Here is a 72,089-nt window from a genome sequence, read left to right as displayed (position 1 = left end):
TACATTGTTTTGATCGCTGCATTCACTACATATGCTTTACAAATAGTATGATCAAGATTATGATGGCATGTCACTCCAGAAATTATCTGTGTTATCGTTTTACCTGCTCGGGACGAGCAGAACTAAGCTTGGGGATGCTGATACGTCTCCGACGTATCGATAATTTCTTATGATCCATGCCACATTATTGATGTTATCTACATGTTTTATGCACACTTTATGTCATATTCGTGCATTTTCTGGAACTAACCTATTAACAAGATGCCGAAGTGCCAGTTCCTGTTTTCTGCTGTTTTTGGTTTCAGAAATCCTAGTAACGAAATATTCTCGGAATCGGACGAAATCAACGCCCAAGTTCCTATTTTCACCGGAAGCATCCAGAACACCCGGGAAGGACCAGAGGGGGGGCACTGGGCCCCCAGACCATAGGCCGGCGCGGCCCAGGCCCTGGCCGCGCCGCCCTATGGTGTCGTCGCCCCTTCGACCCTCCTGCGCCGCCTCTTCGCCTATTTAAAGCCCCTGGATCGAAAACCCTGATACGTTCGACGAAAACCACAGAAACCTTCCAGAGCCGCCGCCATCGCGAGGTCAAGATCTGGGGGACAGGAGTCTCTGTTCCGGCACGCCGCCGGAACGGGGAAGTGCCCCCGGAAGGCTTCTCCATCGACACCGCTGCCATCTCCACCGCCATCTTCATCACCGCTGCTGCTCCCATGAGGAGGGAGTAGTTCTCCATCGAGGCTCGGGGCTGTACCGGTAGCTATGTGGTTCATTGATGGCGTGTAACTCACACGTTCGTTGGGAACCCCAAGAGGAAGGTATGATGCGCACAGCAGCAAGTTTTCCCACAGAAAGAAACCAAGGTTTATCGAACCAGGAGGAGCCAAGAAGCACGTTGAAGGTTGATGGCGGCGGGATGTAGTGCGGCGCAACACCAGGGATTCCGGCGCCAACGTGGAACCTGCACAACACAACCAAAGTACTTTGCCCCAACGAAACAGTGAGGTTGTCAATCTCACCGGCTTGCTGTAACAAAGGATTAACCGTATTGTGTGGAAGATGATTGTTTGCAGAAAACAGTAGAACAAGTATTGCAGTAGATTGTATTTCAGTAAAGAGAATTGGACCGGGGTCCACAGTTCACTAGAGGTGTCTCTCCCATAAGACAAACAGCATGTTGGGTGAACAAATTACAGTTGGGCAATTGACAAATAAAGAGAGCATGACCATGCACATACATATCATGATGAGTATAGTGAGATTTAATTGGGCATTACGACAAAGTACATAGACCGCCATCCAACTGCATCTATGCCTAAAAAGTCCACCTTCAGGTTATCATCCGAACCCCCTCCAGTATTAAGTTGCAAAGCAACAGACAATTGCATTAAGTATGGTGCGTAATGTAATCAACAACTACATCCTTAGACATGGCATCAATGTTTTATCCCTTGTGGCAACAGCACAACACAACCTTAGAACTTTCTGTCACTGTCCCAGGTGTCAATGCAGGCATGAACCCACTATCGAGCATAAGTACTCCCTCTTGGAGTTACAAGCATCTACTTGGCCAGAGCATCTACTAGTAACGGAAAGCATGCAAGATCATAAATAACACGTAGATATAACTTTGATAATCAACATAACAAGTATTCTCTATTCATCGGATCCCAACAAACGCAACATATAGAATTACAGATAGATGATCTTGATCATGTTAGGCAGCTCACAAGATCCGACAATGATAGCACAATGGGGAGAAGACAACCATCTAGCTACTGCTATGGACCCATAGTCCAGGGGTAGACTACTCACACATCACACCGGAGGCGACCATGGCGGCGTAGAGTCCTCCGGGAGATGATTCCCCTCTCCGGCAGGGTGCCGGAGGCGATCTCCTGGATCCCCCGAGATGGGATCGGCGTTGGCGGCGTCTCTGGAAGGTTTTCCGTATCGTGGCTCTCGGTACTGGGGGTTTCGTCACGGAGGCTTTAAGTAGGCGGAAGGGCAAGTCAGGAGGGGGCACAGGGGCCCCACACCACAGGCCGGCGCGGCCAAGGGGGGGCCGCGCCGCCCTAGGGTTTGGGCACCCTGTGGCCCCACTTCGTTTCTTCTTCGGACTTCTGGAAGCTTCGTGGAAAAATAGGCCCCTGGGCTTTGATTTCGTCCAATTCCGAGAATATTTCCTTACTAGGATTTCTGAAACCAAAAACAGCAGAAAACAAAGAATCGGCACTTCGGCATCTTGTTAATAGGTTAGTTCCAGAAAATGCACGAATATGACATAAAGTGTGCATAAAACATGTAGATAACATCAATAATGTGGCATGGAACATAAGAAATTATCGATACGTCGGAGACGTATCAGCATCCCCAAGCTTAGTTCTGCTTGTCCCGAGCAGGTAAAACGATAACACAGATAATTTCTGGAGTGACATGCCATCATAATCTTGATCATACTATTTGTAAAGCATATGTAGTGAACGCAGCGATCAAAACAATGTATATGACATGAGTAAACAAGTGAATCATAAAGCAAAGACTTTTCATGAATAGCACTTCAAGACAAGCATCAATAAGTCTTGCATAATAGTTAACTCATAAAGCAATAATTCAAAGTAAAGGCATTGAAGCAACACAAAAGAAGATTAAGTTTCAGCGGTTGCTTTCAACTTGTAACATGTATATCTCATGGATATTGTCAACATAGAGTAATATAATAAGTGCAATAAGCAAGTATGTAGGAATCAATGCACAGTTCACACAAGTGTTTGCTTCTTGAGGTGGAGAGAAATAGGTGAACTGACTCAACATTGAAAGTAAAAGAATGGCCCTCCATAGAGGAAAAGCATCGATTGCTATATTTGTGCTAGAGCTTTGATTTTGAAAACATGAAACAATTTTGTCAACGGTAGTAATAAAGCATATGCATCATGTAAATTATATCTTATAAGTTGCAAGCCTCATGCATAGTGTACTAATAGTGCCCGCACCTTGTCCTAATTAGCTTGGACTACCGGATCATCACAATGCATTGTTTTAACCAAGTGTCACAAAGGAGTACCTCTATGCCGCCTGTACAAAGGTCTAAGGAGAAAGCTCGCATTGGATTTCTCTCTATTGATTATTCTTCAACTTAGACATCCATACCGGGACAACATAGACAACAGATAATGGACTCCTCTTTTATGCATAAGCATGTAACAACAATTAATAATTTTCTCATTTGAGATTGAGGATATATGTCCAAAACTGAAACTTCCACCATGGATCATGGCTTTAGTTAGCGGCCCAATGTTCTTCTCTAACATATGCATGCTTAACCATAAGGTGGTAGATCTCTCTTACTTCAGACAAGACGGACATGCATAGCAACTCACATGAAATTCAACAATGAATAGTTGATGGCGTCCCCAGTGAACATGGTTATCGCACAACAAGCAACTTAATAAGAGATAAAGTGCATAATTACATATTCAATACCACAATAGTTTTTAAGCTATTTGTCCCATGAGCTATATATTGCAAAGGTGAATGATGGAATTTTAAAGGTAGCACTCAAGCAATTTACTTTGGAATGGCGGAAAATACCATGTAGTGGGTAGGTATGGTGGACACAAACGGCATAGTGGTTGGCTCAAGTATTTTGGATGCATGAGAAGTATTCCCTCTCGATACAAGGTTTAGGCTAGCAAGGCTTATTTGAAACAAACACAAGGATGAACCGGTGCAGCAAAACTCACATAAAAGACATATTGAAAACATTATAAGACTCTACACCGTCTTCCTTGTTGTTCAAACTCAATACTAGAAATTATCTAGACCTTAGAGAAACCAAATATGCAAACCAAATTTTAGCATGCTCTATGTATTTCTTCATTAATGGGTGCAAAGCATATGATGCAAGAGCTTAATCATGAGCACAACAATTGCCAAGTATCACATTACCCAAGACATTTATAGCAATTACTACATGTATCATTTTCCAATTCCAACCATATAACAATTTAACGAAGGAGAAACTTCGCCATGAATACTATGAGTAGAAACCAAGGACATACTTGTCCATATGCTACAGCGGAGCATGTCTCTCTCCCATAAAGTGAATGCTAGGATCCATTTTATTCAAACAAAACAAAAAACAAAAACAAACCGACGCTCCAAGAAAAAGCACATAAGATGTGATGGAATAAAAATATAGTTTCAGGGGAGGAACCTGATAATGTTGTCGATGAAGAAGGGGATGCCTTGGGCATCCCCAAGCTTAGATGCTTGAGTCTTCTTAATATATGCAGGGGTGAACCACCGGGGCATCCCCAAGCTTAGAGCTTTCACTCTCCTTGATCATGTTGCATCATACTCCTCTCTTGATCCTTGAAAACTTCCTCCACACCAAACTCGAAACAACTCATTAGAGGGTTAGTGCACAATATAAATTGACATATTCAGAGGTGACACAATCATTCTTAACACTTCTGGACATTGCATAATGCTACTGGACATTAGTGGATCAAAGAAATTCATCCAACATAGCAAAAGAGGCAATGCGAAATAAAAGGCAGAATCTGTCAAACAGAACAGTTCGTATTGAAGAATTTTAAAATGGCACCAGACTTGCTCAAATGAAAATGCTCAAATTGAATGAAAGTTGCGTACATATCTGAGGATCATGCACGTAAATTGGCTTAATTTTCTGAGCTACCTACAGGGAGGTGGACCCAGATTCGTGACAGCAAAGAAATCTGGAACTGTGCAGTAATCCAAATCTAGTACTTACTTTTCTATCAACGGCTTAACTTGGCACAACAAAACACAAAACTAAGATAAGAAGAGGTTGCTACAGTAGTAAACAACTTCCAAGACACAAAATAAAAACAAAGTACTGTAGGTAAAAACATGGGTTGTCTCCCATAAGCGCTTTTCTTTAACGCCTTTCAGCTAGGCGCAGAAAGTGTGTATCAAGTATTATCAAAGGGTGGTGCATTCTCAGCGGGGTGTGGAGTTTTCTCAACCAGGCATAATATATTAGATACATAAGTTTTAGCATCTCCCTTTTCATTAGTCTTAGGCGTGCTACTCTCATCAAACAAATTTTCAGGAACAAGCCAAGCATAGTTATTTTCTAGTGCATCATTCATAGCTAAGAGTTTACATGGTATTGGTGCTTTGATCTCCCCACCATCATCAATATTATTAGTGTATCTTATTCTATCCATGTCCATCTTTTCAAGGAGACTAACAAAATTAGTATGAGAACCAAGCATATTAAATTTAGCAAAGACCTTTCTAGCTTCTCTTGCTAGACCACCAAATTCTCTAAGAAGGGTTTCTAAAACAAAATCTTTCTTTTCCCCTTCTTCCATATCACCAAGTGTGAGAAACATGTGTTGGATTATAGGATTAAGATTAACAAATTTAGTTTCCAACAGGCGAACTAAATGCGCAGCAGCAATTTCATAAGTAGGCGCAAGGTCTACCAAGTGTCTATCTTCAAAATTTTCAATGATACTAACATGGTTGAAAAATTCTTCTATATTATTTCTCCCAACTATAGACCCATGTCCTACCGGTATGTCTTTCGCAGTAAAATTAAAAGGAAACATGATGAAATAAGTAAAGTAAATGCAAGTAACTAATTTTTTTTTGTTTTGTTTTGTTTTCGATATAGCAAACAAGATAGCAAATAAAGTAAAACTAGCAACTAATTTTTTTGTATTTTGATTTAGTGCAGCAAACAAAGTAGTAAATAAAACTAAGCAAGACAAAAACAAAGTAAAGAGATTGAGAAGTGGAGACTCCCCTTGCAGCGTGTCTTGATCTCCCCGGCAACGGCGCCAGAAAATATGCTTGATGGCGTGTAACTCACACGTTCGTTGGGAACCCCAAGAGGAAGGTATGATGCGCACAGCAGCAAGTTTTCCCTCAGAAAGAAACCAAGGTTTATCGAACCAGGAGGAGCCAAGAAGCACGTTGAAGGTTGATGGCGGCGGGATGTAGTGCGGCGCAACACCAGGGATTCCGGCGCCAACGTGGAACCTGCACAACACAACCAAAGTACTTTGCCCCAACGAAACAGTGAGGTTGTCAATCTCACCGGCTTGCTGTAACAAAGGATTAACCGTATTGTGTAGAAGATGATTGTTTGCAGAAAACAGTAGAAAAAGTATTGCAGTAGATTGTATTTCAGTAAAGAGAATTGGACCGGGGTCCACAGTTCACTAGAGGTGTCTCTCCCATAAGACAAACAGCATGTTGGGTGAACAAATTACAGTTGGGCAATTGACAAATAAAGAGAGCATGACCATGCACATACATATCATGATGAGTATAGTGAGATTTAATTGGGCATTACGACAAAGTACATAGACCGCCATCCAACTGCATCTATGCCTAAAAAGTCCACCTTCAGGTTATCATCCGAACCCCCTCCAGTATTAAGTTGCAAAGCAACAGACAATTGCATTAAGTATGGTGCGTAATGTAATCAACAACTACATCCTTAGACATAGCATCAATGTTTTATCCCTAGTGGCAACAGCACAACACAACCTTAGAACTTTCTCACAGTCCAGGTGTCAATGCAGGCATGAACCCACTATCGAGCATAAGTACTCCCTCTTGGAGTTACAAGCATCTACTTGGCCAGAGCATCTACTAGTAACGGAAAGCATGCAAGATCATAAATAACACGTAGATATAACTTTGATAATCAACATAACAAGTATTCTCTATTCATCGGATCCCAACAAACGCAACATATAGAATTACAGATAGATGATCTTGATCATGTTAGGCAGCTCACAAGATCCGACAATGATAGCACAATGGGGAGAAGACAACCATCTAGCTACTGCTATGGACCCATAGTCCAGGGGTAGACTACTCACACATCACACCGGAGGCGACCATGGCGGCGTAGAGTCCTCCGGGAGATGATTCCCCTCTCCGGCAGGGTGCCGGAGGCGATCTCCTGGATCCCCCGAGATGGGATCGGCGTTGGCGGCGTCTCTGGAAGGTTTTCCGTATCGTGGCTCTCGGTACTGGGGGTTTCGTCACGGAGGCTTTAAGTAGGCGGAAGGGCAAGTCAGGAGGGGGCACAGGGGCCCCACACCATAGGCCGGCGCGGCCAAGGGGGGGCCGCGCCGCCCTAGGGTTTGGGCACCCTGTGGCCCCACTTCGTTTCGTCTTCGGACTTCTGGAAGCTTCGTGGAAAAATAGGCCCCTGGGCTTTGATTTCGTCCAATTCCGAGAATATTTCCTTACTAGGATTTCTGAAACCAAAAACAGCAGAAAACAGCAACTGGCACTTCGGCATCTTGTTAATAGGTTAGTTCCAGAAAATGCACGAATATGACATAAAGTGTGCATAAAACATGTAGATAACATCAATAATGTGGCATGGAACATAAGAAATTATCGATACGTCGGAGACGTATCATTCATCTCTCCCATGTACCTCAATACAATAATCTCATGAGCTGCTTTACATGATTGAGATTCATATGAGTTTGTATCTCAATTTATCTATGTGCTACTCTAGCAATGTTATTAAAGTAGTTTTATTCCTCCTGCACGTGTGTAAAGGTGACAGTGTGTGCACCGTGTTAGTACTTGGTTTATGCTATGATCATGATCTCTTGTAGATTGCGAAGTTAACTATTGCTATGATAATATTGATGTGATCTATTCCTCCTACATATGCATGAAGGTGACAGTGTGCATGCTATGTTAGTACTTGGTTTAGTCTGTTGATCTATCTTACACTACAAGGTTACTAAAATATGAACATAATTGTGGAGCTTGTTAACTCCGGCATTGAGGGTTCGTGTAATCCTACGCAATGTGTTCATCATCCAACAAAAGTGTAGAGTATGCATTTATCTATTCTGTTATGTGATCAATGTTGAGAGTGTCCACTAGTGAAAGTGTAATCCCTAGGCCTTGCTCCTAAATACTGCTATCGCTACTTGTTTACTACTGCTGCGTTACTACTACTGTGTTACTACTGCTTGTTTACTGTTTTACTGCGTTACTACTGCTGCAATACTACCACCATCAACTACACGCCAGCAAGCTATTTTCTGGCACCGTTGCTACTGCTCATAATTATTCATACCACCTATATTTCACTATCTCTTCGCCGAACTAGTGCACCTATTTGGTGTGTTGGGGACACAAGAGACTTCTTGCTTTGTGGTTGCAGGGTTGCATTAGAGGGATATCTTTGACCTCTTCCTCCCTGAGTTCGATAAACCTTGGGTATCCACTTAAGGGAAAACTTGCTGCTGTTCTACAAACCTCTGCTCTTGGAGGCCCAACACTGTCTACAGGAAAGGAGGGGGAACGTAGACATCACCCTCCTTTATTAAAAAAAGATCGAATTCTTATTGCATCGAAGTTGTTGCACTAAAAAAAAGAGCTCTCACGTGCAAGGCACGTGCAATTTACTAGTATATACTACTACTAGTAGAGATGTTACACCTAGACAGTAGAGATTTGTTTGTTTGAAAGATATTTTTAATTTTGTACAAGATGGAAAATATAACTTTAGCAAATTCCTAGTATTTTTCATGGTCGATGTAAAAAAAAGTATTTTTCATGGTTGATGTAAAAAAACAAGTTTTTTTCATGGTCGATGTAAAAAAAGAGAGAAAACATGTCTCATAAAAAGCCTTATGGTTAGCACAATTTTTTTACGGAGTAACTCTTTTTTACATAGCCCAAATTACTATTCGATTTTCCATTGAAATATTTTATGTGTATATAGCAAGCGAAGAAGTGCACATGCATTTTTCGTTTTATTCTTTCTTGACATTTCAAAATGTATAGAAGATGAATTTCGAAATAAAGAGATCATATGCACCCAAGAACCAACAAGCATATCCCCTTAACCCCGAACCTACTCAGGGCCCTTTTGTTGTGGCTTTTTTTTGGCTTTTGGATTTTGGAAGCCAAAAACAAAGATCCTATTCTTTTGGCTTCTAAATAGGTGCTTTTTTTGGCTTTTGCCAAAGCCAAAAAGCCAAAAAAAGCCACAACAAAAGGGCCCTCAGCTTCAGACCTGGGATTTCGTAGGCTAGGGTTCCACAGTTTTCCACCAACCAATAATAATTTCAACTTTGCCCCAAAATTCTCGCCGAAATCCCCCCCGCTTCCAAAATTCAAAGCGATGTGAAATAAGTACAGTGCCGATCTTATCCCCCCGGACCGCTCAATTCAGACCTATCACCGGCGGCGCCGAACTCCGCATCTCTCTCTCACGCTTCCACCTTGCATGACCCACCGGATCATCTCACACGCCGGCGCCGGCGCCGGCCCACTGTCCCATTCCCACACCAGCACTACTGCCTTCTCATCGGCCACCGTAGTGACCGACGATGTTCCACCGTCTCCCTTGCTTTTTAGCAAGCCGGAGTAGCTTCCACCTCCCCCGACCCCCACCGATGACCACTGTACCATATGAGCTCCTCCGTAGCCAACTTCCACCGCCGCCTTGTCAGCGACATTCACCATCGCCGGGTTCTCTTATCTTAATCCCCGACTCCTTCCGTCCACCGGACTGGAGAGATGGGTACACAAAGCGCCTCCATTGTCCACGGCAGGAAACCAAAGCGTACACGCGCACACTCCCAAGAAGGTTGATATGGCCGCTTTCCTTATGCAGGTGATTTCGAAAAGTATTTTTTTGCTTACTTGCACCGCCATCTCATTAGCATTTTTTTTGTAATGCATGCTAGATATTATTGCACTACAGAATGAATTAAAAGAGAAACGGAGACGGAAGATATGTAGCAGATTTGCAAGCCGTGTGGGCACAAACATCTGTAATGCTATTGCCTCTAGTGCAAACCTGAACAAAATCGGAGAAGAACCCTTTCCCCTCCCCAAAGATAAAGAACAATGTTATGATTCACAATTTGATCCTGCTGAGCCTCTTGGAGAGCTGACTCAGGAAGATGCCTTGCCTGACCATTCTCCTCAACCCCACCAGGTGATTTCTGTTTTTTTACTTGGAGATATCTGTTGCAACTTCCATGTGTTGTATACTTGTATCCTGAATCCCACCAAACATGTTCACATGCCACCTCTAGGTCTCCTTAACGCATCATATATATGTTTCAGCATGCACGTCATCCTTTAATGTTATTCATTCTATTCCATTTGAATATAATCATATATGGGACTTCTGTAGAATTTATGTGTGCTAGGAATCTGCAGCTTATGTGTGCTAGGAATCTGCAGCTTCAAGTAATAATTTCGCAGGAACCACCAATGAGAGGAAGACCTTTCAACAGGTACTTGAATCGGTGATAGAATAGCTGCAACCAAAAAAGAAATCTGCTTCTGCTACTAGACAGTCTCAGCGATTCATGGCACTAGCTGAAGAAAATAACGCAAATGCTAAGAGTACTGAAATAAAAAAACGTGGTAAACACCCCAAGCGGTTGAATCAGCCACCTGTTACCAATCCAGTCAACCAGCGACAATCGGCAGCAGAACCAGTTTCCACAGCAACTTCTCAGCCACAATTGGCAGCAGAACCAGTTTCCACAGCAACTTCTCAGCCACAATTGGCAGCAGAACCAGTTTCCACAGCAACTTCTCAACCACAATTGGCAGCAGAACCAGTTTCCACGGCAACTTCTCAGCCACAATTGGGATCAGCAGTAGCTGTGGTAGGAAATACTGCCCAAGGACACACTGTACCAGTCCCAGCTGACACAACCACAACTGGCCAAACACTGCTAGCACATCAACAAACTGTTGATGATCTCCCACTGACCCATATTAGTCCTGCCATAGACAACCCCCCTGAGGATGAGCCCGACACCGAAGAAGGTACATTTTCCAATGCTTATAGTTTCATTTTCCGTTATAAATTTATACTTTATGATAGCTTGATGTAATGCTTGACTTTGTAGTTGCACCACGATCAAGAAAAACGAGGGGCCCAACAGTAGGGAAAATGTTCGTAGCTAAGCTTGCTGGGAAGGAATCAAGATTTCGCCTTTCATCTATCGTAGGTGGCAGAAGGCCACTGGACCCAGAAGAATCTTGTAAATTAGCATCGGATGTAGGAATTTTCGTGAGGAATGAAATTCCTATCTTCCCAACATGGAAAGAGCACGTAGACACCTCTGCGCATTTTGAAAAATTAGTGCACAGGTTACACGTAAGTCATCTTTCTCTTGGTAATGTTACTCATACTAGTATACCACATTGGCACATCCCGTTCCTTCTAGCTTGTTGTTGGCTCTATGTATATCGCACCAACGGTTTATATTGTTGTGAACAGTTAAGGTTCGAGTTCGATGAGGACCAAGAGGAAGTAAAGCATGTTCTCAACAGTCTATTCTCAGACTGTCTGCACCAATATCGCAGCAGGCTAAAGAAGAAATACTTCACTGGAAAGATTACTGGGAGTGTTCCAACTAGATCTCCTCTTAAGCAAATGACTGACAAACAGTGGGGAGATCTTGTGAAGCACTGGTCTGATCCAAAGAATATGGTATGATTTGTAAGACTGAGACCAGATCACATCTTGGATTCTTATTTATAGCAGTGTCTCACTAGTCTCCTTTTTGCAGAATTTGGCTAAACAGAATCAGAAAAACCGCGGTAAACTACTTTTACCTAGCCGTACGGGATCTCGTAACCTTATAGTGCACATTCGACAAAAAGTAAGGACATGTTGTTTTATACTGCTATTTAGAAATATTTTAGTAAAAGATCATGCAGAGTATATACACCAGTGTGCAGCTTATATTATGATCCTCCATTTCAACCACGTTATTCGATTTATAAATGGTAGTACTAAAATGCAGATGTTACATAATGCAAGTAAAAGGGAGCCAAACAAAGAGATGATTCTGTCGGAGATTTTTGAAGCTTGCCAGAAGAATAAACTCGAAGTGATTGGAGAAGTCGCACAGAGTGTTCTTGTAAGTCTTCTCTAAGATTTAAATTTTGTGACGACTCACATCCCAACTTGTAGGAGTAGTAAAGTACATGTCAATATGATATTATAGATGTTTATTAAAATTCATGTGATGTGAATCAGACATGCCAAACTGTAGGAATAAAAGTAGGTCATACACATGATAAATCTACTATCAGCAAGTTTCTCTGTAGTAACTATCATGTTTACACATGTGTACGAACTGAATTTTTTGCAGGAAGATATGAAATTAGAGATGGCAAAACCCGGTAAAAACGGTCTGGAAAAAACCGATGAAGAATGTGTGAAGGCATTTTTCATGGCAATAAAAAAGAAAGGCATTGCCAAAAACACTTTCTTATGGAATGCTGGACTGGTGAAGTGCAAGTCCATGTCCAAGTCAAAGTATTTGCATGCTCAAGTTCTAGAGGAGCAACTCCAAGTAGAACGAGCTGCATCAGCTACGCTAAGACTAGAAGTCGACAATTTTAGAACGATAGCAGCACAGAAGGAGGCCCTACTGGAGCAGGTTTGGAATGCTAGTAAGTAGTAAGAAGAGTATCTGCTAGATAATTGGAGATGAACGGGGACAGCGTGGCAGGTCAGTATCTTGGTCTTGTAAAATGGTTCCTTAGTCTGAGCATATTTCGTAGGTGCATTTATCTGCAATTGCTATGATCTTGGTGGTCGTTTCCTTGTTGTGATGTGGATTTTTTTTTAACCGGAACCCTGCTGATTGTTAATATTATAAGTGGATTACCTAGCCCTTTCCATCAGTTCTGGCTTGTTGTTCCGTTGGCTTGTGGATGAAGCTTTGACATGGTATCAGAGCCCATAGTCTCAAGTTCGAGTCATCGCTTTCGCAAACCTTCTCTTCTCTTCTCCCGGTCTAGCCCTTTCTGTCAGTTTGGACTTTTTGTTGCGTTGGCTATGTTGAGATGTATAAAGTGGATTGCCTAGCCCTTTCCATCAGTTCGTACTTTTGGTCGCGTTGGCTAGTGCATTAAAGTTTGACACTGATGATTTTCTGTGATCCATTGATTTCCAGCTTTCTACATATAGCCCAGGTCTAGAAGCTTGTCAACTGGTCTAGTTCATTCATCGCTGTATTGAGTGCAATGAACGGAACAGTGGCTTCTCCTTTGTGTTGTGCTGCAACTCAACAGCTGTTCTATTCTCAGAGGCGAGTTGTGAACAGAGATACTTATGCATGCTACAGTACCAAATTTCGACTCCATATAATCAATAGCTTAACAACCGTCTAATTCACAATCTCGAAACTGTAGCATTTAGTACCTTCTGCCTATCGAATACAATTATTTCACACACTGAAATATTTTGTACGTGTTTTGAATTGGAGAACATGGGAACCGACTTTGGTTCTGATTATGACTTGATGTGACCCTAGACTCGTTTTGGCGCGCGCAGTTCCCGAGCGAATCAAATGAATTTTGACCGTTCTCTTAAAAAAGGGAACTTTGACCGTTGGATCAAGCGTTGGAGAACTGATGTGCCAACGGCCAATAATTGCTTGTGCATCATGGTGATGGCTTATCTGATTTCAAAAACTGAGATTTTTTCTATATATAGTGGATAGGTGGACAGATATAGATATAGATGGACAGATACAGATATAGCTTCGACTGTAGCCACACTCAAACTCAAAATCAGTTGAGCTGCAAAATCACTAGCCAATTAAGTCCGAAATATTTCAGAGGCATTTTTTAATTGCAGTTCGGAGGACATGGGAGTAACTGATTTTGTTTGTGATAATGGCTTGATATGACCGCTGGGAATAAATGCCTGGGCAAAGCTACTTCGCATGGTCTACCATTTTTATATTAGACTAGTCATAGTGGTAAGTACTACCTCCATCCCAAGGAATAAGGCCCACGCGTATTCCAAGACGAACTTTGATAATAAAAATTGAGCAACACAATCTTGATTATATTATATGTAATTGTATCGTTGGATTCGTATTGAAAAGCACTTTCTAATGATGCTAATTTCATACAAACAATCTTTATATATTTAAAGTAATTCTTTGTCAAACAAAAAACACGTAAAAGACACATATGATACTACTACATGATACTATTCCTATAGTGGGTAGTATCATGGAGTAGTATCATAGTCATGCTATATTTATTATTTTTTAGAATCCCAATGCCAATTTGTGTACAAGATTTGTTTAGCATTAACTTTTCTCGTTGTTTGCGCTATGATACAGTATCTACCTATGTTACTCTAATCTCCTCTCTCCTACTTAATTAGCTGCCACATGAGCATTTTTGTGAGACCAATGCGCATGATACTAGCACTATGGCTAGCCTTAGTATTACTACTCCTGGAGTAGTATATTTCTCTCGTGTACTTGGCTATTTTCGGGAATAAATAACAAACGGTGGGGTTTTCCCCTCCGTCCACCTCCAAAAATAATATTAGTATTATATTACTTGGACCATAGTCATAATCAAAATCAAATTTCAGTTCGTCGGCAAAATGTCCCGCCAATCCTGAAATATTTCAGACGCGTTTTCAATGGGATTTTGAAGATAGATAGTGATCATTGTAACCGATATTCAAGGTGATGATGATTTGATGTGTAACTCGGCCTTCAACATAGTACTAGTACGGTCTTACAATTTATTGTTATTATATTTGGTCCTTAGCCAAATTCAATATCTCAATACTACTGTAAAACTTCCCGCCCACTAAATACAAATGTTTCAGACGCTTCCAAATTCCCATTCTACCCTCGTAAAATGACATCAATGTCCATGTATAAGTTGGTTGGTGGGGGGTCTGCCCGTCATTTTTTCGATCACCGCATCCCTTGCCAAGGAAACTCCTCGAAAATCCAAAATTGAAAATCTCTGTCAAGCGCTACAATCTCCCGCCAATAAATTCCAAAATATTCGCTAAGCGTTTTCAAATTTAAGTTTTTTTAGGAGATAGTACATGGGAACTGATTTCGGTTGTGATTATGACTTGATGTGACCGTAGGCCTTGGATTCTTGAACAGAGGCACTACGCCGGTCTACCATTTTTCTAGTACTAATATTGCTTCTACTGTAGCAAAGTTCAAAGTTCAAAATCTCAGTCGAGAGGCAAAAACACCCCGCAAAATGAATCTGGAATATTTCAGACCCGTTTTTGGATTGAACTTTGGAGAACTTGGGTGTAAATGATTTTATGATGATGGCTTGATGTGACCCCTGGCCTTTTTTTTTGCTGAACAGGGCTACAAAGTAGCATGGTCTACCCCTGGCCTTATATATTACAATCACGAGTGTATTACTTGCACCATAGCCGTATTCAAAATCAATTTTCAGTCAAGCTGCAAAATCTCCAACCAATCCTGAAATATTTCGGAAGGGCTTTTCAAAATGGATTTTCAAGATACATCATGATTATGATCGTGGTAACCGATTTTCAACGTGATGATGACTTGATGTGACATTTGGCCGTACTAGTACGGTCTCATATTTTTGTATTACTTGCACTGTAGCCAAATTCGAAATCTCATTCCAGCGGCAAAACTTCCCGCCCGAAAAATACAAATATTTCACACGCTTCTAACTTCCCATTCTACCCTCGTAAAGATGACAACAATGTCCATGTATAAGTCGGTTGGTGGGGAGTCTACCCATCATTTTTTTCGATCACCACCTCCCTAGCCCCGGAAACTAACAGAAAAAAATTCATTTCCCTCAGTCTCTCCTCTGAGACCACACCCACCGGAACTTCCCAAGTCCCTCTCTCTCCCACCTCCACGACCACCGCATCGGAACATCCCCGCCGGACTTCCCTGGCCTACCCGAGGCCTCGCGATCCTCGTCATCCGGCTGCCTGCCGGAGCCGCTTCATCGACGCCTTCATCAACCGGACCGGATCATCCCCGCCGAACCTCGAAACCATATGCTCATCTAGCAGTTTACCGCAGTCGCTTCAGCTGCGGTATCGTCCACCCCACCGGAGCCGCTTTGCCGGATCCGTCGTCCACCGCATCGGATCTTGCTCACCGACACCGCTGTGCATGAACCGGATCTGCTTCACCGGCGCCGTGCAAGATCTAAACTCTTCTACTGTCGCTTTTCTATTGCTTTCCTGCAAGTTCTTGTTTAATCTTGGGGGAACCTGTTTGTGCTAACGACGCGCCGTTACGTTTTTGCAGATGAGATGAGTAACCATGAAGTGTAATGGCCGTCTCTCCAACCCCAAGTAGCACATGTAGCGTACTTCATCACCGGATCTATCAACCCCAGGAAGATCTGCTGTGACTCCCACAGAGTGCTTCTCCTAATGTAAGTCCCTTGTTTTAGTGCCATGTTCTGGGTTCAGATGCTTGTTTGTCTGAATCTCTTTTAGTTCATTCCTAGCTATGACCGTAACACCTTGCTATTTTCTAGTTCATTGCTAACTTTAAGCGATTGAACATTTTGGTTTGCATTCCCTGCTCTGTAGATGTAGCCATCATAAGTTCTATCTTGCTCAGTCGTTGTTACAAAAATTATAGGTATTATAGTAACATCCTGCTATTATTTAGTTCATGGCCAATTTTAAGTAATTGCACATTTTGGTTCGCATTCCCTGCTCTATAGCTTTTGGCATCGTAACTTCTATATTTGGTTTACATTGCCTGCTCTGTAGATCTAGCCATCATAACTTTATCTTGCTCAGTCGTTGTTACAAAAATTATGGCCTGCTACTATGTTGTTTGTGCCAATTTTTTACTCCATGAACATGTTGGCTTGCATTCCTTGTACTACAGGTGATGCCATTGTTTTGTATCTACTTCATTGTAAGCTAACAAAGTAAGGACTTAGTTTGGCATGCTATCACTCTGCTATCTAGCCTGTAGTACAAATAAACTTGTCATATTACTAGATAATAATTTTGCGTGCCATCTTGTTCTTCAAAAGCTGCACTATTGACTTGTTTCTCTGACTTGGCATCATGCTCACATATGGAATGCTGAACATATTGGTTTGCATTCCCTCTTATACAAGTTCACAGGTGATCCCACTATATTCTGGTCCATCCTAAGCTCCAGCATTAACTATCCTCTATTTGTTGCTCATTACAAGTTTATATCCCGAAACATCTTGATTTGCATCCCCTTCACTATAAGTTCAGGAGTATTATTTAGTTCACGGCCAAAATGAAGTAATTGCACTTGGCACATGTTGGTTCACATTCCCTCCTCTTTAGCTTTTGCCATCGTAACTTCTATTTTTGGTTTACATTCCCTGCTCTGTAGATGTAGCCATCATAACTTCATCTTGCTCAGTCGTTGTTACAAAATTTATAGCCTGCTACTATGTTGTTCATGCCAATTCTTTACTCCCTGAACATGTTGGTTTGCATGGGACTCGACAGTAGTAAGTCTGCTGTTTCATTCTAACATGCTCTGTTATATTGGCTGTTGGTATGCGACATGCACTCTTTGTTTGCTTATTGTGCGCATTACAATGATCTTGTTATAACGACAAAATGATGAGTTCCAAATTCTTTGGCAAACAATATTGTAGTGTCTTTGCCTTTCCATTGTTGCTGTCTTAACTTGTAATGTCTTTGTTTCAGATATAGGTGCTGCATGGACAACTTAAAAGATTGCCGGATCGCTTCATTGTATTGCTAGGTTTAATTACCATTCAATTTCTCTGGGTTCTGTAATATTTTTTCAAAGCCTTGCAGCTGATGTAATATTTAGTTAGTTTTTATAGTTCTTTCGCGCATTTTTTCTTTGGTGCTTGTGGTAAGTGAGGCTATCCGACAGAAATCAATGCTGCGTAAATATTCTCAGTATCTAAATCACGAATTCCCATCCCTTAAACGGCCCAATTAAGCGAAATCACATATGTGCCGGCCCGCAAAATCCTAAAGCGCCTATTATGCCGGCATATAAACAGCAACTAAATGGGCTGGCCCACTTACTTATTGGGCCAGCCCACTTGATTTACGGTGGACCCCACACTCTAATTAGGCCGGCCCACTTGCTTTAAGGTGGACCCCACCCACTACTAGGCCGGCCCACTAACTAGTTGGGCCAGCCCAATTGCTTTTGCGGTGGACCCCACATACTAAATGGGCCGGCCCTTTAAGAGGAAAGTGGGGCCCACCTGTGTTTTGGCCCGGCCCACTATCTTGTTGGGCCGGCCCACTTGCTATATGGTGGACCCTACATACTAAATGGGCCGGCCCTTTAACAGGAAAGTGGGACCCACCTGTGCTTTTGGCCCGGCCCACTATCTTGTTGGGCCGGCCCACTTGATACATGGTGGACCCCACATACTAAATGGGCCGGCCCTTTAACAGGAAAGTGGGACCCACCTGTGTTTTTGGCCCGACCCACTAGCTTGTTGGGCTGGCCCACTTGCTATATGGTGGACCCCACATACTAAATGGGCCGGCCCTTTAACTGGAAAGTGGGACCCACCTGTGCTTTTGGCCCGGCCCACTATCTTGTTGGGCCGGCCCACTTGCTATATGGTGGACCCCACATACTAAATGGGCCGGCCCTTTAACTGGAAAGTGGGACCCACCTGTGTTTTTGGCTTGGCCCACTATCTTGTTGGGCCGGACCACTTGCTATATGGTGGACCCCACATACTAAATGGGCTGGCCCATTAACAGGAAAGTGGGACCCACCTGTGCTTTTGGCCCGGCCCACTGGCTTGTTGGGCCGGCCCATTTGATCTAATGTGGACCCCACATACTAAATGGGCCGGCCCGATAGCAGGAAAGTGGGACCCACATGCTAATTGGGCCGGCCCAATAACTTCTTGGGCCGGCCCACTTGTTTTAAGGTGGACCCCACTTGGTAAATGGGCCAGCCCGATAACAGGAAACTGGGTCCCACATGTTTTGTGGGCCGGCCCTTTTGCCTGTTGACCGGTCAAACGAGTGCATTCGGCCCGGCCCACATGCTTAGTGGGCCGGCCCATTAATGTTTTGACCAGTCAACCTTAGAGGTTAGGCCCGGCCCACGTAACTAATGGACCAGCCCAGCTATATAGTTGACCGGTCAAACTAAGTCAGCTGGCCCGGCCCGCAAACTAAGATGTGGCAGGCCTCGTGTGGGCCTACCATCTACCACGGGGTTTCAGCCGGTTAACGCCGTTAATCGCGCTAACGGCGTACGCTATGTGTCGCTTGCATGACGTCAGCAGTCAACGGGCTCCCGGAAACACTTCTGCAACGGTCCGATTTTCCGTGGCGGAAGGGCGCCCAAGCGCGACGGACCAAAAAAATCGTCGTAGGACTTTGCCTGACGCAGTTTCGACAACAGAACCCATATCGTCGGGTTAGGCCCATAGGCGACGAAAAATACCCCTTAGCGGACGATTTTGGGACGTTGTCTATCAGAACTTTTCTTGTAGTGTGGTCTCTTATGAACAATTCATATGATTGCAAGCTAATTAGACGACATTCCACCTAGAGGGCCCAGAGTATATCTATCCGTCATCGGGATGGACAATATCCCACTCTTGATCCATATGCCTCAACTCATACTTTCCGAATACTTAATCCCACCTTTATAACCACTCATTTACGCAGTGGCGTTTGATGTAACCAAAGTACCCTTCCGGCATAAGTGATTTACATGATCTCATGGTCGAAGGACTAGGTAACTATGTATCGAAAGCTTATATCAAATGAACTTAATGACGTGATCTTATGCTACGCTTATTTGGGTGTGTGTCCATTATATCATTCACTCAATGACATAACCTTGTTATTAATAACATCCAATGTTCATGATCACGAAACCATGATCATCTATTAATCAACAAGCTAGTTATACAAGAGACTTACTAGGGACTCCTTGTTGTTCACATAACAGACATGTATCAATGTTTCGGTTAATACAATTATAGCATGGTATGCAAACATTATCATAAACACAAAGATATATTATAATAACCATTTTATTATTGCCTCTTGGGCATATCTCCAACAGTCTCCCACTTGCACTAGAGTCAATAATCTCGTTTACATTTGTAAAGATATAACACCTTGGCCTTCCGGTGCTTTATCATGTTTTGCTCACAGGAGAGGTTTTAGTCAACGGTTCTGACACGTTCAGAAACGTATGTATTTTGCAATTCATTTGCGTCTCAACGCATCACTCATTTTCCAAATGAGTCGGCATTATTCATATATGTTCAGTCTTCTGGTGGAACCTTAATTCCGTGGTCTAAAATATGTCACTAATATTATCATACACAATATAGCTTCAAAGTTCTGACACTATCGGAACTACACCAAGTTCTCAAAGAACTCTTTGACTTAAACATCCTCAGTCATTGTCAAAACAATGACATACTCTGCCTTCGTTTGTAGAATCTGTCACAATATTTAGAACTTATCTAAATCTAGCATAGACAACTTCTAGCTTATTGTGCTACCTTTTAAACAACACTTATCCAAATTTGAGATTGAAATTTATTTTTATATGTGACCAAACTAATATCGGTGCAACACTTTACAGCGATTTGTTTGTCATTACCCCATACAAAACTATATATATATCCTTAGTTCTTCTAAAGTACTGTCATCCAATGATCATCACATGAATCATTCTGGTACATGCTCATAATACTTTAGAGCACAGGACATCTGATTGTGTACATATTATTCGTGATCTATAATCACGCATGTGCTTTTACTTATTGAGTGTCAGATACACTCAAGTCTTATTAAACCTCACATGACAAGAACATTTTCTTAATATTTCTATATTGAACTACTTCAATATCCATTCTATGTACTTTGACTTAAACTTATTATGTGTTTCAATCTATCTTCATAGATTTTGACACAAAATATGTTTTAGTCCATTTCCTTTTATTGAAGTTAATTCTCAATGAAACCTTTTAATCAAGTATATAATTACATCATTTATAACCAACTATATGTCACCTACATAAAGTATTATAAATATGTCTTAGCGCTCCCACTTAAGATTGCAAATGCAAGCATCTTCATCGTTTCTGATGAAATCAAAAACTCTTTGACTATTTCATCCGGTGAAGATTCCAACTCCGTGATACTTACTTCATTCATTTGAAGTTTGTATACCTATCTAGTATTCCACGGACTAGCAAAACTCTTGGTTGTATATTGTATACACTTTTAATACACACTTCTATTAAGTAACGTATTTCGCCATCCTACTAGCATATCTCATAAAAGAAATATGTAGCGATTACTAGAATAATCCACGTAGACTATAAGCATTGCTACGGAAGATCTGATCTTATTGTAGTCAACTCTTTGAACTTTGTCGTAAACAACTTTTCAACAAGTCAAGCTTCTTCAAGGATATTTCATCCAAGTCCATCAATTTTACAGATCTTTTTACTTTCAAAAAGTATTCATCTATCTTGGATTTCATGGCGTATAACCATTTTAACGGAGTCAGGGCCCATCATAACTTCTTTGTTTGTAGTTGGTTTATCATTGTTCAAAATCAATGTAGGGATTCGTTGCATAGAAAACAAAAAAAAATCCTACCGCGAGAACGCAATCCAAGCCAAGATGCAATCTAGAAGACGGGAGCAACGAGGAGATGATCGAGACTCACCCTTGAAGATTTCCAAAACCTACAAGATGAGGCTCTTGTTGCTGCGGTAGACGATCACTTGCCGCTTTCAAAAGCGCGTAGAAGATCTTGACGGTGCCACAATCGGGCAGCACCTCCGTACTCGGTCACACGTTCGGTGTTGATGAAGACGACGTCCTTCTCCCCGTTCCAGCGGGCAGCGGAAGTAGTAGCTCCTCCTTGAATCCAGCAGCACGACGGCGTGGTGGCGGTGGCGATGGAGATCTCCGGTGGAGCTTCGCTAAGCGTTGCAGGAGAGGTGGAGGAGGTGGGGCGGCTAGAGTTTGGGAGAGGGGTTGGCCAGCCACTAAGGGGGTGCGGCCAAGCTATGGCTTGAGGTGGCCGGCCCCCTCCCCTTGGCCCTCATTATATAGGTGGAACACCCAAGAGTTGGTCTACAAGTCTTCGAATAAGACCCCAAACCAAAACCTTCCATATGACATGAAACCTACCCAAGGTGGGATTCCCACTTGAGGTGGGATTCCCACCTTTCCTTGGGAGGGGGTGGCCGGCCACCTTGGTGGAGTCCACCTGGGACTCCACCCCTCTAGGGTTGGCCGGCCATGGGTGGTGGAGTCCCTCCGGGACTCCGCCTTCCAAAGTGATTTCTTCCGGACTTTTCTAGAACCTTCTAGAACCTTCCATAAATGCACCAGATCATTTTCAAACTTATAAAATGACTTCCTATATATGAATCTTATTCTCCGGACCATTCCGGAACTCCTCGTGATGTCCGGGATCCCATCCGAGACTCCGAACAATACTTCGAACTCCATTCCATATTCAAGTTCTACTAATACGACATCAAACCTTAAGTGTGTCACCCTACGGTTCGTGAACTATGTAGACATGGTTGAGAACTCTCTCCGACCAATAACCAATAGCGGGATCTGGAGATCCATAATGGCTCCCACATATTCAACGATGACTTAGTGATCGAATGAACCATTCACATACGATACCAATTCCTCTTTGTCATGCGATATTTTACTTGTCCGAGGTTTGATCATCGGTATCTCTCTATACCTTGTTCAACCTCGTATCCTGACAAGTACTCTTTACTCGTACCGTGGTATGTAGTCTCTTATGAACTTATTCATATGCTTGCAAGCTAATTAGACGACATTCCACCGAGAGGGCCCAGAGTATATCTATCCGTCATCGGGATGGACAAATCCCACTGTTGATCCATATGCCTCAACTCATACTTTCCGGATACTTAATCCCACCTTTATAACCACCCATTTACGCAGTGGCGTTTGATGTAATCAAAGTACCTTTCCAGTATAAGTACCTTTATAACTATGTATCGAAAGCTTATAGCAAATAGCTTGATGAAGTGATCTTATGCTACGCTTAATTGGGTGTGTCCATTACATCATTCATATAATGATGTAACCTTGTTATTAATAACATCCAATGTTCATGATTATGAAACTAATCATCTATTAATAAACAAGCTAGTTAAGAGGCTTACTAGGGACTCATTGTTGTTTACATAACACACATGTATCAATGTTTTGGTTAATACAATTATAGCATGGTATATAAACATTTATCATAAACATAAAGATATATAATAACCACTTTTATTATTGCCTCTTGGGCATATCTCCAACAGTCTCCCACTTGCACTAGAGTCAATAATCTAGATTACATTGTAAGGTACCTAACACCCATGGCATTCTGGTGTTGGTCATGCTTTGCCCTAGGGAAACTTTAGTCAACGGATCTGCTACATTCAGATCAGTGTGTACTTTGCAAATCTTTACTTCTCCATCTTCGATGTACTCGCGAATCGAATGATAACGCAGCTTGACATGCTTCAGCCTCTTGTGTGACCTTGGTTCTTGTGCATTGGCGATGGCACCCATGTTATCACAGTAGATGACTAGTGGGTCCAATGCACTAGGAACCACACCGAGCTCTACAATGAACCTCTTCATCCATACCGCTTCTGATGAAGCCTCTGAAGCCGCTATGTACTCTGATTCTATTGAAGACTTCGCCACCGTGCACTGCTTCGAGCTTGCCCAGCTTACTGCAGCACCATTCAATATAAACACGTACCTGCACCGTGACTTAGAGTCATCAGGATCAGTGTTCCAACTTGCATCGGTGTAACTTGTTACAACGAGCTCTTGGTCACCTCCATAACAAAGAAACATATCCTTAGTTCTTTTCAAGTACTTCAGGATATTCTTGACCGCTGTCCAGTGTTCCATTCCTGGATCACTTTGATATCTGCTAGTCAAACTAACATCATGTGCTATATCCGGTCTAGTACATAGCATGGCATACATGATAGATCCTACTGCCGAGGCATAGGGGATATTACTCATCCTTTCTCTTTCTTCTGCCGTAGCCGAACCTTGAGTCTTACTCAAGACCTTGCCTGGTAACATAGGTAAGAACCCTTTCTTACTTTCGTTCATTCTAAACTTCTTTAGAATCTTGTCCAGGTATGTACTCTGTGATAGCCCTATTAGGCGTCTTGATCTATCTCTATAAATCTTGATCCCTAATATATACGATGCTTCACCAAGGTCTTTCATTGAAAAACTATTATTCAAATAACCTTTTACACTGCTTAATAGTTCTATATCATTCTCAATCAATAATATGTCATCTACATATAATATCAGGAATGCTACAGAGCTCCCACTCACTTTATTGTAAATACAGGCCTCTACATGACACTGTATAAACCCGAAGTCTTTGATCACCTTATCAGAGCGTCGGTTCCAACTTCTCGATGCTTGCTTCAGTCCATAAATTGAACGCTGAAGTTTGCATACTTTGTCAGCATTTTTAGGATCAACAAAACCTTTGGGTTGTACCATATACAACTCTTCCTCAATATCTCCATTAAGGAACGCCGTTTTGACATCCATCTGCCAAATCTCATAATCGAAAAATGCAGCTATTGCTAACAAAATCCTCATAGATTTTAGCTTCGCTACAGGTGAGAAAGTCTCATCGTAGTCAACACCTTGAATTTGTCGGAAACCCTTTGCGACAAGTCGAGCTTTATAGACAGTAATATTACCATCAGCATCTGTTTTTCTCTTGAAGATCCATTTATTCTCGACAGCCTTGCGGCTATCAGGTAAGTCTACCAAAGTCCACACTTTGTTATCATACATGGATCCCATTTCGGATTTCATGGCTTCTTGCCATTTGTTGGAATCTGAGCTCATCATCGCTTCTTGATACGTCGCAGGGTCTTCATCATTGTTGTCCACAATCATGACATTTAGACAAGGATCATACTAATCAGGAGTGGCACGTTCCCTTGTCGATCTGCGAGGTTCAGTAGCTATCTCGTTTGAAGTTTCATGATCAATATCATTAGCTTCCTCTGTTCACGATGTAGGCGGCACAGGAACATCTTCCGGTACTGCGCTACTCTGATCAATGAGTGAAGATTCATCAATCTCATCGAGTTCTACTTTTCTTCCAGTCACTTCTTTAGTGAGAAATTCTTTCTCAAGAAAGGTTCCGTTCTTAGCAACAAAGATCTTGCCTTCGGATCTGTGATAGAAAGTGTACCCTATAGTTTCCTTATGGTATCCTATGAAGACGCATTTCTCCGCTTTGGGTTCTAGCTTGTCCGGTTGTAACTTTTTTACATAGGCTTCGCAACCCCAAACTTTAAGGAACGACAGCTTAGGTTTCTTATTAAACCATAACTCATACGGTGTCGTTTCAACGGATTTTGATGGTGCTCTATTTAAAGTGAATGCGGCTGTCTCTAATGCATAACTCCAAAATGATAACGGCAAATCAGTAAGAGACATCATAGAACGAACCATATCTAAGAGAGTTCGATTACGACGTTCGGACACACCGTTTCGTTGTGGTGTTCCCGGCGGTGTCAATTGTGAAAGTATTCCGCATTTCTGTAAATGCATGCCAAACTCATAACTCAGATATTCACCTCCACGATCAGATCATAGAAATTTAATCTTCTTGTTACGTTGATTTTCTACTTCACTTTGGAATTCCTTAAACTTCTCGAAAGTTTCGGATTTATGTTTCATGAAATAGATATACCCATATCTACTCAAATCATCTGTGAAGGTTAGAACATAACGATAACCACCGCGCGAAGCTACACTCATTGGTCCGCACACATCGGTATGTATGATTTCCATTAAGTCTGTAGCTCGCTCCATAATACCAGAGAATGGAGTCTTAGTCATTTTTCCCATTAGACATGCTTCGCATCTATCAAGTGACTCAAAGTCAAGTGATTCAAGTAATCCATCGGTATGGAGTTTCTTCATGCGTTTCACTCCAACATGACCAAGGCAGCGATTGCCACATATAAGGAGAATTATCATTCAATTTAATTCGCTTAGCATCAATGTTATGAATATGTGTATCACTACTATCGAGATCTAACAGAAATAAACCATTCTTTTCAGGTGCTCGACCATAAAAGATATTATTCATAAAAATAAAACAACTATTATTCTCAGACTTGAATGAATAACCGTCTTGCATTAAACAAGATCCAGATATAATGTTCATGCTCAACACGGGTACAAAATAACAATTATTGAGGTTTAAAACTAATCCCGAAGGTAGATGTAGAGGAAGTGTGCCGACAGCGATCACATCGACTTTGGATCCATTTCCAACGCGCATCGTCACTTCATCCTTCAATAGTCTTCGTTTATTCTTTAGTTCCTATTTCGAGTTACAAATATGAGCAACCGAACCAGTATCAAATACCCAGGTACTAGTACGAGAACCAGTAAGATAAACATCTATAACATGTATATCAGATATACCTTCTTTCTTCTTCTTGATAAGGCCGCTCTTCAGATCCGCCAAATACTTGGAGCAATTACGCTTCAAGTGTCCCTTCTCCTTGCAGTAATAGCACTCAGCATCAGGCTTAGGGCCAGTCTTAGGTTTCACAGGAGGCGTGGCAGCTTTCTTGCCACCCTTCTTGAATTTTCCCTTAGACTTGCCCTGTTTCTTGAAACTGGTGGTCTTGTTGACCATCAACACTTGGTGCTCTTTCTTGATCTCAATCTCAGCAGATTTCAGCATGGCGAAGAGTTCAGGTAACTCTTTGTTCATGTTCTGCATATTGTAGTTCATCACAAAGTTCTTGAAACTAGGTGGCAGTGATTGAAGGACACGATTAATCCCCAGTCGGTTAGGAATCACTATTCCCAAGTCACTGAGTTTCTTCGCATGCCCGATCATGGCGAGCATGTGCTCACTAACGGAGCTGCCTTCTTCCATCATGCAGCTGAAGAAGTGTTTTGATGCTTCATAGCATTCCACGGCCTCATGAGTTTCAAAGATAGCTTTCAACTCATTGACCAAGTCATGAGGATCGTGGTGCTCAAAACGTTTTTGAAGATCGGCTTCCAGACTGCATAGGATGGCACACTGAACTTGAGAGTACCGAGTTTTTCGAGTCTCGTAAACATTCTTTACTTCATCGGTTTCAGTTTCTGCAGGAGGGTCACCTAGCGGTGCATCAAGCACATATTGCAGGTTTCCACCATTGAGGAAGATCCTCACATGACGGAACCAGTCGGTGAAGTTGCTACCGTTGCTCTTAAGCTTTTCTTTCTCTAGGAACTGGTTAAAATTGATAGGGGACGCCATATCTACAACATATATTTGCAATAGTTTAGACTAAGTTTATGACAAATTTAGTTCAAATATTAATTCAACAAAATTAAAAGTCTAGGTGAACTCCCACTCAAAACAATATCCCTCGAATTGTCTTAGTGATCACACGAACCAAATCCACCACACCAAGTCCGATCATCACGAGACAAGATGTAACTTCAATGGCGAACACTCAAAGTGTTCATCATATCAATCATATGATTCATGCTCTACCTTTCGGTATCACGTGTTCCGAGACCATGTCTGTACATGCTAGGCTCGTCAAGGCCACCTTAGTATCCGCATGTGCAAAACTGGCTTGCACCCGTTGTATGCACTTGTTGATTCTATCACACCCGATCATCACGAGATGCTTCGAAACGACAAGTCTTGGCAACGGTGCTACTAAGGATGAACACTTTATTATCTTGATATTTTAGTGAGAGGGATCATCTTATAATGCTACCGTCGTGATCTAAGCAAAATAAGATGCATAAAAGGATTAACATCACATGCAGTTCATATGTGATATGATATGGCCCCTTTGTCTTTGCGCCTTTGATCTTCAGCTCCAAAGCACGGACATGATCTCCATCATCAACGGGCATGATCTCCATCATCGTCGGCGTAGCATCAAGGTCAATGGCGCCGTCTTCATGATTGTTCTCCCATGTAGCAACTATTACAACTTCTTTGAAATACTACTCAACATGAAATTTAAAGACAACCATAAGGCTCCTGCCGGTTGCCACAATACAATAATGATCATCTCATACATATTTATCATCACATTATGGCCATATCACATCACCAAACCCTGCAAAAACAAGTTAGACGTTTTCTAATTTGGTTTGCATATTTTACGTGGTTTAGGGTTTTCGAGTGAGATCTAATCTACCTATGAACATGAACCACAACGGTGATACTAGTGTTGTCAATAGAAGAGTAAATTGAATCTTCACTATAGTAGGAGAGACAGACACCCGCAAAGCCACTTATGCAATACAAGTTGCATGTCGAGCGTGGAGCAAATCTCATGAACGCGGTCATGTAAAGTTAGCCCGAGCCGCTTCATCCCACTATGCCACAAAGATGCAAAGTACTCAAACTAAAGACAACATAAGCATCAACGCCCACAAAACCATTGTGTTCTACTCGTGCAACCATCTATGCATAGACACGGCTCTGATACCACTGTAGGGATTCGTTGCATAGAAAACAAAAAAATTTCCTACCGCGAGAACGCAATCCAAGCCAAGATGCAATCTAGAAGACGGGAGCAACGAGGGGATGAACGAGACTCACCCTTGAAGATTTCCAAAACCTACAAGATGAGGCTCTTGTTGCTGCGGTAGACGATCACTTGCCGCTTTCAAAAGCGCGTAGAAGATCTTGACGGTGCCAGAATCAGGCAGCACCTCCGTACTCGGTCACACGTTCGGTGTTGATGAAGACGACGTCCTTCTCCCCGTTCCAGCGGGCAGCGGAAGTAGTAGCTCCTCCTTGAATTCGGTAGCACGACGGCGTGGTGGCGGTGGCGATGGAGATCTCCGACGGAGCTTCGCTAAGCGTTGCGGGAGAGGTGGAGGAGGTGGGGTGGCTAGGGTTTGGGAGAGGGGGTGGCCGGCCACTAAGGGGGTGCGGCCAAGCTATGGCTTGAGGTGGCTGGCCCTCATTATATAGGTGGAACACCCAAGAGTTGGTCTACAACTCTTCGAATAAGACCCCAAACCAAAACCTTCCATATGACATGAAACCTACCCAAGGTGGGATTCCCACTTGAGGTGGGATTCCCACCTTTCCTTGGGAGGGGGTGGCCGACCACCTTGGTGGAGTCCACCTGTCAACACCCGGATTTTTAAGTCCAGATGCCGATTATGCCGTACATCGCAATCCCAGGAATAATGTTTTTGCGAGACATAATAGTAAGTAGCATAGAGTCATCATTTATTACAACACATATTGTCTTACAACCATAGATCACATGATCCAATATTACACGAATATATTGTTCAACATCACAAATAGTAGCGGAAGCGAAGTAGTAGTGGACTATCTATTCCACAGGCAACGCTTGACGTTAGAAGACGATCCTAGTTATCGTAGACGTCCTGTTGTCCGTCATCCTGATACTGGTGCTCTCCTTCATAGTCTGGCATTTGAATAGCCATGGCAAAGCCATGAGTACTTTTAAAGTACTCGCAAACTAACTCTACAATAATTCCTCATTAAGTGTAATAAGGGGGTGCTAAGCTCTAGGTTTATTTGCATAAAGCCAAGTTTTAGTTTGATAAACATTTAGTAAAGCCATGTCATGTGCTAGACTAACTCAAGTGGGAACATTAGTGTCATTCCCACAACTGATATTGATTCACCACAATATAACCTTTCAATTCACCATTCATTTTTAAGATCAAAACATATTAATGATAATGGAGATAGTATGGCCTTTCCAATCGTCCGTAACCGTGGACACGGCTATTCGAATAGGTTTAACACTCTGCAGAGGTTGTACTCTTGTGCCACAACGTTTGATTACATCCGTCGAGGATAACCCCGAATCATCGTAACACAGTACGCGGATCATCAACCGTAACCTTTCACTTATATATGCTAGTATGAGCACCTCTCCCCATGAGCTTGGCCTCCCGGTGGAAACCGCAGTTAACCCGGGAACTGCACAGGGCTTGGGACGTACATTCACCTCATTTTAACATCAATCCACACTTAACGGAGGCAGCCTCGGCGTAACCCCTATGATGCTTGTTTAGAGGGAACCCATACTAAAATACACAAGTTTCTAGTTAAGCCCTACCCATAATCAGGTATTGTGGGGGTACTTACATAATTGGAAGGGTATCACATTCAAACCCAATCATCAATTTTATCAAAAATCACCATCTTCTCTTGTTCAATTCCACCTCCACTTTACTTTCTTTCAAAGTCATTCCACTTCACTATGTTCCCATCTAGAGTAGTCAATTTTAATTGATTAGCACTAGCAACTATATGAGGGGTGCTATCTAGCCTTGATTTGTGCTAATCTAACTTCAAGTATTGTTCTACTCTAGACCAAGTGAATCATAAATCAAAAAGTACTTTGAAATAAATAAGCAAAAGTAAATGTAAGTAAAAACATGGGATAGGTAATACATAAAGGTAAAGTGTGATGGTGCCTTTGCTCTTGTAGAGCTAAGCACTTGTGTTTAGCAAGGGTTAGCTTGCCTTGAGCTGGGTAGTTATCGAAGTTCTCTTCTTCTTCCTGAGAGTAGGCCTCCTCCTCTTGGTATTCCTCGTTACTAGCGTCTATATACGAATACGAGGTATAAATACTAAACCAAGCTCACATACTAAACTAGAAACACTCAAAAGAGTTCACACACTAGTCCTATCATCAATCAAACATGGCATGGTGGATTATTTGACTAGTCTTTATTTGAAAGAAGAATAATTTCCTCTCATTATTCCTATTTTCTAAATTTGGTATGTAGATCCTTAGAGGAATTCATTTCTTCTCATTACCTCTTATTAAGATTTAATCTCTTCATATAATAATAAGGTATGAAATATAGGTTGACCCAAAGTCAACATTTCATATCTATTATATGTGAGTATAATTTAATTGAAGTGTTACACTTCACAAAGTTTTAATACTTAACATTTAAAGGAATTAAAATCTCTAAGTAATAATTCTCAAGGGTTCATTAGCCTAAGTCTTTCCCCCTGGTTATATTACTTAGGATCAAGATTTAAATGAGAGGTAGCTCTCATATTAGTGGTTGAATTTGAATTCCAATTTCATTTGCTCTAGAATTGACTACATAGCCATTTTATTTGATCTAGTCCATGATCATACAAACAACATGTCAATATTATTGCATAATCAATTAGAGGACATCATTTGTGATTTATTAGAATTGGAATCAATTCAAAATCTATTCTGGTTAAATTTTAAATAAAGTTTGAATGTTCAAAAGTCCATGTCTTGTCTTTTTTATCAATTTAAATCTACTATGAATTTGGAGGTGGGACCAGCGGCATTGGATAGGAAATTTCATGGGCTTTCCAACGGTATAAAGTTTGCTAAATTTGGTTTGGCAGATTTCAAACTATTCAAATTTTACTAAACCATCTGCAGGACAATTTGAATTAAGATTAAATCCGAATTTGAATCGTGGGCTTAGGCGGGAAACGCTACTGGGCCGAAACAGGAATTCATTTCACTGCGCAGCCCAACACGCATCTGGTGCGCTTGGGCCGCACTGACGAGGTGGGGGCCACCTGTCGGCGACACTTAACCACGCGAAACGGTACGCGCGCGTTAGGCCGTAGGATTAGAACGCGATCCGACGGTCAGTGGTCGTCGTCGTCTCCGACGAGCGACGAGCTCACTGGCGGCGAGCCTAGGGGGTCGGAGGGCCTACCGGCGTTCCCGCGGGGTTCTGGTGAGGACGAGGTGGCGTTGTCGAGGGTGCTGAAGCGTCTGGTAGCAGGGGCGAGGCTCGGGGCGGCGTGGATCAACGGCGTCGATCTCAGGTCTCCGGCGGCCTTCATCTTGCGATTGGAGCAGCTCCGGCGGTGTGGTGTTAAATTGAGGTGGGGAGAGTGATCAGTGAGGAGAGGAGAGCAGATGGTGTGAAGAAGTTGAGCGCTGAGCTCCTCTATTTATAGCGGGCGGGGGTGGCCGTGAGGTGCTGTGGAGGAACGGCCATGGCGCGGTGCTTGGGGTGCTCGAAGGGGCAAGGCAAGGACGGCAGCGTGTAGGTGTTGTCCTGGCGATGCTCGAGGAGTAGCTGGCGCAGCGAGGGGACGACGGGATCGCTCAGGAGGTCGATTCGAGTGCGGCAGTCCTTGCGGTAAGATTCCAACGAGGACGACGGTGACGAGGCGGCCGCAGGCGCTTGAGTGTGTCTAGGGGGTAGAGGGCGGGGAGGCGGTGCTCGACGCAGTGGTAGACTTTGCAGGGGAGGCGTAGGCTGCTCGAGCGCGCGACGTACCGGCGTGTCCAGAGCGCGCTCACCGCGTCGACTGGCACGCTCTGGCACGGTTTGGACGCGTGCATTCTGGCCAATGCCGAGCCTTGGCGAGCATGGGCTGTGTACCGTGATGTTCCTCGTGTTGCAGAGATGCTCCAGGACAAGGTGGTGCTGAGAGAGAGAGGCTAGAGAGAGAGGTGCCAAAGGTGGCCGGCATGGCCACGACATGCTTAGTTTAGGGTTTTCTCTCCCCTTTCTCTCACTTTAATCGACCAAGGCAGGTACTGGGGTGATGCAGGGGATGTAGGAGAGTGTAATGATCACAAGTTAAAGGGGTTTAGGCAAGAAACCAGAGTGTAATAGAGTGTAACACAAATCTGGAATAATGCCTGCCAAGTGTTCGATGAAATGGCCGCATGAGATTTTTATTTGAATTTTGAAATTCTTTTTGGTGGAACTTAAACATATTAATTATGGGTTAGAATGGTGGTGGTGGGGTTCAATTTGGAGTTGTTTTGCAAAATGGCAAATGTGACATGATCTTCTCTTTATTTCAGCATCACTACTTGTCACCTTTATACTGGTCAACCTAGTCAACTCTAGCCATGGTGGTCAACATCAAAGTTACTCACCTTGACATGGTCTTGGATTACATGGCTTTGGTTGACCAAGTTTAGTTTAAGAATTGAGAAAATCAGAGGGGTAAAGTAGTGAAGAAAATATTTTGGTGACAAGTGACCATTATCATATGTATGATGGATTTGAGATTTCCTTGTGTTTGATTCTTGTTCCAAAGATGCAATTGTGTTAGTTTATCATATTGAAGTATTCTACAAGCAAGGGAGCAAGCAATTATGGCCTAGGGTGAGGATTTGCAAATTGGCATATTGTGTATGTGAGTGAAATATGGGTTTTTCCCATTTTCTTCAATTCTCCTCAATTTAGGGTTTGATGATCTTTGTTAGGGTTCAAATAGCAATTGTTAATCATACTAACACTCATCATGGCAATTGCACAAAAGAAATTCACTCAAATGCATGAATCTATATGTGGCACTATATGCATAGAAAAAGTTTTTGTTAATTGCAAATTTTGAGTTTGGGGAGATTGTCTTTCTTTTTTAACATTGTTGAAACTTGGGATGTTACACCACCTAGGACTCCACCCCTCTAGGGTTGGCCAGCCATGGGTGGTGGAGTCCCTCCGGGACTCCGCCTTCCAAAGTGATTTCTTCCGGACTTTTCTAGAACCTTCTAGAACCTTCCATAAATGCACCGGATCATTTTCAAACTTATAAAATGACTTCCTATATATGAATCTTATTCTCCTGACCATTCCGGAACTCCTCGTGATGTCCGGGATCCCATCCGAGACTCCGAACAATACTTCGAACTCCATTCCATATTCAAGTTCTACTAATACGACATCGAACCTTAAGTGTGTCTCCCTACGGTTCGCGAACTATGTAGACATGGTTGAGAACTCTCTCCGACCAATAACCAATAGTGGGATCTGGAGATCCATAATGGCTCCCACATATTCAACGATGACTTAGTGATCGAATGAACCATTCACATATGATACCAATTCCTCTTTGTCACGCGATATTTTACTTGTCCGAGGTTTGATCATCGGTATCTCTTTATACCTTGTTCAACCTCGTCTCCTGACAAGTACTCTTTACTCGTACCGTGGTATGTAGTCTCTTATGAACTTATTCATATGATTGAAAGCTAATTAGACGACATTCCACCGAGAGGGCCCAGAGTATATCTATCCGTCATCGGGATGGACAAATCCCACTGTTGATCCATATGCCTCAACTCATACTTTCCGGATACTTAATCCCACCTTTATAACCACCCACTTACGCAGTGGCGTTTGATGTAATCAAAGTACCTTTCCGGTATAAGTGATTTACATGATCTCATGGTCGAACGGACTAGGTAACTATGTATCGAAAGCTTATAGCAAATAACTTAATGACGTGATCTTATGCTACGCTTAATTGGGTGTGTCCATTACATCATTCATATAATGATATAACCTTGTTATTAATAACATCCAATGTTCATGATTATGAAACTAATCATCTATTAATCAACAAGCTAGTTAAGAGGCTTACTAGGGACTCATTGTTGTTTATATAACACACATGTATCAATGTTTCGGTTAATACAATTATAGCATGGTATATAAACATTTATCATAAACATAAAGATATATAATAACCACTTTTATTATTGCCTCTTGGGCATATCTCCAACAATCAATCCTTTGTCCACAAATCATTTATTTTATCACAAAGTAAATGATACGTCTCCAACGTATCTATAATTTCTGATGTTCAATGCTTGATTTATGACAATACCGACATGTTTTGTTCACACTTTATGTCATTATTATGCGTTTTCCGGAACTAACCTATTGACGAGATGCCGAAAGGCCAGTTGCTGTTTTCTGCTGTTTTTGGTTCCAGAAAGGCTGTTCGGGCAATATTCTCGGAATTGGACGAAATCAACGCCAAACCTCCTATTTTTCCCGGAAGGCTCCAGAACACCGAAGAAGAGTCGGAGGGGAGCCAGGGGGGCCCCACACCATAGGGCCGCGCGGGCCAGACCCTGGCCGCGCCGGCCTAGGGTGAGGCCACCCTGTCAGCCCTCCTGCGCCGCCTCTTCGCCTATATAACCCCTTTCGACCTAAAAACGCAGTACCAATTGACGAAACTCCAGAAAGACTCCAGGGGCGCCGCCACCGTCGCGAAACTCCAATTCGGGGGACAGAACTCTATTCCGGCACCCTGCCGGAACGGGGAAGTGCCCCCGGAAGGCTTCTCCATCGACACCGCTGCCATCTCCACCGCCATCTTCATCACCGCTGCTGCTCCCATGAGGAGGGAGTAGTTCTCCATCGAGGCTCGGGGCTGTACCGGTAGCTATGTGGTTCATCTCTCTCCTATGTACTTCAATACAATAATCTCATGAGCTGCCTTACATGATTGAGATTCATATGATGATGCTTGTAATCTAGATGTCATTATGCTAGTCAAGTGAATTTTACTCATGTGATCTCCGGAGACTCCTTGTCCCACGTGTGTAAAGGTGACAGTGTGTGCACCGTGTGGGTCTCTTAGGCTATATTTCACAGAATACTTATTCACTGTTATGAATGGCATAGTGAAGTGCTTATTTATATCTCTTTATGATTGCAATGTGTTTGTATCACAATTTATCTATGTGCTACTCTAGCAATGTTATTAAAGTAGTTTTATTCCTCCTACACGGTGTAATGGTGATAGTGTGTGCATCCGTGTTAGTACTTGGTTTATGCTATGATTATGATCTCTTGTAGATTATGAAGTTAACTATTGCTATGATGGTATTAATGTGATCTATTCCTCCTACATAGTGTGAAGGTGACAGTGTGCATACTATGTTAGTACTTGGTTTAGTCGAATTGATCTTTCATGCACTCTAAGGTTATTCAAATATGAACATTGAATTGTGGAGCTTGTTAACTCCGGCATTAAGGGTTCGTGTAATCCTACGCAATGTGTTCATCATCCAACAAGAGAGTGTAGAGTATGCATTTATCTATTCTGTTATGTGATCAAAGTTGAGAGTGTCCACTAGTGAAAGTGTAATCCCTAGGCCTTGTTCCTAAATACTGCTATTGCTGCTTGTTTACTGTTTTACTGCGTTACTACTGCTGCGTTACTACTGCTTGTTACTGTCCTAGGCAAAGCACTTTTCTGGTGCCGTTGCTACTGCTTATATATATTCATACCACCTGTATTTCACTATCTCTTCGCCGAACTAGTGCACCTATTAGGTGTGTTGGGGACACAAGAGACTTCTTGCTTTGTGGTTGCAGGGTTGCATGAGAGGGATATCTTTGACCTCTTCCTCCCTGAGTTCGATAAACCTTGGGTGATCCACTTAAGGGAAAATTTGCTGCTGTTCTACAAACCTCTGCTCTTGGAGGCCCAACACTGTCTACAGGAAAAGGAGGGGGCGTAGACATCAGTAAACCATACCTACAAGGTTCAATAGGTACTTCGATCTCCATGGCTAAAACACTTTGTAGTCATGGGAGCCATGATCGTCGTGGCCGCTTCCGGAACCATTTCCGATGCTGCGCTACTCTGATCATTATGCTCAGGTTCATAAACCTTATCAAGTTCTATTGTCCTCCCACTTAAATACTTCGCTAGAAAACAATTTCTTGGAAGTAAGAAAGTAACATTAACAAACACTTTTGTCTTTTACTTCATAGTGAAAATAATTCCCAATTGTGGGATAACTACAAAGACATTCATCCGGTTTTGGTTGTAAGCTTATTTACTTATACCAAATTTTAAGAAAGGACTATTAGGGTTTATACCCATGCCACAACTCGTATGGTGTCATTCCAATGGATCATGATGATGCTCTATTCATTGTAAAAGCGTAGTCTCTAAAGCATAATCCACAAAAATATAATGGCTTCATTTTATTTTATCTCATCATTAATCCAACAAGGTTTGGATACGTCTCTCGGATACTCCATCATCACTATGATACTCCACGACACGTGAGTTGTAGAACAATTTCATAACTCTCTTAGATGTTCGCTAAAACTCGTAATTCAAATATTTCCACCATGATCCAATCATAGATATTTGACTTTTCTATTACGATGGTTTCCACTTCATGCTGAAATTTATTTGAATCCATTCAAATGTTTCAAACTTCTTCCTTATCGAATATATCCACATATATATACTCAATTCATTGTTGGAAGTTTTCATGAAGTAAAAGGATCTCCCACACACAACTATGCCCAGTGAACCACATACATCATCATGTATTTTTCCACTAAGTTAGTTGCCCGTTCAACTCTTGGCCTATGAACGGTATTTTAGTCATTCTCTTTAGAAAAGATTTGCAAGCGCCAAACGATTCAAAAATCAAATGACTCCAAAATTCCATTTGCATGGAGTTCCTTCATGCGTTCCTTTCTAACATGACCTAAATGACGGTTCCACAAATAAGTAAAATTCAAATCATTTGCCTTATGGCATTTTAGCGTCAGTGTTATGTATGTGTGTTTCACCATTGAGATTTATAATAACTTATCCATCGTACATGGAGTAATGTCATAATTTGAACAACTCATTGTTTTTATTTGACCAGAGCAAAATAACAATTATTAAGTTCTTTATTATAAATTCTAAGGGCTAGGTAGAATGCCAACGACAAACATAATAACACTTTATTATATTCCAGACGTGCATTATTACCATATTCCTTATCAGTCACTTAGACCATAGTATTCTTGTATTGCGTTGTACTGTATGACATCTCATACCAACCAATCTGGTACAAATACCCAAGAATTTCATTATGTGACCAAACAAGGAATACATCCATAACATGTATATCATTTATATACACCTGAGCTAGACTTTCTAGTCTTTTCTTTCTTTCTGCCAAAATATCTTTTCTAGTTTCTCTTTTAGCTTTCCACATTCTCAGAAAAATACTTCAACGTCAATAACTTCTAGGTTTGTTGGTCAAATACCAATAACCTTGAGGTTCTTACTTTGAAGTTAATCATCATATGATAAGTGTTCCAGATTTCACTATTAGTAACTCTGTAATATGATTAATAATTTCACTCATAATTTTATCCATCGTATCATGACGACTTTCCGAGACCATGTCTGTACATGCTAGGTTCGTAAAGTTTAACCTCAGTATTCGCATGTGCAAATATGGCTTGCACCCGTTGTATGCACACATAGAATCTATAACACCTGATCATCACGTGATGCTTCGAAACGACGAGTCTTAGCAACGGTGCATACTAAGGACGATCACTTCATGGATATGCGAATATTGTTAGTGCCCCAATAGTTGGAGGATTGGGACGCCTGGCATCTTCAACCTTCATATATTCCCATAAAACTTATGAGTTTATGTAGTCTCACCAAATTATATTCTATCATCTTGCAACAAGGTCTTAGATATCACATATATCTCATACCTCGCTTATTTCTGAAAACAAAATTTTCAGCTCCTTACTTTTCAAACAGATTTGAACTTCAAGTTTCACGGAGACAAGATGATTCTAGGTACTAATTGAAACCATTGTTCTTTGAATAAGCAATGTGAGGTTTACTAAAAGTTTGCAATAGGACTTAATTATTTCTTGATTCTTTAACAATACGGTACCAGCCCGTAAAGTTTCTTGTCAGACTTAACAGTATTTCTATCTCAATTACAAGACTAGCGCATGGTAGAAAACGGATGCCAATACTACAAAATTAATTCAAAATACTACTCAGACTATGTTCATGATAATTAGTTCATGTTTTAATCTAATTACTAACGAACTCCCACTTAATACAACATCCCTCATAGTTGTTAAGTGGTACACGATCCACGTATCTATAATTTCTTATGTTCCATGCTACTTTATTGATGATACTCACATGTTTTATACACATTATATGTCATATTTATGCATTTTCCGGCACTAACCTATTGACGAGATGCCGAAGAGCCAGTTGCTGTTTTCTGCTATTTTTGGTTTCAGAAATCCTAGTAAGGAAATATTCTCGGAATTGGACGAAATCAACACCAGGGGCCTATTTTTCCACGAAGCTTCCAGAAGACCGGAGGAGATACGAAGTGGGGCCACGGGGCGCCGCCACACTAGGGCGGCGCGGCCAACAGGGGGCCCGCGCGGCCCTAGCGTGTGGGGCCCCCGTGACGCCTCCTGACCTGCCCTTCCGCCTACTTAAAGCCTTCGTCGCGAATACCCCAGTACGGAGAGCCACGATACGGAAAACCTTCCAGAGATGCCGCCGCCGCCAATCCCATCTCGGGGGATTCAGGAGATCGCCTCCGGCACCCTGCCGGAGAGGGGAATCATCTCCCGGAGGTCTCTTCATCGCCATGATCGCCTCCGAATTGATGTGTGAGTAGTCCACCCCTGGACTATGGGTCCATAGCAGTAGCTAGATGGTTGTCTTCTCCTCATTGTGCTATCATGTTAGATCTTGTGAGCTGCCTATCATGATCAAGATCATCTATTTGTAATGCTACATGTTGTGTTTGTTGAGATCCGATGAATATTGAATACTATGTCAAGTTGATTATCAATCTATCATATAAGTTGTTTATGTTCTTGCATGCTCCCCGTTGCTAGTAGAGGCTCTGGCCAAGTTGATACTTGTAACTCCAAGAGGGAGTATTTATGCTCGATAGTGGGTTCATGCCTCCATTAAATGCAGGACGGATGAAAGTTCTAAGGTTGTGGATGTGCTGTTGCTACTAGGGATAAAACATCGATGCTTTGTCTAAGGATATTTGTGTTGATTACATTACGCACCATACTTAATGCAATTGTCTGTTGCTTGCAACTTAATACCGGAAGGGGTTCGGATGATAACCTGAAAGTGGACTATTTAGGCATAGATGCATGCTGGATAGCGGTCTATGTACTTTGTCGTAATGCCGTGATTAAATCTCATAGTACTCATCATGATATATGTATGTGCATTGTTATGCCTTCTTTATTTGTCAATTGCCCAACTGTAATTTGTTCACCCAACATCTATTTTCTCATGGGAGAGACACCACTAGTGAACTGTGGACCCCGGTCCAATTCTTTACATCTAAAATACAATCTACTGCAATTGTTCTTTACTGTTCTTCGCAAACAAACATCATCTTCCACACTATACATCTAATCCTTTGTTTACAGCAAGCCGGTGAGATTGACAACCTCACTGTTACGTTGGGGCAAAGTACTTTGATTGTGTTGTGCAGGTTCCACATTGGCGCCGGAATCCCTGGTGTTGCGCCGCACTACACTCCGCCGCCATCAACCTTCAACGTGCTTCTTGGCTCCTACTGGTTCGATAAACCTTGGTTTCTTTCTGAGGGAAACTTGCTGCTGTACGCATCACACCTTCCTCTTGGGGTTCCCAACGGACGTGTGTCTCACGCGCCATCAAGCAAATTTCTGGCGCCGTTGCCGGGGAGATCAAGACACGCTGCAAGGGGAGTCTCCCACTTCCAATCTCTTTACTTTGTTTTTGTCTTGCTTTACTTTATTTACTACTTTGTTTGCTACACTAAAACAAAACACAAAAAAATTAGTTGCTAGTTTTACTTTATTTACTGTTTTGTTCTCCATATTAAAAACACAAAAAATTAGTTACTTGCATTTACTTTATCTAGTTTGCTTTATTCACTATTGTTAAAATGAGTAATCCTGAAGTTGAAGTTCGTTCTTTTAAGCAACAAGGTGGAGAAAGTTTTAAAGATGCTTGGTATAGAATTAGTGATGCCCATCATAGGTGCACTAAGAAACACTCCACTATTATACTACTTAGGAACTTTTATGCTGGTATATCTAGCTGGAATAGGTATGTTCTTGATACTCTTTCGGGGGGTAATTTCCTAGGTACTCCTGCTTTAGAAGCTAGTTGCATCATTGAGAGTCCAGTTGGAATACCACCTGTTAATGAAACTAAAATTGAAATCTCTCTTGAGGATGTCATGAAAAAGTTGGAAGCCATAGAGAAAAATCTTCCAAGTGTTGAGACTAAACTGGGGGTATTACTTGATAATACTGATAAACTTGATAAATCCCTAGGAGGAATTAATGAAAGAATTGCTACTTTAGAAACTTGTGCTATCCATGATAATCAAACCCATAGAATTGGTAAACTTGAAGAAGCTATGGGATCATTGGGTTCAACTTTTTCTTCTCTTAAATTTAAGGAGAAAGCTTATGTGGGAAAGGAGCAAAAATTCATGTATGTCTCTAAGGTGCCTAAGCCAAAGAATTATTATAAGCCTAAAATTGATAAAACCCTTAGTACCACTATGGGAAATTTAGATAATGGAGAATCTAAGGTACCCTCTGCAACAAGTTTTGTTTGTGAGAAAATTTTTGATGTCAATGCTTCATCTCTTGATAATACTTGATTCACACTTTCTGCGCCTAGCTGAAAGGCGTTAAAGAAAAGCGCTTATGGGAGACAACCCATGATTTTACTTCTGCACTTTTGTTTTATATTTGAGTCTTGGAAGTTGTTACTACTGTAGCAACCTCTCCTTATCTTTATTTTATTGCATTGTTGTGCCAAGTAAAGTCTTTGATAGTAAAGTCAATACTAGATTTGGATTACTGCGCAGAAACAGATTTCTTGCTGTCACGAATTTGGGCAGGGTTCTCTGTAGGTAACTCAGAAAAATCTGCCAATTTAAGTGCGTGATCCTCAGATATGTACGCAACTTTCATTCAATTTGAGCATTTTCATCTGAGCAAGTCTGGTGCCTCTAAAAAATTCGTCTTTACGGACTGTTCTGTTTTGACAGATTCTGCCTTTTATTTCGCATTGCCTGTTTTGCTATGTTTGATGGATTTCTTTGTTCCATTAACTTTCAGTAGCTTTGTGCAATGTCCAGAAGTGTTAAGAATGATTATGTCACCTCTGAATATATTAATTATGCACTGACCCTCTAACGAGTTTGTTTTGAGTTTGGTGTGGAGGAAGTTTTCAAGGGTCAAGAGAGGAGGATGATACAATATGATCAAGAAGAGTGAAAAGTCTAAGCTTGGGGATGCCCCCGTGGTTCATCCCTGCATATTTTAAGAAGACCCAAGCGTCTAAGCTTGGGGATGCCCAAGGCATCCCCTTCTTCATCGACAACTTATCAGGTCACCTCTAGTGAAACTATATTTTTATTCCGTCACATCTTATGTGCTTTACTTGGAGCGTCTGTTTGTTTTTGTTTTTGTTTTTGTTTGAATAAACTCGGATCCTAGCATTCTTTGTTTGGGAGAGAGACACGCTCCGCTGTTGCATATGAACACATGTGTTCTTAGCTTTATCTTTAATGTTCATTGCGAAGGTTGGACTACTTCATTCATTGTTATATGGTTGGAAACACAAAATGCTGCATGTGGTAAATGGTATAATGTCTTGAATAATGTGATGCTTGGCAATTGTTGTGCTCATATAGATCATGTTTAAGCTCTTGCATCATGTACTTTGCACCTATTAATGAAGAACTACATAGAGCTTGTTAAAATTTGGTTTGCATGATTAGTTTCTCTAGAGTCTAGATATTTTCTGGTTGAGGTGTTTGAACAACAAGGAGACAATGTAAAGTCTTATAATACTTACAATATGTTCATATGTGAGCTTTGCTGCACCGTTTTATACTTGAGTTTTCTTCAAACAACCTTGCTAGCCTAGCCTTGTATTGAGAGGAATTCTTCTCATGCATCCAAATCCTTGAGCCAATAACCATGCCATTTGTGTCCACCATACCTACCTACTACATGGTATTTCTCTGCCATTCCAAAGTACATTACTTGAGTGCTACCTTTAAACTTCTATTCTTTGTCTTTACAATATATAGCTCATGGGAAAAGTAGCCTTAAAAACTATTGTGGTGAAGAATATGTACTCATGTGTCTTATTTCTTAATAAGTTGCTTGTTGAGCGGTAACCATGTTTCTGGGGACGCCATCAACTTTTACACCTTTGTTGAATATCATGTGAGTTGTATGCATGTTCGTCTTGTCTGAAGTAAGGGAGATTTTCATGATCAAATGGTTTGAGTATGCATATTGTTAGAGAAGAACATTGGGCCGCTAACTAAAGCCATGATTCATGGTGGAAGTTTCAGTTTGGACAATCAATCCTCAATCTCTTATGAGAATATTATCTGTTGTTAAATGCTTATGCATTAAAGAGGAGTCCATTATCTGTTGTCTATGTTGTCCCGGTATGGATGTCTAAGTTGAGAATAATCAAAAGCGAGAAATCCAATGCGAACTTTCTCCTTAGACCTTTGTACAGGCGGCATAGAGGTACCCCTTTGTGACACTTGGTTGAAACATATGCTATGCAATGATAATCCATGTTAATCCAAGCTAATTAGGACAAGGTGCGAGCACTATTGGTATACTATGCATGAGGCTTGCAACTTATAGGATGTCTTATACATAACACATATGCTTTATTACTACCGTTGACAAAATTGTTTCTTGTTTTCAAAATGAAAAGCTCTAGCACAAAAATAGTAATTCATACTTCCCTCTGCGAAGGGCCAATCTTCTACTTTATTGTTGAGTCAGTTCACCTATTCTTTCTATCTAAGAAGCAAACACTTGTGTCAACTATGTGCATTGATTCTTACATGTTTACCTATTGCACTTGTTATATTACTTTGTGTTGACAATTATCCATGAGATATATATGTTGAAGTTGAAAGAAACCGCTGAAACTTATATCTTTCTTTGTGTTGTTTCAAAGCTTTCTTCTAAGAACTTATTGCTTATGAGTTAACTGTTATGCAAGTCTTATTGATGCTTGTCTTGAAAGTACTATTCATGAAAAGTCTTTGCTATATGATTCATTTGTTTACCCATTATCTTCATCATTGCTTCGAATCGCTACATTCATCTCATGTGCTTTACAATAGTATTGATCAAAATTATGATAGCATGTCACTTCAGAAATTATCTTTGTTATCGTTTACCTACTCGAGGGCGAGTAGGAACTAAGCTTGGGGATGCTTGATACGTCTCAAACGTATCAATAATTTCTTATGTTCCATGCTACTTTATTGATGATACTCACATGTTTTATACACATTATATGTCATATTTATGCATTTTCCGGCACTAACCTATTGACGAGATGCCGAAGAGCCGATTCTTTGTCGTTGTTTTTGGTTTCAGAAATCCTAGTAAGGAAATATTCTCGGAATTGGACAAAATCAATGCCCAGGGGTCTATTTTTCCACGAAGCTTCCAGAAGACCGGAGGAGATGCGAAGTGGGGCCACGGGGCGCCGCCACACTAGGGCGGCGCGGCCTACAGGGGGCCCACGTGGCCCTAGCGTGTGGGGCCCCCGTGACGCCTCCTGACCTGCCCTTCCGCCTACTTAAAGCCTTCGTCGTGAATACCCCAGTACGGAGAGCCACGATACGGAAAACCTTCCAGAGACGACGCCGCCGCCAATCCCATCTCGGGGGATTCAGGAGATCACCTCCGGCACCCTGCCGGAGAGGGGAATCATCTCCCGGAGGTCTCTTCATCGCCATGATCGCCTCCGGATTGATGTGTGAGTAGTCCACCCCTGGACTATGGGTCCATAGCAGTAGCTAGATGGTTGTCTTCTCCTCATTGTGCTATCATGTTAGATCTTGTGAGCTGCCTATCATGATCAAGATCATCTATTTGTAATGCTACATGTTGTGTTTGTTGGGATCCGATGAATATTGAATACTATGTCAAGTTGATTATCAATCTATCATATATGTTGTTTATGTTCTTGCATGCTCTCCGTTGCTAGTAGAGGCTCTGGCCAATTTGATACTTGTAACTCCAAGAGGGAGTATTTATGCTCGATAGTGGTTTCATGCCTCCATTAAATCTGGGAAAGTGACAGAAAGTTCTAAGGTTGTGGATGTGTTGTTGCTACTAGGGATAAAACATCGATGCGTTTTCTAAGGATATTTGTGTTGATTACATTACGCACCATACTTAATGCAATTGTCTGTTGCTTGCAACTTAATACCAGAAGGGGTTCGGATGATAACCTGAAAGTGGACTATTTAGGCATAGATGCATGCTGGATAGCGGTCTATGTACTTTGTCGTAATGCCCTGATTAAATCTCATAGTACGCATCATGATATATGTATGTGCATTGTTATGCCTTCTTTATTTGTCAATTGCCCAACTGTAATTTGTTCACCCAACATCTTTTTTCTTATGGGAGAGACACCACTAGTGAACTGTGGACCCCGGTCCAATTCTTTACATCTGAAATACAATCTACTGCAATTGTTCTTTACTGTTCTTCGCAAACAAACATCATCTTCCACACTATACATCTAATCCTTTGTTTACAGCAAGCCGGTGAGATTGACAACCTCACTGTTACGTTGGGGCAAAGTACTTTGATTGTGTTGTGCAGGTTCCACGTTGGCGCCGGAATCCCTGGTGTTGCGCCGCACTACACTCCGCCGCCATCAACCTTCAACGTGCTTCTTGGCTCCTACTGGTTCGATAAACCTTGGTTTCTTTCTGAGGGAAACTTGCTGCTGTACGCATCACACCTTCCTCTTGGGGTTCCCAACGGACGTGTGTCTCACGCGCCATCAATCATCACGTGAGATGATGTAGCTTCAATGGTGAACATCAACATGTTGATTATATCATCCATATGACTCGTGTTCAACCTTTCGGTTTCCGTTGTCCCGAGGCCATGTCTGTAAATGCTAGGCTCGTCAAGCAAACCCAAGTATTCCGCGTGTGAAACATGGCTTACACCCGTTGTATGTGAACGTAGAGTCTATCACATCCGATCATCACGAGATGCTTCGAAACGACGAACTGTAGCAATGGTGCATACGAGGGGAGAACACTTTGTTATCTTGATATTAATGTGAGGGATCATCTTATAATGCTACCGTCGTGATCTAAGCAAAATAAGATGCATAAAGGATTAACATCACATGCAATTCATATGTGATATGATATGGCCCTTTAGTCTTTGCGCCTTTGATCTTCATCTCCAAAGCACGGACATGATCTCCATCATCAACGGGCAGGATCTCCATCATCGTCGGCGTAGCGTCAAGGTCCATGGCGCCGTCTTCATGGTTGCTCACCGTATGTAGCAACTATTACAACTACTTTGAAATAATACTACAACATGAAATATAAAGACAACCATAAGGCTCCTGCCGGTTGCCACAATACAATAATGATCATCTCATACATATTCAACATCACATCATGGCCATATCACATCACCAAACCCTGCAAAAACAAGTTAGACGCCTCTAATTTGGTTTGCATATTTTACGTGGTTTAGGGTTTTCGAGTAAGATCCAATCTACCTACGAACATGAACCACAACGGTGATACTAGTGTTGTCAATAGAAAGAGTAAATTGAATCTTCACTATGATGGGAGAGACAGACACCCGCAAAGCCACTTATGCAATACAAGTTGCATGTCGAACGTGGAGCAAGTCTCATGAACGCGGTCATGTAAAGTTAGCCCGGGCCGCTTCATCCCACCATGCCGCAAGATGCAAAGTACACGAACTAAAGACAACAAAGCATCAACGCCCACACAACAATTGTGTTCTACTCGTGCAACCAATCTATGCATAGACACGGCTCTGATACCATTGATGGGATTCGTAGCATAGAAAACAAAAAATTTCCTACCGCAAGAACGAAAACCAATCCAAGATGCAATCTAGTAGATGGTAGCAACGAAGGGATCACGAGACTAACCCTTGAAGATTTCCAAAGCCTACGAGATTAGATCTCGTTGTTGCAGAAGATGATCACTTGCCGCTTTCAAAAGCGCGTAGAAGATCTTGACGGTGCCACAAACGGGCAGCACCTCCGTACTCGGTCACACGTTCGGTGTTGATGAAGACGACGTCCTTCTCCCCCTTCCAGCGGGCAGCGGAAGTAGTAGATCCTCCTCGGAATCCCAGCAGCACGACGGCGTGGTGGCGGCGGTGGTGGAGAACTCCGGCAGGGCTTCGCCTATGCGCTGCGGGAGTATTGTGTGGAGGAGGAGAGGCTAGGGTTTGGGGAGAGAGGGGTGTTGGGCGCCGACCAACTAGGGGGTGCGGCCAACTAGGGCTTGGTGTGGCCGGCCCCCTCCCCTTGCTCCTCATTATATAGGTGGAAATCCCCAAGAGTTGGTATCTAAGTCTTCGAATAAGACCCGAAACCAAAAACCTGCCAAAGGGATGAAACCTACCCAAGGTGGGACTCCCACCCTTCCTTGGGGGGGGGGTGTGGCCGGCCACCTTGGTGGAGTCCACCTGGGACTCCTCCCTCTCAGGGTTGGCCGGCCATGCAAGGTGGAGTCCCTCCGGGACTCCACTTTTCATGGTGATTTCTTCCGTACTTTTCTAGAACCTTCTAGAACCTTCCATAAATGCACCAGATCATTTCCAAACTTGGAAAGTGACTTCCTATATATGAATCTTATTCTCCGGACCATTCCGGACCTCCTCGTGATGTCCTGGATCCCATCCGAGACTCCGAACAAAACTTCGAACTCCATTCCATATTCCATATCTACTTAAACGACATCAAACCTTAAGTGTGTCACCCTACGGTTCGCGAACTATGCAGACATGGTTGAGACTTCTCTCCGACAAATAACCAATAGTGGGATCTGGACATCCATAATGGCTCCCACATATTCAACGATGACTTAGTGATCGATTGAACCATTTACATACGATACCGATTCCCTTTGTCACGCGATATTTTACTTGTCCGAGGCTTGATCATCGGTATCTCTATACCTCGTTCAACCTCGTCTCCTGACAAGTACTCTTTACTCATACCGTGGTATGTGGTCTCTTATGAACCATTCATATGCTTGCAAGCTAATTAGACGACATTACACCGAGAGGGCCCAGAGTATATCTATCCGTCATCGGGATGACAATATCCCACTCTTGATCCATATGCCTCAACTCATACTTTTCGAATACTTAATCCCACCTTTATAACCACCCATTTACGCAGTGGCGTTTGATGTAATCAAAGTACCGTTCCGGCATAAGTGATTTACATGATCTCATGGTCGAAGGACTAGGTAACTATGTATCGAAAGATTATAGCAAATGAACTTAATGACGTGATCTTATGCTACGCTTATTTGGGTGTGTGTCCATTATATCATTCACTCAATGACATAACTTTGTTATTAATAACATCCAATGTTCATGATCACGAAACCATGATCATCTATTAATCAACAAGCTAATTATACAAGAGGCTTACTAGGGACTCCTTGTTGTTCACATAACACACATGTATCAATGTTTCAGTTAAAACAATTATAGCATGGTATGCAAACATTATCATAAACACAAAGATATATTATAATAACCATTTTATTATTGCCTCTTGGGCATATCTCCAACAAGGTCTTCGTCGATTTATACGACTGTGTCACCTATCCTGAGTTCGATGAAAACGCAAATACAACATACCATCAGATTTACGTAATCACGGGATCGGGTCGTGAAGCTGACGAAGAATCTGAGGCTTTCGACGATCTAGGCAACCCCTATGTCGATCCCGCAGATCTCACAAGAGGAACATGAAATAAGTATGTGGGAGCTCAGCCTAGAAAAAAAGGTGCAGTTACCGCAAGATGCGTGGGACAGAGCGACAAGAGCCATAAACGGCATAGAGCCGATGACTACACAAGTCTCAGCAGTAGCGCTACAAGCATATCAGTATAAACTCAGTCATTGAAAACGTGAGTTAGAAAAGTTACAACAGAAACTTGACGAAAGAAGAGCTGCAGCAGACGTTTCCAGCGATCGCAGAGCTAACTTGAGTCAGCACTCGAGAAATTCAACAGATAACCATAGAAATAGCCGTGGAAGAGTAAGATCTCGAATGGCAGGCATACCTGAAGCTGAGCGAGAAAGCCGGGTTCAAAATCTCGACATGTCCTTCATGTCGATAGATACGAGAGGGCATATATCCCGAAACCGCCAGAAGCAGGATACATGGCGACACACGCATATTTGATGGCAACTAGACCACCTCAAGGCGATCCTCGAGCATCGTTGTATCAAATGCCATGGCAGAAATCGGCGTCATGGGTGCGGCAATAGTGGGAAGAGAGATAGTACAGCAACCAGCGTGGCAGGCCCCGGGACCTCTGTCACGGGCCAAGAACGAGCCAGCCATGCGGCCGAGCTGCCCGTCCCATGCCCGGAGACCACCTCAAAGAAGATTTGGCGCCGCCATCCCGCCATGCTGCCATGTTTCCCTGGCCATCAACCCGAGCACCACGGCTCCCACCACCACAACCATAGATGGGCCGAGTTCGCACCGCCCGTGTCTGTAGACAGCCGAGCCGCTGCCGCCCCGTGAACGCCCAAGCCGCTGAGCAACTGCGCTGTTACGCCCCATGCCCAGTGTCGCGCCCCCAAGCGCCGAAGCTGCCCCACGCAGCCGCCGTCACCACGAGGGGAAGATAAAGCTCCCCGCTTCTAACACCGCCTAGGCTTTGCCCGGTGACGACCCCTGGCGGCGGAGAGGCAGGGCTGAGGATAGGGTTTCGCCCCTGCGCGTTTTTTTGAGGCTTTGCCCGGTGACACCCCGTGGTGGCGGCGAGGCAGGGGCTGATGATAGGGTTTCACTCCTGCGCTTGTGGGAGCGCAGGATGAATCAAGTGCTATGGTGCCTGCCACAGCGATGCAGGCCCATGGTGTGTAGAAGATGGCGGGGAGGAGCGCCGGCCGCGCTGCTAAGAGCCGGGGTGAGGCCGATGGAGCCTTGGAGGAGAGCACCACGCCGACCTTGGTCCAGTACTTGAGCTACCTGCCGGCGATCAGACCTGCGCCGTCACACAACCTAGCAATGGCTACCTTAAGAAACGAAAAAATACATTCGCGTTCACAATCTCCCTCGGCCTAGGGGAGACCGGAGTTTTGGAGCAGGTGCGGGGTGCGCACCCGCACTGTACACTCCAATTTTCTGAGCAAACTGAGCAAACTTAAGGTATCCCTGACGCGCGTCACAGGCTGCAGATTAATCAAGCATGCTAACTGTGGCGTGAGAGATCTGCTCCTGCTGTCGGGAAAAGTGTCTGGACATGGCAGGTGCACGTAGACTACAGTACTTTTTATTATCTCGAGGCTGCCAGCCCTGCGATGCCATCACGTCCTACCATTGGAAGACTTCTAGCCCTGCCCTCCGACGAACCTATCCAAAAGAAGATATACTCATATACATGACTTCAAACGTAGCAGCGGTGAGTTTCTTTCTGCCTGAATGATCTTATTAGGATCTTGGAAAGCAAGATCAGACGAAAGACAGGGGAACTCGAACTAAACCAACAGTTTGAACATTGCAACTTAGTCGTGGGGAGATTTCATGCATTGAAAGGCAGTTGCTCTTTCAAATCCAGTAGCTTACCTAGAGCGGTAGAGCCCAATGAGCATACTTATTATGATCTTGCAGAATTTGCACACCTTGTTATTAGGATGAAAGAAAGCAAATTTTTTACCGTGACATATGAAAATGTTGCGCAATATAAACAAGGTTGAACTAGAGAGAATTCATTCAGCTTTGAACAAAATGCAATATTGTCGACAATCCAAACAAAGCATGATCTGAATTTGTGTCAGACTCTTGTATTGTTACGACAGGTGAGACCTGGACGAGGCGATTCTAAGGCGGCACTAAGAACCCATCTAGGGTTTCGTCCCTCTCGTCGGCAACGCTGCTGGTCTGCTCCGCCTCCGGTGGCCTTAGGGCCTTGGAGGTGTGGCGGACGGCAGCCTCTCGCGGGGGGGGGGGGGGGGGAGGTTTTGGTTTTTTGTTTAGCTTATTTTCAGTGTCTTCTTCGGGATGGTGAGGCAACGACTACATCTTGATGTGAGAATAAGGTCCTCCCCGCCCTATCCTCGCTCCGGTGGTGCGTCTAGCACCGGCGGAGGGCGCGTGGAGTTGTCTGTCCGACGGATCTCCTGGGATCCGATCGGTTTCTATGTTCATTGGTGTGATTTCGGATCAGTCTCTTCCGATCTAAAATTGTCATTATTGGCGATGGTTGCTGCTCTAGTGCGCTGATTCTTTGGAGCTTTAGCACGACGACTTCCCGATGTCTATTACAACAAGCTCTACTACGACAAGCTTTGCCTGGCTCCGGTGATGGAGGGGCTAGGACTACGGCGCGCCTTCGGCTCGCGCTAGTGTTTGTAGTCGTCGCTAGGTGGTACAATGGCCTCTTTGTAATTTTTATCACTTTTAGCTTTTTTTATACTACTATTGATGATTATTAAAAGATCGGTGGAAAATTCGCAAAAAAAGCATGATCTGAATTTATTGTATATATAATGAACATAGAAATGTCTTCACACCGAATTTTTTTGCTTTTATATAAATGCCAGGATATTATCAGTGTCTTATTCATCCTGATAATACAAGTAGTTAAGTTAAATATCGCTTGGGTAAACATAGTTATGCACTGTCCAGCGTCAAGAAAGAGAAAAGGGTCTGCGCAAAACAGAAATAAAATTAGATACAGTAAAAAAATCTTGATATAATGATGATATTAATATTTATTCCCCGTGTACATCAGGTAACTATTAAAGTTAGGTATGCATTATTAAGATGTCGTTCTCTTGACAATGATGATCTTGATATATATATCCCTCTCTACGTGACATAACTATTAAAGCTAGATACCATCTCTGTAACACATCGTCCTCTTGACATAATGATGATATTGATATCTTTCCTTGTCTACAAGAAAACTGAACTGTTGATGTAAAGTTGTTTGGTTTTTTATTGTTGTCCTCGTAAACTGTCTTGGGTGTTTGAGTGTTTGACGGTTTTCGGTGAGGGGAGCCTCATGGTGGAGAAGAGAGAGAGCCATTGCACGAGGAGTCACCGGGGGCGGGGATACATGAGTTATCCAGCTTCGAATCTTGTAACAGTGACGGAACCCTACATGTTGCTATAATCTATACCTAATAATAATAATAATAAAGGAGCTAAGGTTTCTGCCAAAAAGTTTCGTCAACGTTTTTTTTGGACCGTTTTGCCCTCCCACCAAATTACATAGTACACATAATGACACAATACAGTTTCGTTTAGTTCTTTTTCTTTTCTCTCCGTGCCCAAGCTCCGCGAGGGTGCGAGGAGACCGCGTCCGCCCAGCGGCTCTTCAGCGATTCTTTGCTCTGTCTGGGCCTTTTGGTCTTGGGCCTGGCTATGCCGGATGGGTATTGCCTAGGTACTGGTTCGGCTCGCGCAAAACTGCGAGGAGAGAAGGATGAACGGGCCAATCCCATCTCAATCGGATCGATTCCTTTCCGTCCAGCTTCTTTAGTCCCACCTCGGATCTTTATAGTGAATAGTAGAAATGCCCGTGCGTTGCCACGGGTTCTCAAATTTCATTTTTCAATGCATACATGTAATTTAAAACTTAGTATGAAAATTCAAATCAAATCAGGGATACTATAATGTGCTATAGCATGATAGTACGGAACACAATAACAAGATAGCATTGTCATACAACTGCATTGTTTTGAAGAACGTTATAATAATTGACATCGTTTATAAAAAATAAATAAGCACTGGACTAATTGTTTACATTAATAGAATCTACTCCTTGATGCTACTTAAATACTGCCGTACAATGCTAGGAATATTTTCTTCTGCTTCATTTCTTCTGTACTTTACTTCAATTAGTCCCCGTGTTCTTCGAATGGATCTCGTAATTGTTGAGAGGGTTGCCCAAAAGCGGTATATAAGGCGTACCCAGTAAAGCTTACAAGTAAACCAGATATGGAGATGGCGACTAAAGTTGTTGTTTCCATTTTTATAGAATTTCAAGATTACAATGGATCTACGAAAAGATCGTGTATTTACAACTACAACGGAATAGTATACAAAGTCAACACCAATGATGAAATAGAATTTATGGCTACACAAACCGTTGAAGATAGTTCTAAACCTAGGCCAAAACGAACTGGTGCAGGTAGTTTATTGAAACCCTTGAATTCCGAATATGGGAAAGTAGCTCCGGGTTGGGGACTACTCCTTTTATGGGGGTTGCAATGGCTTTATTCGCTAGAGCAAGTGTACCAAAAAATTCTTCCTGAGCTCAAAAACATTCTGCACAACAATACTTCACATTAACATATATAGTTCATGCGAAAAAAATAAAAAGTGCAACGTAGTATACCATCCACCGTGCATATTGGATGAACCACTTTTTACCGTTCCAAGAGAGCATAATGTAAAATACACTTAAAAGTCCGACCACACTATCTAAGGAGCCTTTCGGGATAACCTTTCTGTTAATAAAAAATGTAGCAAAAAATGAAATGATGGTAACTAAGGAGGAATTAAGTACCTTCCTGGATAACCTTTCTGTTAGCCTTCTTTGGTTTATTATGGCTTGCAATGTCAGTCCCTGAATGCACCTCCTCTAGCTCTGCAGAACTCGGTGAATCTAGAGTCCCTTCCATCAATATTGCCTCGGTGGTGGCCTCTTTTGAAAGATCAGTAAAATCCATCTCTACATTATCCATGACCTACAGAAGTGCAATATTTATCAAAATAAATTCTAAAGATTATCTTATGGGAACATGCATAGAAAAAATGGCAATGACCTCATTTGCTTGTGTAAAATTTGACGAGCTTTCTGTCTCTTCCACCAACATCGCATCAGTCTATCTCGTTGGATTCTTTCGGAGCATCAACAATATTAGTGTCCATCTCGACCATAATCTAAAAAAGAAAAACATATATAAAATAGAGAAATTATATAAAATCATACAAACATGCATATGGAATGACAAAAATACAATTCTCTCCCACGGTTAAAATACACTTAAAAGTCCGGCCACACTATCTCTATCAATCTATTTGCTCTTCAATTTTCTAACATGCCCAAGAGCACCCAGCAAAAATTAGAAGTGATATTTTTTTGCGAATTAAATTAGAAGTGATCTACGCAGTGGTACTGAGTTGGAGATGGCAACATTCAACTCAGGCGCGTACACATACACAGAGCGAGCGAAATTGGAAGCGTAGAATTCAGTATATCTGTTTCTTTCTCCCACCTCTTAACTTCCATGTCCACTTCACTAAATAAAATGCCGTCATCTATCTCCTTTTTCTCAGTGCTAGCTACAGCGGAGCGGCCCCAATTTCACTCGCGCTGCCGCCACCGCCCCCAGTGGTGGAGCAAAAAACGGAGCCAAAAATTTGGCCGCCCCCCCAGCTTGGCTCCTGCTGCCTCCGCCGCCCCAGCTTGGCTCGCGCTGCCGCCGACCCCCGGCTTAGCTCGTCCGCCCCTGGCCCCCAGTTCCCTCGCGCGCCCTGCCCCCAGTCCCCTCGCGCGGCCCCTCTCCCCTGCTCCGTCGCGCGCTCCTGCCCCGGATCCCTCGCGCCGCCGCCCGACGCAGATTTGCACGCGTGGCCCCGGCCCCCGCTCCCTCGCGCGTCCCTGCCACCGGCTGCCTCGCGTGGCCCCCACCCCAGCTTCGCTTGCGCGCCTCTGCCCCCGGCTCCCTCGCACGGCCGCTGGCCGCCGGCTCCCTCGTGACGGACCGGTCCTCCCCTGCGCCTGCAGGGATGAGCCAGGGTTCATACCTTATTGCCGATAATGATTCGTGATATCGTGGTGTTGGATTGATGCCGCTCGAGAAGATTGATCAGCGAGGAGAATAATAGGTAATGCCTATTTTTATTGGTACATGATTGGTATTTGGTAGGCGATCGCAAATATTTCCTGTTTATATTGGTACATGATTGGTATTTGGTAGGCGATCGCAAATATTTCCTGCACATATGCTTTTTGTTAGGAAATTTTGAGACTTTATTGTGAACTTTTTTGCTAAGGAAAGAAGGAAATTCACATGCCAAGTTTAAGCATTCCCCAATGTATCTCAGCCTCCCTCTTCAAATTGGGGGAATATGCTCCATTTTGTAAAAAAAATCTCCTTATTCGTCTAGATACTGGCTATGTCATTTCTATCTGGCATAAGTTCAATACCAATCACATAGTTATAAGGCATAAATTCTAGCATTTTTTTATCACAGATGTATTTTCTACATATGGTTCAATGGAAAATTTGTTTTCATACGAAAGATGACACAACTCACATGTATTATTGTTTTTCATACCAAAGATGCAATTGCTCAATGAAAGTGAATTATTTTCAAATGTCAAAATTGACCATAAGTTGACAAGTATTCTGCACTAATTGTACCTAAATTGATTTGTATGGTGAATTTTAAGGCTTGGTTCAGATTCTGACGACGATCTGGTCAGCTAATACAAAAGCGAGTTATCATCTGGCAATTCCATACGCCGCTGCCGGGGAGCTGCAACCAACACCTGACAGAGGCTTATAAATGCGCTTTCTCCCGTTTTCCCAAACCGGTATACCCTCGAGCCGCTAACAAAAACTGTGAGGCCCAGGACCATGTTCAAGTGGTTAGCCTGCAAGTAAAGAAGAGAAGAACATGATCAGTTTGCCTAAACCGCTATCTGGTATTACCTAAAATCTCCTGTAATATTTACAATTAGATAAAGAATACAGTAGGATTTAAGTAACTGCACCAGCACATCACCTTCCGTCCTTTTCATTTTCAACAGTGTGGCAGCTAAAGTCCACTTCTCACGCTCCGCTAGTCTCCAACATCCTATGTGACGCCCCACGGTCGGTCCCATACACGGAAATTTTTTTATTTCTCCCCTGGCGAGTAAAACAATCTCATCTCAGCACATAAATAATAAGAAGTACAAATACAATTTGACAAAATTGATACCTAATGTTCATAACTGCAATGTCTAGGCACGAAGTCTTCTGATAATATGATTGTATGTACATGAACTTGCTGACATACACCACCAGTCCAATAACATCTAGAAAAATAATCACATAACCAGGTCACAAACATGGCAGTTTAGTGGTACGAAATCAGTGATAAAATTCTAAGTACCTGCGAGCATTCTGTTTCCAAGGACATAAACATCTTCCGTGTTCATAGCATTTTGTCCTGGTTTAAATCCAACGAGCGTGTGATTTAGTTGCATTATAGTCGTGAATTAAACATGACCTATAAATTGCAAAGACCCAAGTAACATGTGGTTTGGTGCACCTTTAACAACGGGTGTGCTTTCTAGCTGAGTGAGTGCAGATGAACCTTCATTTGACTCTCGTGAGCTTGTAACAGGGTGTGTGAATTGTAGTTTAGCTTTCTTCTGTTTGTACGATTCACGACGCTTCTTAAGTAGCTCATCTTTCTTCTGTGGATCCATCTGCGCATATCGCTCCCTATCTTGTTACCTCCTCTGCTCCTTTGTACTCACCGGTGTTGCGTGAATGCTCAATGACTTGGGTCCATTAGTATAGATATTATTGATGTCAACATTTTGTACACAGGAAAAATATCACATATGTAGCTACATTAGATATGAATAGATAGCTGCATTTTTTTGTAGAGAAATTAGATGCCTTCGTACCAGTCATGAAAATTTGTTGCCCTGGAGATGACATATGAGGTGATTGGAGTTGGCATGTCTCATTTGCAGCAGGTACATTTTCCGTGTGCATAGCATTTTGTCCTGGTTAAAATCCAACCAGCGTGTGATTTAGTTGCAATATGGACGTTAATTAAATATATGACCTATAAATTGCAAAGACCCAAGTAACACATGGTTTGGTGCACCTTTAACAGCTGGTGTGCTTTCTAGCTGAGTGATTGCAGATGGACCTCCAATTGACTCTCGTGAGCTTGTAACAGGATGTGTGCATTGTAGTTTAGCTTTCTTCTGTTGACAGGATTCACGACGCTTCTTAAGTAGCTCATCTTTCTTTTGTGGATCCATCTACGCATACATCTATCGACGTTGTCTATCGCGTTCTTTCCCATCTGTAGGTTCCCCTCCATGTATGGTGTCTGCGACATGAAATAAAATACATAACGTAATCAGTTGTTGAGAATTAGTTGATTGAATTGCACATTATATATAATTAATGTTACTTGTGCTGATGGTGTTGGACAAATCTTTGAAAGGAGTACGGTCACTCGACCATTTCGACGGATCCATCTGCAAGGATAAAAGTGTAGTAAAAAATGATTTGTCCACTATCGAAGGATGAATGATTTATTTCTAACCAAGCTGTACAAAATCGATTGAACAGAAAAAAGCAACCTTCTATTTTGTACTTTTTAGGTTCAGTGCTTTTTATTTTGTCATCATTAGCATAATTACATTGTATTCTCTTGCATTGTGCAAACCATATATTTATTCTGAATTAAGGCAATTCTGTTTGCTATATCCTGGCTTTTGGGACTTGCATCACAGTGACTACTATCTCAAAGCATAGTCATAATCAAAGATCATAATAACACCATCCTACTGTGCTACTGTAAATAGCCTAACATGTTTTAGTTGCTTGTTTTATCTTAGTAGCCAGGGAAATCATATGGGTTTCTTATTCTGATGACAGTACAATTGTTTAACTAAGCATATGTCTGAAACCAGTTGAACAGTCCAACCTGAATTGTCTTTGTTGTTCTACAGTACAGTAGATGGCAAAAAGTTGGACTGTTCTACTGTAGTACTACTGGAGTACATTAGTTACTTGTTTATCTCCACTACTTAAAATCTTAGTAAAAACTTTAACCAGGCTAAACATATGGGTTTCTGGTATTGATGAAACTACATTTGTTTATGTGCCAAGTGAGGCAACTCTATAAAGTTACTGAATCTATTATTACTTATGTTTTGGTGGGTTCAATTTAAATGAGGTGTGATGTGTCGATACATGTGCAGGTGCGCTGATGAAAAGACACGGAAGCACTGGCGTGTGACCTTTGTGAGCTCGATAGGATCTGGAATGACATGAGGAGATATCCAAAGCCAAGGTTTGTGTTAGTACACCACCCCAAGGCACAATTCAGTTTATGTATGCTTGCAGCCTATCGATAAACTGGTAGAATACATCAAGTATCGAGAGGCTTGCATCTTCTAAACTTATTGATGTCTGCTGATCGTCATGCAATCAGGCCTAATCTCGGTATATGCAATGTGTAGGATTTTTAGGAGAAGATGCAATGTCGTGCATTTTCGTGCATATAATTAATGGCAATCTTAGTAAAAACTTTAACCAGGCTAAACATATGGGTTTCTGGTATTGATGAAACTACATTTGTTTATGTGCCATGTGAGGCAACTCCATAAATGAAATGGCACTGAATCAAAGCAGAGTTTGTCAAGTACTCCAGGTGTATCCTTTTGTTGTCTGGTCTATGGTCTCTTAGATAAGGGGTATTTTTTTGTTGTAAATGCAAGGAAGATATAACAGAAGGAATAGTTACTTACTGAAGTTACTGAATCTATTATTACTTACGTTTTGGTGGGTTCAATTTAAATGAGGTGTGATGTGTCGATACATGTGCAGGTGCCCTGATGAAAAAGCACGGAAGTATTGGCGTGTGACCTTTGTGAGCTCGATAGGATCTGGAATGACATGAGGACATATCCAAAGCCAAGGTTTGTGTCATTACACCACCCCAAGGCACAATTCAGTTTATGTATGCTTGCAGCCTATCCATAAACTGGTAGAATACATCAAGTATCGAGTGGCTTGCATCTCCTAATCTCGGTATATGCAGTGTGTAGGATTTGTAGGAGAAGATGCAATGTCGTGCATTTTGCGTGCATATATTAATGGCAACATGTTAGCCCTCCCAAAGTGAAATATAAAGCTCATCCTAACCAAAATAGTAGTTGAATCCTATCAATTCTAGAAATGTAGATAAACTGAGTGCCCTCTATTTTTCCATGCAGCATGAAGATGAAGGACAAGAAGTAAGAAACTGATGCGATGTCTTCGACTTGATGGAGAGCCAACCTGGGAGTCAAAGAAGAGGCGGCAGACCAATGAGGCAGACCACGGGGCGTCGGCCGAGGCGGCAGACCAATGAGGGCAGACCACGGGGCGTCGGCGTTGGGAATCAGCAAGGTCGATGGAGAGATTGCAGGCGTCGGCGAAGAGACGGCAGACCACGGGGCGGCGAGGTGGTTGCCGGACGGCAGGCGTCGGAGAAGAGATGACAGCGTGAGTGTGAGAAGAGACGGCAGCGTGAGGGGGGAGATGATTTACTTGTACGTCCTCCCAGCTTTCCTTGTACGTTCAGCTGATTCAGTTGATTGTTTCCTTATACGTTCCGGCTCTGTAGTTCATTATACGTCCCACTGTCCCAGCTTTCCTTGCCCGTCCCAGCTTTCCTTATACATCCCAGCTTTTCTTGCCCGTCCAGCTGATTGTTATTTCCTTATACGTCCCGGCTGATTGATTGCTGGATTGCATGCAACGTGAGACGACAACGATATTTCCTTATACTTCCCGGCTGATTGATTGATATTTCCTTATTTTGGTGGCTACATATGTTTGGTCTTTTTAAGTAGTAGAGATTTCGGGCTGATTGATTGATATTTCCTTGTTTTGGTGGGATGGACGGACGACCAAAATGGTGGAACGGACGAAAATGGGGAGAATAGGGATTATGTTTAGTCTTTTTAAGTAGTAGAGATAGAGATAGAGATAGAGATTCCACCGGTTTAAATACACACATATTGACGGACAAGGCGTTTTGGTGCCGGGCACAGATGCTACCGCGGACCCAAAGTTGACGTTGTTGATGTCCAGGTAAGCTGATCGTTACGGCGTTTCATCGACTGCTGGAATATAACAACCACTTTTCATGGACCTTGGTACGGCCTAGAACGTTGTATCCGCAAACTGGTAGGGCCAGACTTTAATCGAGACGCGGCCAGATACAGTACTTCTTTTGAAGTGTAAATCCTGAAGGGGAGCGAGCTAGTTCATCTGGGGCCACGCCCATGGCCCAAGGAGAATTAGAGATGCTATCCGCGCCGCCAGAGACGGATATGGATTTCCTGCTTGATGCGGTAGACAGGTAATCAATCGTCTAGCTGAGAAAATTGTGTGGGGTTGAGCAGCAGTGTGCGGCGGAGGATGGAACGGAGACTGCATCTGGTAGCAGCTCGTGCTGTTAACCTGTGTATCCATCCTACCACCTAAAGAACCGACGAAGATGAGCCTGCAAGGTATAGATCGATGGTTTTGGGGGGAAGCTTAGCAGAGAGTACGACAGATTGATGGAGCGACTTGGACGCGAGGTTGTTATGCTATTGCGGCAGCACTTGTAAAACCACTCTCTGGCTTTGATCCTTGACGAGCTATGAGTGTGATGATGCTGTCACTGGCAAAGGATCTATCCCCGTTCTGGTTCAGATTGGGAAGATGACCCTGTTGAAGACGTCGGGTACAGCACGACACATATACCAGTCCACATCAGTTAGCGCAATCGGTTCCGTTTGTGCGAAACGAAATAGTAATAGAGTACACCTCTTCTGTCCGAATCTTAGCGTGCCTGTAGGGCCAGGATACGAAGCGCATCTGTGCTCGGGATCAAAAACGAATTTTCACATATTGACTGCATTATCAGCAAGGTGTCTCCAAAATAACAAGCAACATGTTGGCTAATATGGGGACGGCGGGGAAACAGGAGCCTGCTGCGGCTCGTTAGCGGAAGAAGCGACCGACTTGCTAAAGCGTTGGAGTTAGGTGGGCTGACCGGCTCCCCACTTAAAAATCTCTTCTATTTTTTCTCTTTACAAATGGGGACGTATTTTTCCTGGCTTTGAAAGGCTAAAAAAGAAGGACAGTACTACGCGGCAGCCCGCCGCACGGGACTCATTTTGTGCGGCGGCTTTGCTACTGGATCGATTTCCGCGCGTTCGTGTAATTATTTTGCTTGGCCATTCACTATGGGGCTGTCGTGTAGTACGATTGCACAATATAAAAACGTGAAAAACTAGACAACCACGAACACATGCGAACCAGCACGAATCATGCATGTACCGTTCCAAAAAATCACTAGGGTGGTCAAAATTATGCTTGCTTCGTTTAAACTTGATAATAAGTACTCCTAATTAATTAGGCAACTATGACTAATTAATATGGCAATTGCTAATATGGCAATCAGACCAAATTAATCGGGCAATTAGCGCTAATAAATTAGGCAGTTACCGCTAATTTATCTGGGAATTGGTAACATGGAAACTGGACCTAATTAATCTGGCAAAATCACCTAATTATCACTGAAGGCGCCCCATCTCCGCTCGGTGGTCAACGACAGCAAGCACTCCCAGCAATCATGGTCGCCTTGGTCGGCAGCAGAACGAGCGAAACGCCGGAATCAGCTGCTTCCTCGTGCGAGCTCTCGTGGCGGCCTCCCCGCTGATGAGCGCTCAGCCGCGACTGCCTCCCCCGCCGTGCTTGGCCGTGGAGGCCCTCCCCGCCGATGCGCACTGGGCCGCCGCGGCGTCCCCTGCCGTGCTCAGCCATGACGGCCTTCCCCACCGTGCTTGGCCGCGGAGGTCTTCCCCGCTGATGCGCACGAGACCGCGGCGGCCTCCCTCGCCGTGCTCGACCACGGCGGCGGCCTGCCCCTCCGCGCTTTTCCATGGAGGCCTTCCCCGCTGCGCTCGTGGTGGAGGTCTCCTACCATCTTCCCTTTCCAACTTGATTCTGGTTCGTAGAGGAACAGTCGTGAGGGGATAAGGCACCGGGACCAAGGGATCAAAGATGTGATCGGCACTAAGGGCATGTACAATGGTGATATCTTAGCAGTGCCACGTAGGATAAATGCTGAGGTGGAGGAGAGAGAATGTTGAAAAAAGGGTTTGTCTTCTCTTAATTAAGAGATGATCTCTTAGCACAATCTCTCTCACCACAAATTTAGGATATCTAATTACTAGAGATAAGACTAAAAAATAACCCATTGTACATCATGTTTTGTTGTTATATCTAAATTACGTGGCGCCGCTATGATAAGACAGCCATATCAACCATTGTACATACCCTTGGGCGTGATGCGCTTTTTCACGCCCGCCGCACGGGAGCGCTAGCTATGCGGCGCTGATAGGTAGATTTTCCCAAAAAAGAAACTTGCAAATGCCAATAGATCATGTGGGCTTGGAAATTATTTTTTACATACGTCTTTCTATGCTTGTAAATTATGTTTACATGTGGTTAAGATCTTTTTAAATCACTATGGGACGTACACAAATGTCATCCGGGAGGCAGTTGCTAGTGGTGTGAATAGTCGGCAATGGTCATATTATTGGCTCTACGCGCTCGTCAACCATCGCCCATAGTGTATACACGTAGATTTTTCTCTCCCGCTGCAGCGCGCGCACTAATTCGCATAATACATCAAATTACCACCGTACCTGTTCAGTTATAACCTTATTTTCCTGCTCCCACCGAGACCCTCGAGAGCTCGGGCAGGGGATGGCCGCTGCGAGTTCCGGCAAGGCGCCCGCGCGCATGCCATGGCAGTGGCGGCCACGACGAGCTCTGGCAGTGACGGCTGCGGTTGAGCTCGAGCAACGAACGGTCACGGGAGCTCCGGCAGGGGACGGGCGCGGCGAGCTCCGGCAGAGGGCAGGGCGTGGTGCGGCATGGGCGGCCACAGGTGAGCTCCGCGAGCGAGCAAGCACGGCGAGTTTCGGCTTCGGCAAAGAACGAGTGGAAAAGCATGTCAATCTTGTCGTACAGGAAACAGAGTCAACAGTTCAACGCTGAAGGTGAAAGAAGAAAAGTATAGATAAGAATCCACGGAAAGCAAATAATCGACAATATAGTCAGTTGATGTGGAGACACAATTTAAGAAACGGATCTAGAAAAATTGATTGGAAAAGAACATCCTGAGATCATAAAAGCAATACTCCCAAAGTCATGGATGGAATGAATGCCACACATCTCCCTCTAAAAAAGAGAAACTTGCGGCTGGCCCACGAGCACTACTGTGAGTTATCCCCAAATCAGTGTATATTGCAACGAATTTTCTCAATATCGGTAAACTTTCGCAATTTGGACGAATAGCGTGGGTTTTCAAACTTGCTGTCGTAATGTGGTCATTTTTTGAAATCTGCTCGTCCTACCGAGTAGGAAAGAGAACCCTCCTAGAATTGAGAAACTTCTATCACCCTAACGAAGGAGGCTTGAAGATCAACCTAGATGCGACCATATGTCCACCTGGGAAAAGTATACCCTGAGACAAATTAAGACGACGACCCAGGGATATGGAGCACATCCTACCGATGATGACGGCGAGCGTCCCGCACAAATGACTGTAAGCAGAAGGTGGCTGCAAGCTCCAGCGAGGAGTTGACTCCAGCATGACGACAACTTCTAAGGGTGGTCACACCGGCGAGGAAGCAAACTCAGCAAGCGGTGCCTCAATCCTTGGTTGTACAAGGCTTAAATAGATAGGTTGGGTATTTTTCGATTTTAAAATTGCCTCAAACAAATTTAGTTCAATTTGAGTCTCATTGTAGTAGATTTGTGTTGTAATTCCTACTTGATACTGGTTCTTAGAGTAGCATCTCACCATGTCAAAAACGATTTGCTCCATCAATAAATATTTAACAAAATAACCGGTTATAGACAAAAACATTGTTTGTTTTACGAACTTTGTGTTTTAGCTCGTCATAAATTCTCGATGAGGGGTGCAAACGGAAGAAATAGAGAGCAATGAAAGAAAGAGGCATGGCCGGTACGAGTGTACCACACAACCATGTAAGAGCATCTCTAACAGAGCCCGTAAACTGGGCAAAACCGAAAAATAACTGCCAATTTACGGGTTCAGTTCAGAAAATGGCGCAGATCAGTCACTGTAAACGAGGCAAAATCGAAAAAAAGTTTTAGGCCGAGACCGAAAACTCAACTCGGCCTGTATTTGTAGGGGCTGAAAGAGCAAACTGAACACCGAGCCCCTACTCGTGGCGCGCTGAAATTTCAGCTCGAGCTAACTGCTTCCGCCGGTACAGACGCCGGAATCCAACTAAATTCGCCGGAATCCAACCAAATTCCGGTGAGCTCGCTGCGGCGTGGGGCGGCGCGGGGCGTGGAGAGTGTAGGGATACGTTGCATAGAAAACAAAAATTTTCCTACCGCGAGAACGCAATCCAAGCCAAGATGCAATCTAGAAGATGGGAGCAACGAGGAGATGACCGGGACTCACCCTTGAAGATTTCCAAAGCCTACAAGATGAGGCTCTTGTTGCTGCGGTAGACGATCACTTGCCGCTTTTAAAAGCGCGTAGAAGATCTTGACGGTGCTACAATCGGGCAGCACCTTCGTACTCGGTCACACGTTCGGTGTTGATGAAGACGACGTCCACCTCCCCGTTCCAGTGGGCAGCGGAAATAGTAGCTCCTCCTTGAATCCGGCAGCACGACGGCGTGGTGGCGGTGGCGATGGAGATCTCCGGCGGAGCTTCGCTAAGCGTTGCGGGAGAGGGGGAGGAGTGGGGCGGCTAGGGTTTGGGGAGAGGGGGTGGCCGGCCTCTATGGGGTGCGGCCAGCTTGTGGCTTTGTGGTGGCCGGCCTCCTCCCCTTGGCCCCTCATTATATAGGTGGAACCCCCAAGTGTTGGACTACAAGTCTTCGAATAAGACCCCAACCAAAACCTTCCATGTTGTAGGGAAACCTACCCACGGTGGGACTCCCACCCAAGTGGGATTCCCACCCTTCCATGAGGGGGGGGGGGGGTGGCCGGCCCCCTTAGGTGGAGTCCACCTTGGACTCCCCCCTCTAGGGTTGGCCGGCCATGGGTGGTGGACTCCCTCCGGGACTCCGCCTTCCAAAGTGATTTCTTCCGGACTTTTCTAGAGCCTTCTAGAACCTTCAATAAATGCACCGGATCATTTCCAAACTTGGAATATGACTTCCTATATATGAATCTTATTCTCCGGACCATTTCGGAACTCCTCGTGATGTCCGGGATCCCATCCGAGACTCCGAACAAAACTTCGAACTCCATTCCATATTCAAGTTCTACTATTACAACATCAAATCTTAAGTGTGTCACCCTACGGTTCGTGAACTATGTGGACATGGGTGAGAACTCTCTCCGACCAATAACCAATAGCGGGATCTGGAGATCCATAGTGGCTCCCACATATTCAACGATGACTTAGTGATCGAATGAACCATTCACATACGATACCAATTCCCTTTGTCACGCGATATTTTACTTGTCCGAGGTTTGATCATCGGTATCACTCTATACCTTGTTCAACCTCGTCTCCTGACAAGTACTCTTTACTCGTACCGTGGTATGTGGTCTCTTATGAACTTATTCATATGCTTGCAAGACATTAGACGACATTCTACCGAGAGGGCCCAGAGTATATCTATCCGTCATCGGGATGGACAAATCCAACTGTTGATCCATATGCCTCAACTCATACTTTCCGGATACTTAATCCCACCTTTATAACCACCCATTTACGCAGTGGCGTTTGATGTAATCAAAGTACCTTTCCAGTATAAGTGATTTACATGATCTCATGGTCGAAAGGACTAGGTAACTATGTATCAAAAGCTTATAGCAAATAACTTAATGACGTGATCTTATGCTACGCTTAATCGGGATGGACAAATCCCACTGTTGATCCATATGCCTCAACTCATACTTTCCGGATACTTAATCCCACATTTATAACCACCCATTTACGCAGTGGCGTTTGATGTAATCAAACTACCTTTCCAATATAAGTGATTTACATGATCTCATGGTCGAAAGGACTAGGTAACTATGTATCGAAAGCTTATAGCAAATAACTTAATGACGTGATCTTATGCTACGCTTAATTGGGTGTGTCCATTACATCATTCATATAATGATATAACCTTGTTATTAATAACATCCAATGTTCATGATTATGAAACTAATCATCCATTAATCAACAAGCTAGTTAAGAGGCTTACTAGGGACTCATTGTTGTTTACATAACACACATGTATCAATGTTTCAGTTAATACAATTATAGCATGGTATATAAACATTTATCATAAACATAAAGATATATAATAACCACTTTTATTATTGCCTCTTGGGCATATCTCCAACAGTGAGCTCGCTGCAGGGCGGCTCGGGGCGGAGCGGGCGTGGCCGGGGAGGGGCGGGGCGAGCTCACTGCAGCTCGTGACGGAGCGGGCACGGCCGGGGCCGAGGCGGGGCGGCGCGGGCGGGGTCGGGCCAGGGCGTGGCGGAGCCGGGCCGGCGCGGGCGGGGCCGAGCCGGCGCGGGGCGGCGCGGCGGCGTGACGCCGGAGCCGGGGCGGCGCGGTCGGGGCGAGGCCGGGGCCGGGGCGGCGCGGGCTAGGCGGGGCCGGGGTGTGGCGGAGCTTTGGCGGCGCGGGGGCGGGGCAGGGCGGGGGCAGCACGGCCGGGGTGGGATAGAGCCGGGGCGGAGCGGGCGGGGCCGGGCGGCACGGCGAGGACGGGCGGCGCGGCGCAGCAAGGCTGTGCGGCAGCGCAGCGGGGCCGGGGCGGCGCAGGCGGGGCCGGGGCGGAGCAGGCGGGGCGGCCGGCATGGGCATCGGCCGAAGGACTACGTGGCCAGAGGTTGAAGGTAGAAGAAGAAGGAGAAAAGGAAAAGAAAAAAAGAGTCCAAAACGTGGGTCCAGTGGCATCTTTAGAAATATACTTTTTAACAGTTTTAGTGTACGGGTTCTGATCTGTGCCGGCCATTTTACGACCCGAATACACGAGTTCGGTGAACTGAACTTCACTTTTTCAGTTCGCGTTTTTTCGGGCTCTGCTAGAGATGCTCTAATCTCGCCCAAGGGTGGTGGGGCTAGCAGAAAGACGTTGTTTGTGTCCTAGGCTACAACAAACAACTATGGGATAGACTTGCGATTTGCTCGGTAGCGAAGCACGGACTTTGTCCTAGTTTAATATAATGGTAACAAGTGCTGATTCACAATGAGTTGAGTATATTTATACCTAAAAGGCTCCCAAGATCCGGTATATAAAAATTCTACCGGATAAGACTAAACCTAGACTACGCTAAGTATTTCTTGTCTTGCACGTCAAGGATCCGACCGACATAAGTCATGGACCGTTTCCGGCAGCTCATCTCGAAGCTAATCCCACAACTTCTGTTCTCTAGCAACTGGGCTGCCCAGTTAGGGTACCTCCAACATGGCGACCCATCCCGCGTCCACGCGTCCGGATGAGTTGAACCGGAAAAAAAACCCGTCCCAGCGCACGGACCCATCCCAAAAACGGATGGCCGCGGCGTCCGGGACGACCCAAAGCCGGCCCAAATCTGCGCCGCGTTGGCGTGGCCGCGGACGCCGATGGCTGGCGCTGGCCGTCCGCCCCTTGCCCACCCCTGGCCCGCGTGTCATAGGGAGATAGTTTCTTTCTTCATTAAAATTAGACATTACATTTTCTTAAATCTTCCTACTACTAGTCTAGCTATGTACAGGGCCGGCGGCCTCGCCGGTGACTCGCCGCCGACTCACCGCCGGGGCCGTGGATTTCACTCGATGCGGGCAGTCTGTACGCGTGAGGATTCCACTCCAGCTTACCAGATGGGTGGCTCGGCGGCGGCCCTCTTGCTGCATTCCTTAGCGGCCGCCCTCCTCCTTGCCGTCCTTGCAGCTTGGGCGCGCTCGCGCTCCGCCTCCTGCGGAGGCACCATCTGCTTCCCGCACAACTCGAGCACCTGCGCGGCGGCGCGTTCCACATCGGTCCGTGCCTCCAGGCGGACGCGGCCGGCGGCCTGGGCCTCGTGGTTCTCCCCCCGACGCCGCATGCACTCTTGGCGGCCGTGCTCCGCCGACGGAGCAGCCTCCCGGGCGCGCCGCTCGGGCGAGGGCAGCTGGATGAGGTGGCAGGCTGCTCGCCTAACGAGGAGCTGGTTCTTCTGGCCGACGAGGTCGCCTAAACGGCTGCGTCCGGCCCGGCAGGTGGCCTCGTGCTCCTTCATCACGAGCGTGAGGTCGGCGAGACGCTCCTCGATGGCGACGTTGATGTTCGCCAGCGTGAGGTCATCGAAGTAGTCCTCCGCGTCGACGGGCTCCTCCTCCACGGCGGGCTCCGCCTCCTCCTCCGCGGCCTCGTACTAGCCGTCCGCGGCCGCGTCCTCTTCCTTCTTCGCCGTCTCATCGGCAGCATCGCAGAGCGCCTCGTCGTCGGCGACCGAACGCGCGTCCGCTCGCTCCTCCTCCATCCCCGGGAACTTGGCCCAGGCGGCGAGGGAGAGCTTGGCCCACGTGGCCTGCAGGGTGCGTGGCATGGCGATGGAGGTGTAGTGGGCGCCGGAGAAGGTACAGGGGAGAGGACGGCGGAGCGGGGTGTGAGGTCTGCGAGGCCGGCACTGTCTTTTATAGCCGGCGGCCTTGGCGGGAAACTTGGGCGCGAGCGCACGCCCATGGCCTTTTCGCGCGCGCTGGAACTTTTCCGCTCGTTCTCCCGCCCGCCATTGTTGTCCCATCGAGGCCTGCCATGGCGCAGCGTGATACGGGGTGGCTTTTGGACACCTCCTCCTCAAGACCGACAAGCCCTCCTCGTGGCCCAATGACACGAGCTCGGGCCAAAGCCATACACCAAGAGGTGAATTCACTCATTTCTACACTTGAACTCAACATAACCTTGGACGGATTGCTACCTCATACCTATGTATATATGTCATTAGGTACCAATCTCACCAAGGACACGAAGGGAGCGTCAAGGAGCCGAGGAGAGGGAAGCCACATGGTTCATTGAAGAAGGGAAGACCAAAGAGAAGAAGAAGAAGGTCTCCAGCCGCCGGCCACAGCACCAGGCCGGCACTGCCGCCGCCACCAGGCTGGCACTGCCGCCCTACCAAGGCCGGCACTGCCGGTGGACACACCCCAGTGGTGGCCACTCTTCACCGGCACTGCCGCCCCGAGCACGCCGGCACTGCCGGCCCCACCAAAGTCAACTGCATCTCAACCGTCTATTTATCATCTATGGTCATAAATACTTTATTGTAATGCTCCTTATACCCCTGGACGGATCTGGGCCTATAAGTGCCTCTTCCCCCACCTCAATTAGGGTTTAGACAAGATTTGGCTTAAACTACTTTGAGCTTTGTCTCCCTAGAACTATGTTTTTGTATCAAGGCACTCTTGAGGGATTTCTGCTCTTCATGGATGATTCAAGGCTTCTACCTCTTTCATCTAAGTTCTAGTTGGATCTCCATCACCAATCTCTCACTTCTTAGATTCAACCCAAGGGTCTCTCTAAGAAGTGGTTCTATTGGCTTGGTCTAACCTACTAAGGGAGTAAATTTGGTTTGTGTTGGGTTGTGTGTGTTTTGATTTGAGATTTGTGTGTGTTCTACCATTTTCCATCTATTCCATCCACTCACTTGGTCAAATTCGTGGGATCTGGGCACATCCTAGCCTTTAGGCCTCATCAAATGGTATCAGCAGCTCTTGGTTAGCCCGGATTAGACCCCCATCCATCCAATTTCACCCCAATTTTTTTTCCAAAAAATTCCCCAAAATAGTCCTAAATTGCCTTTGGTCAGATCTGCGATTCTGTTGAGTTTTGAGTGGTTTTGATCCATGAATTTCGTGTTCCTATGGTAGATCTACATCCCTCCAAATTTCACTGTCAAATTCCTTCTATTCCTCTCGCAATCGACGTTTTTCTATCCAATTTTCGCGTTTTGCGACGAACAGCTCGAGCTGTTCTTGGGCGGCTGGCACTGCCGGGTAGTGTCTGGACTGGCACTGCCGGTTGTACGGGACCGACACTGCCGCCAGCTCCATCCGCTCCTGGCCAGCTCGCACTGAAGCACACCCGACCACCAAGCTGCTCCCGCTCGCTCCACCTACCTCCCTGCATCGCCCTGCTCGAGCCCCGCCCTCGCTCGCCTCCGCCAGCTGCTCCACCGTGATTCGCCCCTGGCCGCAGGCCGCTCTGCCACACCAAGCCGCACGAGCCTCCGCCAAAACAGCATCGCCCACCAGCGCCGCCCGCATCAGCCGCCCAGCGCCAGCAAACCGCCTCCCGGCGTGCCCCGCTCAGCCACCACGCCAAACTCCGCCCCAGCTCAAGCTCCACCCGCCCGCCTGGCCCACGCCACCAGTAGCGCCCCGTGATACGTCTCCGACGTATCGATAATTTCTTGTGTTCCATGCCACATTATTGATGATATCTACATGTTTTATGCACACTTTATGTCATATTCGTGCATTTTCTGGAACTAACCTATTAACAAGATGCTGAAGTGCCAGTTGTTGTTTTCTACTGTTTTTGGTTTCAGAAATCCTAGTAACGAAATATTCTCGGAATTGGACGAAATCAACGCCCAGGGTCCTATTTTGCCACGAAGCTTCCAGAAGACCGAAGAGGAGACGAAGTGGGGCCACGAGGTGGCCACACCTTAGGGCGGCGCGGCCTGGCCCTTGGCCGCGCCGACCTGTGGTGTGGGGCCCTCGTGCCGCCTCTTGACCTGCCCTTCCGCCTACTTAAAGCCTCCGTCGCGAAACCCCCAGTACCGAGAGCCACGATACGGAAAACCTTACTGAGACGCCGCCGCCGCCAATCCCATCTTGGGGGATTCTGGAGATCTCCTCCGGCACCCTACCGGAGAGGGGATTCATCTCCCGGAGGACTCTTCACCGCCATGGTCGCCTCCGGAGTGATGAGTGAGTAGTTCACCCCTGGACTATGGGTCCATAGCAGTAGCTAGATGGTTGTCTTCTCCTCATTGTGCTTCATTGTTGGATCTTGTGAGCTGCCTAACATGATCAAGATCATCTATCTGTAATTCTATATGTTGCGTTTGTTGGGATCCGATAAATAGAGAATACTATGTTATGTTGATTATCAATTCATGTCTATGTGTTGTTTATGATCTTGCATGCTCTCTGTTACTAGTAGATGCTCTGGCCAAGTAGATGCTTGTAACTCCAAGAGGGAGTATTTATGCTCGATAGTGGGTTCATGTCTCCGTGAATCTGGGGAAGTGATAGAAATCTCTAAGATTATGGATGTGCTGTTGCCACTAGGGATAAAACATTGATGCTATGTCTGAGGATGTAGTTATTGATTACATTACACGCAATACTTAATGCAATTGTCTGTTTGTTAGCAACTTAATACTGGAGGGGGTTCGGATGATAACCTGAAGGTGGACTTTTTAGGCATAGATGTATGCTGGATAGTGGTCTATGTACTTTGTCGTAATGCCCAATTAAATCTGACAATACTCATCATAATATGTATGTGCATGGTCATGCCCTCTTTATTTGTCAATTGCCCAACTGTAATTTGTTCACCCAACATGCTTTTATCTTATGGGAGAGACACCTCCAGTGAACTGTGGACCCCGGTCCTATTCTTTACATCGCATACAATCTACTGCAATACTTGTTTTACTGTTTTCTGCAAACAATCATCTTCCACACAATACGGTTAATCCTTTGTTACAGCAAGCCGGTGAGATTGACAACCTCACTGTTTCGTTGGGGCAAAGTACTTGGTTTGTGTTGTGCAGGTTCCACGTTGGCGCTGGAATCTCTGGTGTTGCGCCGCACTACATCCCGCCGCCATCAACCTTCAACGTGCTTCTTGGCTCCTCCTGGTTCGATAAACCTTGGTTTCTTTCTGAGGGAAAACTTGCTGTTGTGCGCATCATACCTTCCTCTTGGGGTTCCCAACGAACGTGTGAGTTACACGCCATCAAGCTCTTTTTCTGGCGCCGTTGCCGGGGAACTGAAGAAAAGCTACACCACAGAGAATTGCCTCCCACGGCAACAGCTCTTTTTCTGGTGCCGTTGCCGGGGAGATCAAGACACGCTGCAAGGGGAGTCTCCACTTCCCAATCTCTTTACTTTGTTTTTGTCTTGCTTAGTTTTATTTACTACTTTGTTTGCTGCACTAAATCAAAATACAAAAAAATTAGTTGCTAGTTTTACTTTATTTGCTATCTTGTTTGCTATATCAAAAACACAAAAAAAATTAGTTACTTGCATTTATTTTATCTAGTTTGCTTTATTTACTGTTGCTAAAATGAATACTCCTGAAAATACTAAGTTGTGTGACTTCACAACCACAAATAATAATGATTTCTTATGCACACCTATTGCTCCACCTGCTACTACAGCAGAATTCTTTGAAATTAAACCTGCTTTACTGAATCTTGTTATGCGAGAGCAATTTTCTGGTGTTAGTTCTGATGATGCTGCTGCCCATCTCAATAATTTTGTTGAATTGTGTGAAATGCAAAAATATAAAGATGTAGATGGTGACATTATAAAATTAAAATTGTTTCCTTTCTCATTAAGAGGAAGAGCTAAAGATTGGTTGCTATCTCTGCCTGACAAGGTATCAACTTGTCAATGCCTATGGATTGTAGGCTAGGGTTTTAGTTGGAAGTAGAGGGCAAGTAGATCTCGAAGGTTTCAGCCGAAAAGTACTCGACGATTATG

General features: G+C 44.0%; 1 long non-coding RNA gene across 3 annotated transcripts; it reads left to right on the top strand.

Annotated features, from left to right (window-relative positions):
- The first annotated feature begins 53,916 nt into the window (after positions 1 to 53,916).
- LOC127332273 (uncharacterized) lies at positions 53,917 to 59,167 on the top strand. 3 transcript variants are annotated; one of them, XR_007870328.2, is made up of 5 exons: positions 53,917 to 54,446; positions 55,026 to 55,269; positions 57,562 to 57,653; positions 58,190 to 58,281; positions 58,579 to 59,167. It is a non-coding gene; the product is annotated as an uncharacterized lncRNA (long non-coding RNA). The 3 variants fall into 3 exon arrangements; XR_007870325.2 differs by lacking the exon at positions 55,026 to 55,269 and having other exon boundaries at positions 58,579 to 59,163; XR_007870327.2 differs by lacking the exon at positions 53,917 to 54,446 and having other exon boundaries at positions 54,491 to 55,269; positions 58,579 to 59,164.
- The last annotated feature ends 12,922 nt before the right edge of the window (positions 59,168 to 72,089 follow it).

This window comes from Lolium perenne, chromosome 4 (assembly GCF_019359855.2).
Source record: "Lolium perenne isolate Kyuss_39 chromosome 4, Kyuss_2.0, whole genome shotgun sequence".
Lineage (NCBI taxonomy): Eukaryota > Viridiplantae > Streptophyta > Magnoliopsida > Poales > Poaceae > Lolium > Lolium perenne.
The sequence above is the reverse complement of the archived record's forward strand: the minus strand, read 5'-3'. Positions and strand labels throughout refer to the sequence as shown.